The following is a 72089-nucleotide window of genomic DNA, read 5'->3' as shown; positions in this document are numbered from 1 at the left end:
TCACTGTTCCTTGCAGTGTTTCCGTTTGACGAAGCGTCTCAGATGGCTCCTCAGTGTCCTCCCTGTATAGCGTCACCACGGTGAAGCGCTCTCCAGCATGTTTCGCCCCGGACATCAGAGATTCAGCCCACGTAGCTTTCCACCACATTCTGGAGTGACCTGCCCGTACCCTTTTACGGTAACCTTCAATCTTCCTCTGTTTACTTACACTCTTTTCCACTTTATTGCTGATTCTGCAGTACCGTGTTCTTCTCTAGATGGCTGGGCATCAGCTTTAACATCACGGGGTAGTTAGGCAGCTCAGGCATATAGCCCACCCGAGCACAAAGGGGTCAGGCCTCTGACTGCCTGAAACTGGAAGACCATCCTGGCTTATTCTCCAGCTATCCCCTCCTACAGTTAACTCCTATATGTCCTACAGCTACATCTACTGTGCAATGAGCTCAGTGCCCCATCTAGTGACCATAGCCCAGACTGCACTGTCCCTACCAAGTACAAGGTGCAGAAACATAGCTTATGCTATATAAATAATACAGCAACATGAAATATACGATAATGCGCAACAATGGTATAACATATATATAAATATATATACAAGTACAACAGCAACATGGGGGTTTAAAGGGGTAAGACTCTCAACCCCTTACACATGTCTACATATTGATATTAGTCATGTATTATACTACAGCACAGGCACCATTTTGATGAATGCAAACCTTTTTTTTGTAACCCCACAAACACCCGGAGCACCAGAATCTCAATAACTGAAATTTACAAATACAGATTACACAACAACCACAAGATGCATTTCATCACCCAGGTCACCTCATTTTAATCAGTATAACAGCGTAGACCTGACACTGTCTGTACTTTACTGTTCACAATCCTGCTGACAGGATCCCTTTAAATCTAAATTTTAATAAGTTTGTTCTTTTCTGCGCTAAACGTCCCCCAAACCCTGAGGACGGCGAGTATACCTTGGTTGTGTTTTGCTGTATGTGTATACAAAAGTAAAAGAAGAGCACCTATCAGGGGCTCAGAAAAGCTGGGTGGCATGTGTGCTAGTGTGTGACCCAGCGCAGGTGTCTCACTGGCCTATCAAAACAGTGACCGATAGCAGCAAACAGTGTGATGTGGATGTGAGAACTGTCTGCGGGGTGCGCTTAGGTGAGTGGACAAAAGAATATGGGAGGTTCACCTTTATAGTAACATCCCAGGGCAGGTGTGTCGTGAGCAAGTGGTGTTCAAGAAATATTGGTGGCAGTGGTTGTGACTTATCCTGACACACAATGTACAGGGAAATGGGAAAATTGTGAAAAAAAACGCAATTCTGACCTTAATTATGTTTACGGCGTACATTATGTGGTAAAAATGACCATGTAATATGATTCTCCTCATCAGTATGATTACAGAGATACTAAACGTGCCCAGATTTTTAAATTATTTTAGTGGTAGAAAAAAAATCAAGACTTTGAAATAAAAAATATGTTGGAGTTTGTGTTGCCATTTTCCGAGACCCGTAGTTTTACTTTTTCGTTCAATAGAGCTATGAGAGGGATTATTTTTTCATAAGGCGAGACGTTATTATGGATATTACTTTGGGATACATATGACATTTTAGTTGCTTGTTACGTATTTTAAGTGGTATTGCAGCGACCAAAAAATACCGCAATGTTGGCGTTTTTAAATTTTTTGTGTTTACCAATTGGGTTAATTATTTTTATATTTTGATAGCTCGGACTTTGCTGGATGTGGCGATATCACTTGACATTTTTTTTTATGTTCATTTTCAATGGAGGAAAATTGAACTTTTATGAGTTTTTTTTCAGATTTGTTTAAATCTTTTTTTGTTGTTTTACTTTTCTTTTCACTTCATTTATCGCTCCCTAAGGCCCCTTTCACACTTCAGTTTTTTGCAATCAGTCACAATCCGTCAGGTTTTGACAAAAACGGATCCTCAATTTTTTTTGGAGGATCCGTTTTTTCCCCATTGACTTGCATTAATGGCGGATTGTGACGGATGGCTGTCCGTTTCATCCGTTTTTTTTTTGAGGATCCGCCAAAAGTTGCTGTCCGTCACCATCCTCAAAGATTTCAAAACGGAGCTTGCAACAAAACTCTCTCTCTCTCTCCTTCCCGACCAGCATTTCCTTTAAATTTCCTCATTTTCAGGATCCTGTGCCATCCGTTCACATCAGTTCAGAACGGATCCGCTTGTCTGCCTTTTTGGCGGATTTGAACTGATGCAAAAAACTGAAGTGTGAAAGAGGCCTAAGCTGTACTACATACAGGGGCTAATGGTGCAGCAGAAGTGTGAACTTTTTGATGCTTTTGTTTAATATTTTCCACTATATTATATGGAGAGCATAAAAAACGCATGCAAAATTCCAATGAAGTCTCCAATTGTGGAACTGAAGCATTCCTCTACTAAAAAAATGCATTCGAAAAAACTGCCACAAAAAAATACAATAAAAAGTTTTGATTGCTTTAGTGCGAATACCTATGGAAACAATGCAGCACTTCTGCACGTGTGAACATGGCCCAGGAGAGACTCTGGACAATTTGTACGTTCTACACCAGGTTCACACTTGGGGTTATTTATTTTTTTATCACTACTTAGAATTACAGACAAATTAAAAAAAGTGATCTGAGCCAATTATATGGAAAAAATACAATATTATTTAACATTTATTCTGAAGCTATATGAAATAATTCCGACTACAGCAATGGTCTGTGCCCATCACGGGTGATCCGTGTTACCGGGAAGAGAGGAGGAGACATTCCTAGAAGAAGCTGACAATAGATACATCACATTATCTCACGTATGAGGATACAGAATTATACAGGTTTGAAAATATCAAATAGAAAGATTTGCCTGTAAACAGGTAAAAAAGCAAAAACAGTAAATAAAGCAATGACTTGCGCTATTGTACCGGTAAGTTTTTATACATCTCATCCCAATCCAGCTAACCCCTATCCGTACAGTGGCAGCTGGTATTGGATGGTCTGCCATGGGTAACATAACTAGTTCTCCTATATTAGACCCATTGCCATGTTCGTCTTTATGACATCACAGAAGCGTTGTCCACGAGTCATGGAATGTTCCGCAAGAACGGTCAGTGCGAGGCAAGCAGAGATAGAGAGGAGAGCTGAACACTAACCCAGAGCGACTTGTAAATCACTTTTTACTTGTTTTGTTTATTTTTTTACTTTTATTTCTTTTTTTTGGGAGTGTTTTCTACCATCCGCACACACTTTTGTGTGTGTGGAGGGGAAGGCAGCCTAATGGCTGCACCCGTAGCTGGAGGAAAGTTCCAACCACGGAGACGTCTCCCACATGCCAGGACATCCCTATACAGTCAGAGGCCTGAACACCACCAAAGGCCAACTGGCTTCACGGGGTATGTGATGGCAGTGCTTTATTATATCGTGTCAATTATTAAATGCCTGTTCAAAACACCAGAAAAGGCAAAGGACCGATATTCCAGACTGAAAAGTCCACCACCATATCCTACAATGCCCGAAATAGGCCGATTCGTACAACCTGCAGCAAACATCAGCGCAGAGCCAGAGGGTATGAAGGAACGCCTGATACTCACCAGAACAGTAGATGAGGAAGAGACAACAGCCACATTGCCCAGGAGCCCATCCCCATGCACCTGGATGGAGCTAACTCCCTCTCAAGCACGTATACTCCTCAGTATGCCTTACGACCATCAACCGCGTATTAAGGTGACTGCTAAACAAGGCTACAATCCTACACCACACCTGCCAGTCAGCTATACCACTGGAAAGATCATGCAAGTAATGCTGATGAGCCCACAGGATGTACAACGTGCCTACAAGAGAGATTTGGGTTTCCTTCCAAGTCCTAGGAAGATCATTCTCCCGAGAAGAGAATTCCGCGGCACTTTGATTTAGCCGGCGGAAAATGTAGTGGCGAGTTGCTTGCAGCAAGCACATACCATCTTCTGCACAGCTGCTTCTTAGACAGATTTTCCGGTTTTGACTATGGCTTGATCAATGGATCATGTTTCTATACTGCCGCCTGCCCTGACCTCTGCTTGTTTAAAGTTATGCATCTACACTGCCGCCTGCCCTGACCTTTGCTTGCTCAATGGATTATGTTTTTGAACTGCCGCCTGCCTGACCTCTGCTTGCTCAATGGATTGTTTCTGCACTGCCGCCTGCCTTCACCTCTGCTTGCTCAATGGATTATGTTTTTGAACTGCCGCCTACCCTGACCTCTGCTTGCTCAATGGATTATGTTTCTGCACTGCTGCCTGCCTTGACCTCTGCTTGCTCAGTGGATTATGTTTTTGAACTGCCGCCTGCCCTGACCTCTGCTTGCTCAATGGATTATGTTTTTGAACTGACGCCTGCCCTGACCTCTGCTTGCTCAATGGATTATGTTTCTGCACTGCCGCCTGCCTGACCTCTGCTTGCTCAATGGATTATGTTTTTGAACTGCCGCCTGCCCTGACCTCAGCTTGCTCAATGGATTATGTTTCTGCACTGCCGCCTGCCCTGACCTCAGCTTGCTCAATGGATTATGCTTCTGCACTGCCGCCTGCCCTGACCTCTGCTTGTTTCCGGTTATTAATCTGTGATACTAATAAAAATGTATATTATTCTGCACTATATGGACTGTGGGTCGTTTTTTTTCTTTGGTTTTATGGTTGTTTCCGGTTATGTTTTTGCACTGCTGCCTGCCCTGACCTCTGCTTGTTTCCGGTTATGTTTCTGCACTGCTGCCTGCCCTGACCTTTGCTTGTTTCTGACTACTCATTTGCCTGCTGATTTTGTACTTCTTCCTCAATGCCTGCACTTTTAAGACCCCAGTAGAGCTAATTTATATAAATCCTGCATCCTAACAATGAAGCCGGGTTATAGGGCTTCTGATCACAATGGTAGGATGATGCCTCAATGTGAAGAAGGGTAGCACCAGTTCTTCACCTAACAGTATGGAATGCTTATCTAAAAAAATGAAAAAGGAACAGTACAGTATAGACAAAGGTCCCATAAACTCAACAAGAACAAACCATTAAGAACTTTAAGCATAAACATGTGAGACAACAAACCAAGTGGCTCAGAATACCACATCCGACCCAACCAGCAGTTTTGTTGAAGGTATTTTCCTCTGATCTTTCGTTAAGAGGGTACAACATCTCAAATACATTAGACTGGTGTGGGTCTCCAACCATTTAGGAACCCTCAAATCAATAGTACAGGGGTCTTGAATCAGCCACAAAATTGCTTCAGGAAGAATTGGGTGGAGCACTGGTTTCATATGTACCCTGCCGCTCATGTCAAGGTCTATGAAAATAACCAAACACAAGGCTGAGTACTCAGATCTTATAGGAACCTCCCCAATAGTGAATGGCCATCTGTACATTCATAGTTCCCCAGGTCTGTAGACAGATGCGGGTTTCACGTCCGGGACCTCTGCCTATCAGACATTTATAGAATATTTTATGGATAACACATAAATGTATGGGAAAACTCCTCTTGTAAATAGTGCGCCTCAAGTTTCTTCTGCTGTTTGCAGTGGAATGTAGTCATCATAGCTAATATGAGGGAAGGATTCCTGAGAGGGGGTATACATCTACTATATCCATATTCTGTGGATATCTACCCTAATAAAGCTTATGGACGGTGAGTGCAGTGATGAGACCGACCCTTTATCAACATGTTCTGTCCCACAAACTAATGTAGTACACTGCACTGACCGCCGATAGACTTTATTCTCCAAAGACAATTTAAGTTTGTTATATGTATTAAAATACTTTTTTTCCCAGAATTATCTAAGAATTATCGACAAGGAAAATGGACTCAAGATAAAGCTTAGAAACATATATTTCTTTACAGCTCCTGATATAGGTATTGCGGTCTTTAAAAACAGTAGTCCCCAACTTCTGCCTCCTCAGCAAGTTATCCCCTAGCCATTGGTAGATCATAACTTGCTGATTACGGGTGTTTCACTGCCAGGACCCCCACCAATCCTAAGAACAGGGTGTCTGGAACAAGCGGCTGTTAAGAATGCGCAACAACACTTCTTTCATTATGGGACAATGATGGGGCTGATATGCTGATGATGGACTATGATGGGGCTGATGTGCTGATGATGGACTATGATGGGGCTGATGTGCTGATGATGGACTATGATGGGGTTGATGTGCTGATGATGGACTATGATGGGGCTGATGTGCTGATGATGAACTATGATTGGGATGATGAAGTCTGCAATAACAGAGCATAGCAGTACAACCCCTTAGCCTGGAGTGCCCTAACAAATAGCTGGGGAGGGTCCGAGCTCACAGTCAGACCTTAGAAGAAGAGTTAATAGTTTTGTTTCTTCTGTCTTAAAGGACAAAAAAGGCTTACAGTATATACTCGCGTATAAGTCGAGATTTTCAGCCCATTTTTTGGGGCTGAAAGTCCCCCTCTCGGCTTATACGCGAGTCATATACCGGGGGTCGGCCAGGGAGGGGGAGCGGGAGGGGGTGTCGGAGATCATACTCACCTCTCCTGGCATGTTTCTGCAGCCCCCCGTGCTTATTCCATCTTCTCGGCGCTGTTCTTCCTGCTTTCAGCGGTCACGTGGTACGCTCATTACCCTCATTAATATGCACATATGTAATGAGCGGCACCACGTGACCGCAGAAAGCAGGAAGAACAGCACTGAGAAGATGGAACAAGCACGGGGGGCTGCAGAGACATGCCAGGAGAGGTGAGTATAACGGGGGGAGCCATATTCACCTGTGCCCCATTCCACCGCTGCGCATCGCTCTGCTGTCTTGCTTCCTCTGGCAGTGACGTTAAGGTCAGAGGGTGCCATGACGTAGTTAGCAGGCGCCCTCTGCCTGAACAGTCACTGCAGAGCCAGCAACGCTGAGGAGCAGCAGCTGCAGCAGTGACAAGGTGAGTATATAGTTTTTTTTTTCATTTTTTTAATTGAGGCTGCGGCAGCAGCATTGTAAGGGGCCACTAATCACTGTGCAGCAATACAAGGGGCCACTCATCACTGTGCAGCATTATAAGGGGCCACTCATCACTGTGCAGCATTATAAGGGGCCACTCATCACTGTGCAGCATTATAAGGGGCCACTCATCACTGTGCAGCATTATAAGGGGCCACTCATCACCTTGCAGCATTATAAGGGGCCACTCATCACCGTGCAGCATAATAAGGGGCCACTAATCACCGTGCAGCATAATAAGGAGCCACTAATCACTGCAGCATTTCAAGGGGCCACTAATCACTGTGCAGCATTATAAGGGGCCACTCATCACTGTGCAGCATTACAAGGGGCCACTCATCACTGTGCAGCATTACAAGGGGCCACTAATAACTGTGCAGCATTACAAGGGGCCACTAATCACTGTGCAGCATTACAAGGGGCCACTAATCACTGTGCAGCATTACAAGGGGCCACTAATCACTGTGCAGCATTATATGGGGCCAGTAATCACTGTGCAGCATTATATAGGGCCAGTAATCACTGTGCAGCATTATATGGGGCCACTCATCACTGTGCTGCATTATAAGAGGCCACTCATCACTGTGCAGCATTATAAGGGGGCCTCTCATCACTGTGCAGCATTATACGGGGCCACTAATCACTGTGCAGCATTACAAAGGGCCACTAATCACCGTGCAGCATAAGGGGCCACTAATCACTGCATTTCAAGGGGCCACTAATCACTGTGCAGCATTATAAGTGGCCACTAATCACCGTGCAGCATTGTAAGGGGCCACTAATCAATGTGCAGCATTATAAGGGGCCACTAATCACTGTGCAGCATTATAAGGGGCCACTAATCACTGTGCAGCATTATAAGGGGCCACTAATCACTGTGCAGCATTATAAGGGGCCACTAATCATTGTGCAGCATTATAAGGGTCCACTCTCCATGCAGCATTATAAGGGGCCACCAATCACTGTGCAGCATTATATGGGGCATATGTTATTATGGACCATGTTATAGGGCTACCATTATTCACTGTGCAGCATTATTAGGCATATTTTTGTATGGAGCATCTTATGGAACCCATCATGAACTTTATGGAGCATTATATGGGGCCATCATGAACTTTATGGAGCATCTTATGGGGCCCATTTTATTTTTGAAATTTACCAGTAGCTTCGGCATTTTCCACCCTAGGTTTATAGGCGAGTCAATAAGTTTTCCCAGTTTTTTGTGACAAAATTAGGGTGGTCGGCTTATACATGGGTCGGCTTATACACGAGTATATACGGACTTCTAAAGAAAATTGCCCCCAAGTTATTTTGAGCGACCCCGCCTGCTGTACCATCCTTGTGATTTACGAGAACGTTTCTCACTTCCTGCTAGGACAGCGGAAACCCAAGGAGTAAAGAGAGAAGGTCCTTATGGCTGCATGGAGTAATGCTGGAAATCTCTAAGTCTGCGGGGACAACAGAGACTTTAGAAGAAGGCAAACCAAGGTTTAGTGCTAGCACTAGTGTGAGAGAAGGTTTATACTACAGGACAGAAGTGCTGTAACAGGAAAGAACCTAACAAATAAAAAAGATTGTAGACAAACCAGATTTTGCTATCTATTCATGTCATTGCCTTCCATATTACAGAGAAATTTCCCTAAATCCGGTATCTGATAATCCACAATGATGTATATTCAGGGTCGAACTGGGGTGTCTGGGGCCCACCAGGGGAATGGACTCTAGGGCCCCATCCTACAGCTATATGCTAATATCTGTCAGTCGTTATCCCCATTATAGTGGAGCATCGGCTGTAAAACACAGGCGGCTCCTGTACATCTACTGTGCATCCCCATAACTGGGATGTATAATTACGGTAGTTTACATTAATGTGGTTCTTTGGTTAAAACAATTTATCACCGATCCATGGGCTCTATAGGATAGCTGATCGCATACGTCCGACCATTAGAAACTGCACCGACCGGAAGAATGAGAAAGTTTTATCGTTGATAGGACACTTATCCCCATTTTAAAATGGAGCAGCAGGTTAGATATCTGACCGAAGCTTCATTCATTCTCTTTGGAGCTTCTATAAAAATACAAGTGCAGCCACTGAGGGAATGAATGGATCAGTGGTCAAGTCGGACATGCCACTCCAGTCTAATGGGGATAAAAAGTTCCACATTTTGCTGAATGGGTCCAAGTAGTTAGACCCCCCCAATCAATACGTTATCACTTGTCCTGTGAATAGGAGATTACGTTTTTCCACAGGAAACCCCTGTAAGTGCATCTCTGCCGCTGTTTACAAAGTATTTAATCTCTAATGGAAATAAAGAATATTCTCCTAATTAATATCAGAGAAGACTAATGACCGTCAAACACAACACAATCCACTGTACCAAGACCAATAATACCACATACAGGGGAGAAATACCACCACACCATGACCAGACCACATAGTACCCGCATCATATCACATAAAAGGCACAAATACAACCACACCATGACCAGACCACATATTACCACCACATAGTGACCGAATAATATGACATATTACCAGCATATAGGGACCAAATAATAATTCATACACGGAGAAATACTTCCACACTGTGAACAGTCCACAAATTACCACCACTTATTGATGGAATACTACAGTACTGATTATGAATACAAACCACAATAATAACAACACTGTTATTACCACCAGTGACATTATACACAGTACCTCTGTATATAGTGTCAGTGTACAGGTAATATAGTGATTACCAGTGACATTATACACAGGAGCTCAGTGATCACTGGCAACATTATTGTCAAGGTTTGCTCAGCTTGTGGGATTAGGTAGTTCAGAGGTTAATGTGGATGGCCTCACTCTGAGATTCTGGGAGGCTTTTTAAAGCCTCATTGTGGGCTCATTCCTCATCGTTTATACTCAGACCCTTGGCCGAGTGTGTGTGACCCTGGTGTGCTTTGTGACTGTAATACTTTATGCTTGTTTGGTTTTGATCTGGTTCTGTCCCTGTTACGAGTTCTGCCTGTCCCTCTTGTACTGCGTTGCTATCTCTGTGTATGACTCATTGCCTATGACCTGACTATTCTCTGATTGCCCCTCTTGTACTGTGCAGCTATCTCCATGTATGACTCATTGCTTACGTTCTGACTACTCTCTGCTCGCCCCTCTGGTATCGCGCCGCCCTCTCCATGTATGACCGCCCGTTTGTCTGACCTGAGTTCCCCTCGCCTCTACTCCAGGATTCCTGTAGTAGAGTCCTACAATCATCTTCAGAAGTGGGACACTAAGCCTCGCCCCCTGTGGTCACATGATCGTAGGTCCTTGTACTTCTTACTACCTTCAGCATCGCAGGTCCCGTCTGCCTCAACTTTCCCTGCAGTATCGGACCCCGGGCCCTCCCGCAGTAGGGGTGAGTCACGCTGCTCAGCCATGGCAGTTCGCCGACGCTGACAGGATCCTGATATTTATACACAGAAGATCTGCATACAGTGTCAGTGTAATACAGTGACCACCAGTGAAATTATACACAGGAGCTTTTGGAAGTGCATTGAGCAGCAGGGTGGTTTGCTGGTGAAGGGAAAAAAAATCTCTTTAAATCTTCTGCCTGAGCGAGTGTAAGCGAGCTGAGTGTGACCTGAGCGTCAGTGCGAACGGTGGTAAGTGTGTGACTTGTGATTCAGTGACTTTGGATTCAGGGAGTTTGCAAAGGAGGTATTACTGAATTGCTGTTATATTTTATTAATACTTTTTATTTATTTTTACTTAGCTTTTCTGTCTGGTGCAATCCCCATTAGGAATGTGCTCCACTATTGCCAATGCCATCCAGTGTACGTCTTGACGCATGTACGCAATCCTTGACCAGCCAGTCGAGGGTGCATACTGCTGTGCGAGATGTGAGCACATTGTGCATTTGGAAGCCCAGATACTGGATTTAAATGTGCAGCTGGCAACACTGAGATCAATAGACAATATGGAAAGGAGACTTCTACTCACTGAGCAGACGCTCAATGAGATAGATGAGGGGGGGATGCTAGGTTGGAGCTGCAGGACAGTGAAGCAGTAAGATGGGTGACAGTTAGAAGGTGGGGTAGACAGAAGAGTGCCAGGGAGGCTAGTCCTGATCTGGCACAACCCAATAAGTTTGCCAAGTTGGCAGATGAGGGGAGTGTCAGTGCAGGGGTAGCACTGCTGCAGCAAGGCATGTCCTCTGAAAGCCAGAGGAGTATATGCTCCAGTAAGGGGAGAAATAGGAGAGCAGGGCAGGCCAGACAGGTGCTGGTAGTGGGGGACTCAATTATTAGGGGAACAGATAGGGCAATCTGTCACAAAGAAAGGGATCGTCGAACGGTGTGCTGCCTATCTGGCGCGCAAGTCTGACACATCGCTGACCGGGTTGACAGATTACTGGGAGGGGCTGGTGAGGATCCAGCGGTCATGGTGCACATTGGTACAAATGACACAGAGGTAGGTGGAAGGTCCTTAAAGATGATTTCAGGGAATTAGGCTGCAATCTTAAGGCAAGGACTTCCAAGGTGGTATTTTTGGAAATATTTCCTGTACCACGTGCCACGCCAGAGAGGAGATTAGGGAAGTTAATAAGTGGTTCAAGAATTAGTGTAGGAAGGAGGGGTTTGGGTTCCTGGAGAACTGGGCCGACTTCTCAGTTGGCTACAGGTTCTACGCTAGGGACGGGCTGCACCTCAATGGGGAGGGTGCAGCTGTGCTGGGGAAAAAAATGGCTAGAAGGGTGGAGGAGTGTTTAAACTTGGAACTAGGGGAGGGTATTCATTTTATAAGAGGGGAAGACTGTGTAGATAGAGACCTGGGCACAAATAATGAAATTGGAGGTGGTAGTGGCATGGGGGGTGAGGTTAGAACAGTTAATAATTTAAGAAATAGAGGTACAGACATACATAAAGTGCATGTATACAAATGCCAGAAGCCTCGCCAACAAAATGGAGGACTTAGAATTAATTTTGTTGGAAGATAAGGTATATTGCACCCCCTCATAGGGTATAAGGCTGCCCCCTCATAGGGTATAATGCTTCTCCCCCCTCATAGGGTATAATGCACCCCCTCATAGGGTATAATGCTGCCCCCTCATAGGGTATAACACTAGATAGATAGATAGATATGTGATAATTAGATGTATAGATAGATAATAGATAGATAGATCTATGGATAGACAGATAGAAATAAAGATATAAAGATAATAGATAGTGAAAGATATAGGTAGCTATAGAGATAGATAGATAGACCTAGATAGATATAGATAGATAAATAGATAGATAGGGGATAAATAGATATATGGATAGATAGATAGATAGATAGATATAAAGATAATAGATAGTGATAGCTATAGATAGGTATATAGATAGATAGATAGGGGATAAATAGATAGATCTATGGATACATGATATATAGATGGATAGATATAAAGATAATAGATAGAGATAGATATAGATAGGTATAGAGATAGATGGATATAGACTATTTATATCTATCTATATCTACCTCTATATCTATCTATCTATCTATCTATCTATATCTATCTCTATATCTAAGATAGAGACAGATAGATATAGAGATAGAGATATAGATATACAGATAGAAATAGATAGATATAGAGATATATAGATATAGAGACAGATAGATATAGAGATAGATATAGATAGATATAGAGATATATAAAAAACAAACCACAATACTCACCTCTCCTCCTGCTCCCACGCTGATGACGGCTTCAGTGTCAGCAGCTGACCCGTCTGCCAGACACACAGCGGGTGCGCGATGAAGTGACGTCATCGCGCATCGGCTGTGAGTCAGGAGCAGAGGGGACTGATGGGAGAGAGATGCTCTCTATTCCACTGAAATTGAGCGCAGCGCCGGCTGCCTAGGTTGGGGAGCGGGGCCCCGGGGTGAGTGGAGGCCGAGAGTGAATGAATATTCATTTCTCTTTAGTAGTGGGGACAGTGGCTCCTGCCTCCTGACACCCGCTGCTGCTCCGCTGGCAGGGCCCCCATAGCAGCTGTGTGGCACTGGCTGGGGGCCCCTGGAGCAGTGGGGGCCCTAGGCAACTGCTGTCCCTGTATACCAGTAGAGGTGCCAGGGCCCACCAGATGCCAGGGCCCACCGGAGAATCAGTCCGACGCTACCTGTCTGTATATATAATGTCAGTGTACAAGTAATAGAATGATCACTGGAGACATACACAGGAGTTCTGTATATAGTGTATAGTGTACAGGTAATACAGTGACTCACCAGTAACATTATACACAGGAGCTCTGCATATAGTCAGCGTACAGGTAATACAAGGATCACCAGTGACATTATACACAGGAGCTCTGTATATACTATATAATGTAAGTGTCCAGGTAAATCACTGACTTACCAGTGACCTCTGTATTTGTAGCGATTCATCTTCGCTTTTCTTCCTCTTCCAGTGTAAAATAATGCATATCCTGTAAAATACTCAGGACTAGTTACCAGATAAAAATATAGTGGTTTATTTGGTTTCTTCCATCAAAGAAAGGTTATTACAGAAAAACAGGTGAATAAAAATAAGTGAAAGAGATATTGTCCATTGTTCATAGCAAAAGCTTTCCATCTTCATTCTCTGAGATCCCACATGGCAAAAGCAACATGTATTCTTCTTCTCTCCGAGATCCTGAATAGCAAATGCCTGCTGTGTCTCAGTTTGGCTTCTCACATCGCCGTCAAGTAATATACCAGCTGTTGAGTTATGTCATGGCCCAACACAGGCGACATCTTCGTGTCTGTCTCTCATGATGGTGAGGGAAGAAGAGCAGCGACCTCTACAGTTAGCTATGAATTATATACGTCTCCTAAAGCACGTGGTCTCTACATATATGGAGCTGTCTTTCTACCATGAGCCAAGCTTAAAAATAGCCTATGTCATGTAAGCTAAAGCATTCTACAGAACTGGGTCTTATAAGAAATTAACGGATTATTAATATTTAACAATTCCCCCTTTTGAGGGAGACAGACATTAATTGGAACCCTCAAATATAACGATCTTTTTTCTTCTTTTCTTCTTCTTTGACAAAATAATTTAATATTAATAATAATAATAATAATAATAATAATATTAGATTACCGTTATAAGTACTCAATGACATAATTGATGTGAATTCATGTTATGGTAAGCCGTGAACAATATTCATATAAAATATGTATAATTATACTTCCCTAAGTCTAAATTGAAGCATCTCAGGTCCAGTCATCATCATCTGATGTCATCTGGTCTTCATTTTGATGTCTTCTGTCTTCTTCTTGGTTCTTTTAAAAATACAGTTTTCTTATAGCATATAGATGTGTTGTGTATCAAATCAAAGTCCATAATTTCGAAAACAAAGTCTATGCAGCTTTAATATCTGTGCAGTGTTATCTTTAAAAACCTGGGCTTACATTGGCTCGCCTTGGATATTCTGGAATCCTCCATCGGAACTGGTCTTTGAACAGGTGTGACGTCTTTGGTCAGCAAAGCAAGGGTTAAAATGACTCTTCCTTGCTAAACATAGCACCATAACCAGTCCTTGTCCTAATGCACAGGACATATGTCAGGGTTGTAGCTTCCTGATAATTACCTTCATTGTTCACCAGCTTTCATCGAAGCTTTTCAGGTGATTGAAAACCTCTGGAACTTGATAAGAACGTGATAACACCGTTCATCTCAGCATCATAGGATCATCGTCCTCTGGTTGTCAGGTTAGACACTTTAATTGTGACTGTCAGTGGTGGATACTGCACTTGTGACTGTCAGTGGTGGATACTGCACTTGTGACTGTCAGTGGTGGATACTGCACTTGTAATTAACAGTCTATTACTCAGTAATCATAGCTTTGTTACCTTCTGGGATTTCTGGATCGCGGCATTCTTCTTCTTGCAACTGATAAAAATCAATGAAGTTTAGAAATGTGAAAAGTCTTTATTAACATAATTTCAGTATCTTGCTTGAAGTCTTCATTCCCTATTCTATACCAAATCTGGTAATTTTCTATCCTATAATATCACAGCGTACCATAGCAATCAGTAATATCCATATAATTATTATCAGAATTTGTACCATATATGGATTTCAATATTTGAAATAATAAACCAATAATAAGTGATAATACATTATTATCCATTTTTTTCATGTGATAGAACATTTTTATGTCATAGGTGTAATTACCTTTTTCAACCCATAGGTGTCACTGTGTTTTATGTAACCAGTGTTTTCATCTTTATTAATAAGGAATATATTTATTATACTAATAATATGTAGGAATGTAAAGCCATGAACCAAAATAAGAATATATGAGTGAGCGAATGAATGAATAAAAGAATTGTTGCATATAACTCAGAAGTGAAACATTTTCCTTAGTAATAGAACCATATAATTGCTATATTTAATGAAGCAATATTCTCAGTAGATATTACTTTACTAAATATTGGTGAAAGAATTAAAAATAATGAAAAATAAAAATAAAAATAAGAATAAGGCCTTTATGTTGATGCAGAGTAGTTATGTCTTCAGTAACATATACCCTTAATATTTCCATGATCTGGATTATTTCATAATTGTCATAAACTTGTGTTACCAAAATATTCAAATTATGCAACTTTGCATGTAATTCCTCTTAGTGTAAAGAAATGAATCCTTATAATACTTGTTATTATACCCAATACTTATACCATTGTACCTTATTAATATTTTTTTCCTATTAAAATGTGTGAAGAAGAGGTATTAATCAAATGTGATGATGTAGTCAGGATAAAAAAACATATTTCCCCCTTAATACCAAAAAATATTGTTTAGTAATAATTCATTTATCAAAACCAAAATTAAAAATAATTAATTTATAAATTGTGTAAATATTATACTTGCTTATACCATTATTTGTCTGAAGATGTGTAACCATTAAAATTAATTTGAATATCATAAAATTATCCTTTGGAAAAATTAATTTGCATAAACCATTTTGATGTGCGATTGCACTTTGCACTTATCCACTATTAACTAAATCAAGAAATAATTACTATAGAAATATAGAAATATATGTTTGTATAGATAATATTTCATTATGTATCTTAATATTCTAATAATTTCCTAAAGATAAAAGCTTTGGGGGTTTTTTTTTTTTTTTTTCTTTCTCTCATGCATTCAGGATCCTGAGGTCTCACAAACGTATCACATTACTCGCTCAGCAGCTGCTCATACACTCAGTCACTGTCACTTATTAACTTTAAACCAAATACCTCACATATGAAGGTGTGATGAATACACGTATTTTAACCCAAATTATCCTAATTATCAATGCATTGTAAACTATTTCAATTTAGTCTCTTAATATTTCTTTGAATATTCCTCCACATTACATAAATATATGTTGTATAGCTATACTTGACATTTAGGCCTGGAAAAAAAATTCCATTGGTTTGCAAAAGTTGAGACCCCCTTGAAAATTCTTTCCCTATGAAACAAGGACATAGTATACTGGTCTGGTATACTTATTATTAGAACAAGGTTGAAATTTTCACCTGTTGAGGTTGTCATTCAAACCATGCAGTAAAAAAGCACACACAAGAACATTTTAAAAAGCAATTGGTTATTTCCTTTTAAGGGTTAGATATATAAAATCATGCAATTATTGCAACATCCTGTGTAAATAAAGGCATAAATCCTTGGAAGAGAATTTTTCTCGATTAAGTCCTGCTTTGAAATGAAAATTCTAAGGAAACATAAAAAAATAAGGTTAATATCATATTCATATTCTAAATATTATTACTGATGTAGATTTTAATTTTCATTAAAAAATACAGTTCTACTATTTCTACTTCTACAAACACTCTATATATATACTGTATGACTATGTATATATCCACAAACCATAAAACTACAGGATTATACTCTATAACTCACTAATTGTATAACACTGTTACACAATATATATTACTTTTTTCCTAGCCAATTCCTACACCCATACTTATTTCTCTGCAAAAAATATCCTGAAAGGTTCTTGCCATTTTAAAACTGATAGATTCTTGGAGCAGAGTATTCAGTTTACAGGCCATGATGTCACTCACCACCTGTTTCTGTCTGTTAAATTCGGCCATCTTTGTTACAGAAAGAAAATCAGAACTCATCATTTTTCTTAATTCCATTTGTGTCTTTTCGGTGTTCTTTTGCATCATTCCATATGGTTTATAACAAACATGTGATTTTCTTTTTCTTTCTTCGTAGATTTGATTTTGGGGAAAACTCATTTTAGAAGGTTTTGCTAATACCGGCTTCTGATAAGATTTTACTCTGCCTGTCTTTACAAAATTAGCACAATTTACTTTCCTCTCACGATTCTCGTGTTTTCTGGCAAAATCAAGGGATTGCGCACATTCAAACAAAGAATCTTTTTGTGACGCAATAACACGAGATGCAGGATTTAGAAACCAAAATTTGCTTACAAAACTCCTTATGAGGGACGGTGTTTTGACATTCTCACTCAGCATTCTATACAAACGTTCATATATGGACATGAACGTAAAAATACATTCCTTCCGACCAATCCTTAATTTTTGAAGAATATCAATATCTGGATGATTTTCATTTGATGAACAAAAAATGAGAATTTTTAATCTGTCCTTATCAGTTAAATTCTCATGTGTCTCACCAGATAACTTTAAAGACAATCTCCTAGCAAAATTTACAGGGATCCACATTTTGAACAACTGATTCTTCTCCTCGTTAGATAAATCAAAGTTATCAGAACAACTTTCAAAGATCTCAGAGTTTCTACAGACATCTATTTTGTTGTCATAAGCAGGAATTATTTGGCATATTTTTATCAAATTCTTCCTCACGCTACTTCGGATTTGGGCCTGTGAGTCTTCTATTTTTAGTGGTACGTCTTTCCCTTGTACGTCCTCTACGTCAGTTCTGAAGTCTCCTCCTACTTCTCCATCTTGTTCCACGTCTGCAAGGTCACCTTCAATGGCTGCTACAGACACTTGATTACAGTCAATCTCCCTAACTTTACAGCCAATCTCGAGAACATCACAACAATCATTTTTGGATTTCTCTGACACAGATCTATGAAATATATCTACCATCTGTAGAATATTTTTTAATCTCTCTCTTTCTCTATTGAAAAACTTAGAATCTAACCTCTGATTCTCGAGTTCACACTCGGCATATAAACTTAACCATAAAACTTCTGAATTAGAATTGTCTACAGACTTAAATTTCAATTTACTCTGCTTAGCAAGACAATTAATGACATCCATTTTATCTTACCTTGAAATGTCTCAGCTCCTTTGATGGACAACGCTGGGTTCCTGTCTTCACACGTCTGGCTTAGGTCTGGTACTTTTGGCACTTGTAGTACTTCTCAATCTATCTGGTACTTCTTACTTCTAGGTTCTATGTGATTCTTGTAAGTAGTGGAATTCCCGATAACTTGCACATATGATTTGACGTTAGCAAAGTCCAATCCCCCGTGTGTGCAAGTGGAGGGAAACCCGCAAAAAAGTACAAAAATTCAGATCTGGCTGGCTCTCCAATGTAAAATAATGCATATCCTGTAAAATACTCAGGACTAGTTACCAGATAAAAATATAGTGGTTTATTTGGTTTCTTCCATCAAAGAAAGGTTATTACAGAAAAACAGGTGAATAAAAATAAGTGAAAGAGATATTGTCCATTGTTCATAGCAAAAGCTTTCCATCTTCATTCTCTGAGATCCCACGTGGCAAAAGCAACATGTATTCTTCTTCTCTCCGAGATCCTGAATAGCAAATGCCTGCTGTGTCTCAGTTTGGCTTCTCACATCGCCGTCAAGTAATATACCAGCTGTTGAGTTATGTCATGGCCCAACACAGGCGACATCTTCGTGTCTGTCTCTCATGATGGTGAGGGAAGAAGAGTAGCGACCTCTACAGTTAGCCATGAATTATATACGTCTCCTAAAGCACGTGGTCTCTACATATATGGAGCTGTCTTTCTACCATGAGCCAAGCTTAAAAATAGCCTATGTCATGTAAGCTAAAGCATTCTACAGAACTGGGTCTTATAAGAAATTAACGGATTATTAATATTTAACATCCAGCCAGGACACGTTTGCTGCAGAAAATAACACACTATACTTGATCACTTCTAGACCACATTCCCCACTTTCCCCCCCGACTTCTACACTTTATGTGTAAAGGTCAGCCAGGGCAGTAGTCGTGGCTGAGTATTTCGGGTTCGGGCATTGTATACCCTGACCTCCCTCTACAGGAAAACGGTACCTCTTCTCTTGCATGGTACGGTGAATACTCACCGTGCCGTCAGCGTCCCCTTTGCTACGCCGACTTGATGCTGATCCTTGATCCCAATGAATAGAGACACAGTCCAGGGCAACTCTTAACTGAGCAAATTTATTTTCTTCAGGACACAGCACATCCACATAGTTTCCAGCATTTTCATCACAGTAAAGACAGCACATTACTTCATCTTTCCCTTCACTGTTCCTTGCAGTGTTTCCATTTGACGAAGCGTCTCAGATGGCTCCTCAGTGTCCTCCCTGTATAGCGTCACCATGGTGAAGCGCTCTCCAGCATGTTTCGCCCCGGACATCAGAGATTCAGCCCACGTAGCTTTCCACCACATTCTGGAGTGACCTGCCCGTACCCTTTTACGGTAACCTTCAATCTTCCTCTGTTTACTTACACTCTTTTCCACTTTATTGCTGATTCTGCAGTACCGTGTTCTTCTCTAGATGGCTGGGCATCAGCTTTAACATCACGGGGTAGTTAGGCAGCTCAGGCATATAGCCCACCCGAGCACAAAGGGGTCAGGCCTCTGACTGCCTGAAACTGGAAGACCATCCTGGCTTATTCTCCAGCTATCCCCTCCTACAGTTAACTCCTATATGTCCTACAGCTACATCTACTGTGCAATGAGCTCAGTGCCCCATCTAGTGACCATAGCCCAGACTGCACTGTCCCTACCAAGTACAAGGTGCAGAAACATAGCTTATGCTATATAAATAATACAGCAACATGAAATATACGATAATGCGCAACAATGGTATAACATATATATAAATATATATACAAGTACAACAGCAACATGGGGGTTTAAAGGGGTAAGACTCTCAACCCCTTACACATGTCTACATATTGATATTAGTCATGTATTATACTACAGCACAGGCACCATTTTGATGAATGCAAACCTTTTTTTTGTAACCCCACAAACACCCGGAGCACCAGAATCTCAATAACTGAAATTTACAAATACAGATTACACAACAACCACAAGATGCATTTCATCACCCAGGTCACCTCATTTTAATCAGTATAACAGCGTAGACCTGACACTGTCTGTACTTTACTGTTCACAATCCTGCTGACAGGATCCCTTTAAATCTAAATTTTAATAAGTTTGTTCTTTTCTGCGCTAAACGTCCCCCAAACCCTGAGGACGGCGAGTATACCTTGGTTGTGTTTTGCTGTATGTGTATACAAAAGTAAAAGAAGAGCACCTATCAGGGGCTCAGAAAAGCTGGGTGGCATGTGTGCTAGTGTGTGACCCAGCGCAGGTGTCTCACTGGCCTATCAAAACAGTGACCGATAGCAGCAAACAGTGTGATGTGGATGTGAGAACTGTCTGCGGGGTGCGCTTAGGTGAGTGGACAAAAGAATATGGGAGGTTCACCTTTATAGTAACATCCCAGGGCAGGTGTGTCGTGAGCAAGTGGTGTTCAAGAAATATTGGTGGCAGTGGTTGTGACTTATCCTGACACACAATGTACAGGGAAATGGGAAAATTGTGAAAAAAAACGCAATTCTGACCTTAATTATGTTTACGGCGTACATTATGTGGTAAAAATGACCATGTAATATGATTCTCCTCATCAGTATGATTACAGAGATACTAAACGTGCCCAGATTTTTAAATTATTTTAGTGGTAGAAAAAAAATCAAGACTTTGAAATAAAAAATATGTTGGAGTTTGTGTTGCCATTTTCCGAGACCCGTAGTTTTACTTTTTCGTTCAATAGAGCTATGAGAGGGATTATTTTTTTATAAGGCGAGACGTTATTATGGATATTACTTTGGGATAGATATGACATTTTAGTTGCTTGTTACGTATTTTAAGTGGTATTGCAGCGACCAAAAAATACCGCAATGTTGGCGTTTTTAAATTTTTTGTGTTTACCAATTGGGTTAATTATTTTTATATTTTGATAGCTCGGACTTTGCTGGATGTGGCGATATCACTTGACATTTTTTTTTATGTTCATTTTCAATGGAGGAAAATTGAACTTTTATGAGTTTTTTTTTCAGATTTGTTTAAATCTTTTTTTGTTGTTTTACTTTTCTTTTCACTTCATTTATCGCTCCCTAAGGCCCCTTTCACACTTCAGTTTTTTGCAATCAGTCACAATCCGTCAGGTTTTGACAAAAACGGATCCTCAGTTTTTTTTTGAGGATCCGTTTTTTCCCCATTGACTTGCATTAATGGCGGATTGTGACGGATGGCTGTCCGTTTCATCAGTTTTTTTTTTGAGGATCCGCCAAAAGTTGCTGTCCGTCACCATCCTCAAAGATTTCAAAACGGAGCTTGCAACAAAACTCTCTCTCTCTCTCTCTCCTTCCCGACCAGCGTTTCCTTTAAATTTCCTCATTTTCAGGATCCTGTGCCATCCGTTCACATCAGTTCAGAACGGATCCGCTTGTCTGCCTTTTTGGCGGATTTGAACTGATGCAAAAAACTGAAGTGTGAAAGAGGCCTAAGCTGTACTACATACAGGGGCTAATGGTGCAGCAGAAGTGTGAACTTTTTGATGCTTTTGTTTAATATTTTCCACTATAGTATATGGAGAGCATAAAAAACGCATGCAAAATTCCAATGAAGTCTCCAATTGTGGAACTGAAGCATTCCTCTACTAAAAAAAATGCATTCGAAAAAACTGCCACAAAAAAATACAATAAAAAGTTTTGATTGCTTTAGTGCGAATACCTATGGAAACAATGCAGCACTTCTGCACGTGTGAACATGGCCCAGGAGAGACTCTGGACAATTTGTACGTTCTACACCAGGTTCACACTTGGGGTTATTTATTTTTTTATCACTACTTAGAATTACAGACAAATTAAAAAAAGTGATCTGAGCCAATTATATGGAAAAAATACAATATTATTTAACATTTATTCTGAAGCTATATGAAATAATTCTGACTACAGCAATGGTCTGTGCCCATCACGGGTGATCCGTGTTACCGGGAAGACAGGAGGAGACATTCCTGGAAGGAGCTGACAATAGATACATCACATTATCTCACGTATGAGGATACAGAATTATACAGGTTTGAAAATATCAAATAGAAAGATTTGCCTGTAAACAGGTAAAAAAGCAAAAACAGTAAATAAAGCAATGACTTGCGCTATTGTACCGGTAAGTTTTTATACATCTCATCCCAATCCAGCTAACCCCTATCCGTACAGTGGCAGCTGGTATTGGATGGTCTGCCATGGGTAACATAACTAGTTCTCCTATATTAGACCCATTGCCATGTTCGTCTTTATGACATCACAGAAGCGTTGTCCACGAGTCATGGAATGTTCCGCAAGAACGGTCAGTGCGAGGCAAGCAGAGATAGAGAGGAGAGCTGAACACTAACCCAGAGCGATTGTAAATCACTTTTTACTTGTTTTGTTTATTTTTTTTACTTTTATTTCTTTTTTTTGGGAGTGTTTTCTACCATCCGCACACACTTTTGTGTGTGTGGAGGGGAAGGCAGCCTAATGGCTGCACCCGTAGCTGGAGGAAAGTTCCAACCACGGAGACGTCTCCCACATGCCAGGACATCCCTATACAGTCAGAGGCCTGAACACCACCAAAGGCCAACTGGCTTCACGGGGTATGTGATGGCAGTGCTTTATTATATCGTGTCAATTATTAAATGCCTGTTCAAAACACCAGAAAAGGCAAAGGACCGATATTCCAGACTGAAAAGTCCACCACCATATCCTACAATGCCCGAAATAGGCCGATTCGTACAACCTGCAGCAAACATCAGCGCAGAGCCAGAGGGTATGAAGGAACGCCTGATACTCACCAGAACAGTAGATGAGGAAGAGACAACAGCCACATTGCCCAGGAGCCCATCCCCATGCACCTGGATGGAGCTAACTCCCTCTCAAGCACGTATACTCCTCAGTATGCCTTACGACCATCAACCGCGTATTAAGGTGACTGCTAAACAAGGCTACAATCCTACACCACACCTGCCAGTCAGCTATACCACTGGAAAGATCATGCAAGTAATGCTGATGAGCCCACAGGATGTACAACGTGCCTACAAGAGAGATTTGGGTTTCCTTCCAAGTCCTAGGAAGATCATTCTCCCGAGAAGAGAATTCCGCGGCACTTTGATTTAGCCGGCGGAAAATGTAGTGGCGAGTTGCTTGCAGCAAGCACATACCATCTTCTGCACAGCTGCTTCTTAGACAGATTTTCCGGTTTTGACTATGGCTTGATCAATGGATCATGTTTCTATACTGCCGCCTGCCCTGACCTCTGCTTGTTTAAAGTTATGCATCTACACTGCCGCCTGCCCTGACCTTTGCTTGCTCAATGGATTATGTTTTTGAACTGCCGCCTGCCTGACCTCTGCTTGCTCAATGGATTGTTTCTGCACTGCCGCCTGCCTTCACCTCTGCTTGCTCAATGGATTATGTTTTTGAACTGCCGCCTACCCTGACCTCTGCTTGCTCAATGGATTATGTTTCTGCACTGCCGCCTGCCTTGACCTCTGCTTGCTCAGTGGATTATGTTTTTGAACTGCCGCCTGCCCTGACCTCTGCTTGCTCAATGGATTATGTTTTTGAACTGACGCCTGCCCTGACCTCTGCTTGCTCAATGGATTATGTTTCTGCACTGCCGCCTGCCTGACCTCTGCTTGCTCAATGGATTATGTTTTTGAACTGCCGCCTGCCCTGACCTCAGCTTGCTCAATGGATTATGTTTCTGCACTGCCGCCTGCCCTGACCTCAGCTTGCTCAATGGATTATGCTTCTGCACTGCCGCCTGCCCTGACCTCTGCTTGTTTCCGGTTATTAATCTGTGATACTAATAAAAATGTATATTATTCTGCACTATATGGACTGTGGGTCGTTTTTTTTCTTTGGTTTTATGGTTGTTTCCGGTTATGTTTTTGCACTGCTGCCTGCCCTGACCTCTGCTTGTTTCCGGTTATGTTTCTGCACTGCTGCCTGCCCTGACCTTTGCTTGTTTCTGACTACTCATTTGCCTGCTGATTTTATACTTCTTCCTCAATGCCTGCACTTTTAAGACCCCAGTAGAGCTAATTTATATAAATCCTGCATCCTAACAATGAAGCCGGGTTATAGGGCTTCTGATCACAATGGTAGGATGATGCCTCAATGTGAAGAAGGGTAGCACCAGTTCTTCACCTAACAGTATGGAATGCTTATCTAAAAAAATGAAAAAGGAACAGTACAGTATAGACAAAGGTCCCATAAACTCAACAAGAACAAACCATTAAGAACTTTAAGCATAAACATGTGAGACAACAAACCAAGTGGCTCAGAATACCACATCCGACCCAACCAGCAGTTTTGTTGAAGGTATTTTCCTCTGATCTTTCGTTAAGAGGGTACAACATCTCAAATACATTAGACTGGTGTGGGTCTCCAACCATTTAGGAACCCTCAAATCAATAGTACAGGGGTCTTGAATCAGCCACAAAATTGCTTCAGGAAGAATTGGGTGGAGCACTGGTTTCATATGTACCCTGCCGCTCATGTCAAGGTCTATGAAAATAACCAAACACAAGGCTGAGTACTCAGATCTTATAGGAACCTCCCCAATAGTGAATGGCCATCTGTACATTCATAGTTCCCCAGGTCTGTAGACAGATGCGGGTTTCACGTCCGGGACCTCTGCCTATCAGACATTTATAGAATATTTTATGGATAACACATAAATGTATGGGAAAACTCCTCTTGTAAATAGTGCGCCTCAAGTTTCTTCTGCTGTTTGCAGTGGAATGTAGTCATCATAGCTAATATGAGGGAAGGATTCCTGAGAGGGGGTATACATCTACTATATCCATATTCTGTGGATATCTACCCTAATAAAGCTTATGGACGGTGAGTGCAGTGATGAGACCGACCCTTTATCAACATGTTCTGTCCCACAAACTAATGTAGTACACTGCACTGACCGCCGATAGACTTTATTCTCCAAAGACAATTTAAGTTTGTTATATGTATTAAAATACTTTTTTTCCCAGAATTATCTAAGAATTATCGACAAGGAAAATGGACTCAAGATAAAGCTTAGAAACATATATTTCTTTACAGCTCCTGATATAGGTATTGCGGTCTTTAAAAACAGTAGTCCCCAACTTCTGCCTCCTCAGCAAGTTATCCCCTAGCCATTGGTAGATCATAACTTGCTGATTACGGGTGTTTCACTGCCAGGACCCCCACCAATCCTAAGAACAGGGTGTCTGGAACAAGCGGCTGTTAAGAATGCGCAACAACACTTCTTTCATTATGGGACAATGATGGGGCTGATATGCTGATGATGGACTATGATGGGGCTGATGTGCTGATGATGGACTATGATGGGGCTGATGTGCTGATGATGGACTATGATGGGGTTGATGTGCTGATGATGGACTATGATGGGGCTGATGTGCTGATGATGAACTATGATTGGGATGATGAAGTCTGCAATAACAGAGCATAGCAGTACAACCCCTTAGCCTGGAGTGCCCTAACAAATAGCTGGGGAGGGTCCGAGCTCACAGTCAGACCTTAGAAGAAGAGTTAATAGTTTTGTTTCTTCTGTCTTAAAGGACAAAAAAGGCTTACAGTATATACTCGCGTATAAGTCGAGATTTTCAGCCCATTTTTTGGGGCTGAAAGTCCCCCTCTCGGCTTATACGCGAGTCATATACCGGGGGTCGGCCAGGGAGGGGGAGCGGGAGGGGGTGTCGGAGATCATACTCACCTCTCCTGGCATGTTTCTGCAGCCCCCCGTGCTTATTCCATCTTCTCGGCGCTGTTCTTCCTGCTTTCAGCGGTCACGTGGTACGCTCATTACCCTCATTAATATGCACATATGTAATGAGCGGCACCACGTGACCGCAGAAAGCAGGAAGAACAGCACTGAGAAGATGGAACAAGCACGGGGGGCTGCAGAGACATGCCAGGAGAGGTGAGTATAACGGGGGGAGCCATATTCACCTGTGCCCCATTCCACCGCTGCGCATCGCTCTGCTGTCTTGCTTCCTCTGGCAGTGACGTTAAGGTCAGAGGGTGCCATGACGTAGTTAGCAGGCGCCCTCTGCCTGAACAGTCACTGCAGAGCCAGCAACGCTGAGGAGCAGCAGCTGCAGCAGTGACAAGGTGAGTATATAGTTTTTTTTTTCATTTTTTTAATTGAGGCTGCGGCAGCAGCATTGTAAGGGGCCACTAATCACTGTGCAGCAATACAAGGGGCCACTCATCACTGTGCAGCATTATAAGGGGCCACTCATCACTGTGCAGCATTATAAGGGGCCACTCATCACCTTGCAGCATTATAAGGGGCCACTCATCACCGTGCAGCATAATAAGGGGCCACTAATCACCGTGCAGCATAATAAGGAGCCACTAATCACTGCAGCATTTCAAGGGGCCACTAATCACTGTGCAGCATTATAAGGGGCCACTCATCACTGTGCAGCATTACAAGGGGCCACTCATCACTGTGCAGCATTACAAGGGGCCACTAATAACTGTGCAGCATTACAAGGGGCCACTAATCACTGTGCAGCATTACAAGGGGCCACTAATCACTGTGCAGCATTACAAGGGGCCACTAATCACTGTGCAGCATTATATGGGGCCAGTAATCACTGTGCAGCATTATATAGGGCCAGTAATCACTGTGCAGCATTATATGGGGCCACTCATCACTGTGCTGCATTATAAGAGGCCACTCATCACTGTGCAGCATTATAAGGGGGCCTCTCATCACTGTGCAGCATTATACGGGGCCACTAATCACTGTGCAGCATTACAAAGGGCCACTAATCACCGTGCAGCATAAGGGGCCACTAATCACTGCATTTCAAGGGGCCACTAATCACTGTGCAGCATTATAAGTGGCCACTAATCACCGTGCAGCATTGTAAGGGGCCACTAATCAATGTGCAGCATTATAAGGGGCCACTAATCACTGTGCAGCATTATAAGGGGCCACTAATCACTGTGCAGCATTATAAGGGGCCACTAATCACTGTGCAGCATTATAAGGGGCCACTAATCATTGTGCAGCATTATAAGGGTCCACTCTCCATGCAGCATTATAAGGGGCCACCAATCACTGTGCAGCATTATATGGGGCATATGTTATTATGGACCATGTTATAGGGCTACCATTATTCACTGTGCAGCATTATTAGGCATATTTTTGTATGGAGCATCTTATGGAACCCATCATGAACTTTATGGAGCATTATATGGGGCCATCATGAACTTTATGGAGCATCTTATGGGGCCCATTTTATTTTTGAAATTTACCAGTAGCTTCGGCATTTTCCACCCTAGGTTTATAGGCGAGTCAATAAGTTTTCCCAGTTTTTTGTGACAAAATTAGGGTGGTCGGCTTATACATGGGTCGGCTTATACACGAGTATATACGGACTTCTAAAGAAAATTGCCCCCAAGTTATTTTGAGCGACCCCGCCTGCTGTACCATCCTTGTGATTTACGAGAACGTTTCTCACTTCCTGCTAGGACAGCGGAAACCCAAGGAGTAAAGAGAGAAGGTCCTTATGGCTGCATGGAGTAATGCTGGAAATCTCTAAGTCTGCGGGGACAACAGAGACTTTAGAAGAAGGCAAACCAAGGTTTAGTGCTAGCACTAGTGTGAGAGAAGGTTTATACTACAGGACAGAAGTGCTGTAACAGGAAAGAACCTAACAAATAAAAAAGATTGTAGACAAACCAGATTTTGCTATCTATTCATGTCATTGCCTTCCATATTACAGAGAAATTTCCCTAAATCCGGTATCTGATAATCCACAATGATGTATATTCAGGGTCGAACTGGGGTGTCTGGGGCCCACCAGGGGAATGGACTCTAGGGCCCCATCCTACAGCTATATGCTAATATCTGTCAGTCGTTATCCCCATTATAGTGGAGCATCGGCTGTAAAACACAGGCGGCTCCTGTACATCTACTGTGCATCCCCATAACTGGGATGTATAATTACGGTAGTTTACATTAATGTGGTTCTTTGGTTAAAACAATTTATCACCGATCCATGGGCTCTATAGGATAGCTGATCGCATACGTCCGACCATTAGAAACTGCACCGACCGGAAGAATGAGAAAGTTTTATCGTTGATAGGACACTTATCCCCATTTTAAAATGGAGCAGCAGGTTAGATATCTGACCGAAGCTTCATTCATTCTCTTTGGAGCTTCTATAAAAATACAAGTGCAGCCACTGAGGGAATGAATGGATCAGTGGTCAAGTCGGACATGCCACTCCAGTCTAATGGGGATAAAAAGTTCCACATTTTGCTGAATGGGTCCAAGTAGTTAGACCCCCCCAATCAATACGTTATCACTTGTCCTGTGAATAGGAGATTACGTTTTTCCACAGGAAACCCCTGTAAGTGCATCTCTGCCGCTGTTTACAAAGTATTTAATCTCTAATGGAAATAAAGAATATTCTCCTAATTAATATCAGAGAAGACTAATGACCGTCAAACACAACACAATCCACTGTACCAAGACCAATAATACCACATACAGGGGAGAAATACCACCACACCATGACCAGACCACATAGTACCCGCATCATATCACATAAAAGGCACAAATACAACCACACCATGACCAGTCCACATATTACCACCACATAGTGACCGAATAATATGACATATTACCAGCATATAGGGACCAAATAATAATTCATACACGGAGAAATACTTCCACACTGTGAACAGTCCACAAATTACCACCACTTATTGATGGAATACTACAGTACTGATTATGAATACAAACCACAATAATAACAACACTGTTATTACCACCAGTGACATTATACACAGTACCTCTGTATATAGTGTCAGTGTACAGGTAATATAGTGATTACCAGTGACATTATACACAGGAGCTCAGTGATCACTGGCAACATTATTGTCAAGGTTTGCTCAGCTTGTGGGATTAGGTAGTTCAGAGGTTAATGTGGATGGCCTCACTCTGAGATTCTGGGAGGCTTTTTAAAGCCTCATTGTGGGCTCATTCCTCATCGTTTATACTCAGACCCTTGGCCGAGTGTGTGTGACCCTGGTGTGCTTTGTGACTGTAATAATTTATGCTTGTTTGGTTTTGATCTGGTTCTGTCCCTGTTACGAGTTCTGCCTGTCCCTCTTGTACTGCGTTGCTATCTCTGTGTATGACTCATTGCCTATGACCTGACTATTCTCTGATTGCCCCTCTTGTACTGTGCAGCTATCTCCATGTATGACTCATTGCTTACGTTCTGACTACTCTCTGCTCGCCCCTCTGGTATCGCGCCGCCCTCTCCATGTATGACCGCCCGTTTGTCTGACCTGAGTTCCCCTCGCCTCTACTCCAGGATTCCTGTAGTAGAGTCCTACAATCATCTTCAGAAGTGGGACACTAAGCCTCGCCCCCTGTGGTCACATGATCGTAGGTCCTTGTACTTCTTACTACCTTCAGCATCGCAGGTCCCGTCTGCCTCAACTTTCCCTGCAGTATCGGACCCCGGGCCCTCCCGCAGTAGGGGTGAGTCACGCTGCTCAGCCATGGCAGTTCGCCGACGCTGACAGGATCCTGATATTTATACACAGAAGATCTGCATACAGTGTCAGTGTAATACAGTGACCACCAGTGAAATTATACACAGGAGCTTTTGGAAGTGCATTGAGCAGCAGGGTGGTTTGCTGGTGAAGGGAAAAAAAATCTCTTTAAATCTTCTGCCTGAGCGAGTGTAAGCGAGCTGAGTGTGACCTGAGCGTCAGTGCGAACGGTGGTAAGTGTGTGACTTGTGATTCAGTGACTTTGGATTCAGGGAGTTTGCAAAGGAGGTATTACTGAATTGCTGTTATATTTTATTAATACTTTTTATTTATTTTTACTTAGCTTTTCTGTCTGGTGCAATCCCCATTAGGAATCTGCTCCACTATTGCCAATGCCATCCAGTGTACGTCTTGACGCATGTACGCAATCCTTGACCAGCCAGTCGAGGGTGCATACTGCTGTGCGAGATGTGAGCACATTGTGCATTTGGAAGCCCAGATACTGGATTTAAATGTGCAGCTGGCAACACTGAGATCAATAGACAATATGGAAAGGAGACTTCTACTCACTGAGCAGACGCTCAATGAGATAGATGAGGGGGGATGCTAGGTTGGAGCTGCAGGACAGTGAAGCAGTAAGATGGGTGACAGTTAGAAGGTGGGGTAGACAGAAGAGTGCCAGGGAGGCTAGTCCTGATCTGGCACAACCCAATAAGTTTGCCAAGTTGGCAGATGAGGGGAGTGTCAGTGCAGGGGTAGCACTGCTGCAGCAAGGCATGTCCTCTGAAAGCCAGAGGAGTATATGCTCCAGTAAGGGGAGAAATAGGAGAGCAGGGCAGGCCAGACAGGTGCTGGTAGTGGGGGACTCAATTATTAGGGGAACAGATAGGGCAATCTGTCACAAAGAAAGGGATCGTCGAACGGTGTGCTGCCTATCTGGCGCGCAAGTCTGACACATCGCTGACCGGGTTGACAGATTACTGGGAGGGGCTGGTGAGGATCCAGCGGTCATGGTGCACATTGGTACAAATGACACAGAGGTAGGTGGAAGGTCCTTAAAGATGATTTCAGGGAATTAGGCTGCAATCTTAAGGCAAGGACTTCCAAGGTGGTATTTTTGGAAATATTTCCTGTACCACGTGCCACGCCAGAGAGGAGATTAGGGAAGTTAATAAGTGGTTCAAGAATTAGTGTAGGAAGGAGGGGTTTGGGTTCCTGGAGAACTGGGCCGACTTCTCAGTTGGCTACAGGCTCTACGCTAGGGACGGGCTGCACCTCAATGGGGAGGGTGCAGCTGTGCTGGGGAAAAAAATGGCTAGAAGGGTGGAGGAGTGTTTAAACTTGGAACTAGGGGAGGGTATTCATTTTATAAGAGGGGAAGACTGTGTAGATAGAGACCTGGGCACAAATAATGAAATTGGAGGTGGTAGTGGCATGGGGGGTGAGGTTAGAACAGTTAATAATTTAAGAAATAGAGGTACAGACATACATAAAGTGCATGTATACAAATGCCAGAAGCCTCGCCAACAAAATGGAGGACTTAGAATTAATTTTGTTGGAAGATAAGGTATATTGCACCCCCTCATAGGGTATAAGGCTGCCCCCTCATAGGGTATAATGCTTCTCCCCCCTCATAGGGTATAATGCACCCCCTCATAGGGTATAATGCTGCCCCCTCATAGGGTATAACACTAGATAGATAGATAGATATGTGATAATTAGATGTATAGATAGATAATAGATAGATAGATCTATGGATAGACAGATAGAAATAAAGATATAAAGATAATAGATAGTGAAAGATATAGGTAGCTATAGAGATAGATAGATAGACCTAGATAGATATAGATAGATAAATAGATAGATAGGGGATAAATAGATATATGGATAGATAGATAGATAGATAGATATAAAGATAATAGATAGTGATAGCTATAGATAGGTATATAGATAGATAGATAGGGGATAAATAGATAGATCTATGGATACATGATATATAGATGGATAGATATAAAGATAATAGATAGAGATAGATATAGATAGGTATAGAGATAGATGGATATAGACTATTTATATCTATCTATATCTACCTCTATATCTATCTATCTATCTATATCTATCTCTATATCTAAGATAGAGACAGATAGATATAGAGATAGAGATATAGATATACAGATAGAAATAGATAGATATAGAGATATATAGATATAGAGACAGATAGATATAGAGATAGATATAGATAGATATAGAGATATATAAAAAACAAACCACAATACTCACCTCTCCTCCTGCTCCCACGCTGATGACGGCTTCAGTGTCAGCAGCTGACCCGTCTGCCAGACACACAGCGGGTGCGCGATGAAGTGACGTCATCGCGCATCGGCTGTGAGTCAGGAGCAGAGGGGACTGATGGGAGAGAGATGCTCTCTATTCCACTGAAATTGAGCGCAGCGCCGGCTGCCTAGGTTGGGGAGCGGGGCCCCGGGGTGAGTGGAGGCCGAGAGTGAATGAATATTCATTTCTCTTTAGTAGTGGGGACAGTGGCTCCTGCCTCCTGACACCCGCTGCTGCTCCGCTGGCAGGGCCCCCATAGCAGCTGTGTGGCACTGGCTGGGGGCCCCTGGAGCAGTGGGGGCCCTAGGCAACTGCTGTCCCTGTATACCAGTAGAGGTGCCAGGGCCCACCAGATGCCAGGGCCCACCGGAGAATCAGTCCGACGCTACCTGTCTGTATATATAATGTCAGTGTACAAGTAATAGAATGATCACTGGAGACATACACAGGAGTTCTGTATATAGTGTATAGTGTACAGGTAATACAGTGACTCACCAGTAACATTATACACAGGAGCTCTGCATATAGTCAGCGTACAGGTAATACAAGGATCACCAGTGACATTATACACAGGAGCTCTGTATATACTATATAATGTAAGTGTCCAGGTAAATCACTGACTTACCAGTGACCTCTGTATTTGTAGCGATTCATCTTCGCTTTTCTTCCTCTTCCAGTGTAAAATAATGCATATCCTGTAAAATACTCAGGACTAGTTACCAGATAAAAATATAGTGGTTTATTTGGTTTCTTCCATCAAAGAAAGGTTATTACAGAAAAACAGGTGAATAAAAATAAGTGAAAGAGATATTGTCCATTGTTCATAGCAAAAGCTTTCCATCTTCATTCTCTGAGATCCCACATGGCAAAAGCAACATGTATTCTTCTTCTCTCCGAGATCCTGAATAGCAAATGCCTGCTGTGTCTCAGTTTGGCTTCTCACATCGCCGTCAAGTAATATACCAGCTGTTGAGTTATGTCATGGCCCAACACAGGCGACATCTTCGTGTCTGTCTCTCATGATGGTGAGGGAAGAAGAGCAGCGACCTCTACAGTTAGCCATGAATTATATACGTCTCCTAAAGCACGTGGTCTCTACATATATGGAGCTGTCTTTCTACCATGAGCCAAGCTTAAAAATAGCCTATGTCATGTAAGCTAAAGCATTCTACAGAACTGGGTCTTATAAGAAATTAACGGATTATTAATATTTAACAATTCCCCCTTTTGAGGGAGACAGACATTAATTGGAACCCTCAAATATAACGATCTTTTTTCTTCTTTTCTTCTTCTTTGACAAAATAATTTAATATTAATAATAATAATAATAATAATAATATTAGATTACCGTTATAAGTACTCAATGACATAATTGATGTGAATTCATGTTATGGTAAGCCGTGAACAATATTCATATAAAATATGTATAATTATACTTCCCTAAGTCTAAATTGAAGCATCTCAGGTCCAGTCATCATCATCTGATGTCATCTGGTCTTCATTTTGATGTCTTCTGTCTTCTTCTTGGTTCTTTTAAAAATACAGTTTTCTTATAGCATATAGATGTGTTGTGTATCAAATCAAAGTCCATAATTTCGAAAACAAAGTCTATGCAGCTTTAATATCTGTGCAGTGTTATCTTTAAAAACCTGGGCTTACATTGGCTCGCCTTGGATATTCTGGAATCCTCCATCGGAACTGGTCTTTGAACAGGTGTGACGTCTTTGGTCAGCAAAGCAAGGGTTAAAATGACTCTTCCTTGCTAAACATAGCACCATAACCAGTCCTTGTCCTAATGCACAGGACATATGTCAGGGTTGTAGCTTCCTGATAATTACCTTCATTGTTCACCAGCTTTCATCGAAGCTTTTCAGGTGATTGAAAACCTCTGGAACTTGATAAGAACGTGATAACACCGTTCATCTCAGCATCATAGGATCATCGTCCTCTGGTTGTCAGGTTAGACACTTTAATTGTGACTGTCAGTGGTGGATACTGCACTTGTGACTGTCAGTGGTGGATACTGCACTTGTGACTGTCAGTGGTGGATACTGCACTTGTAATTAACAGTCTATTACTCAGTAATCATAGCTTTGTTACCTTCTGGGATTTCTGGATCGCGGCATTCTTCTTCTTGCAACTGATAAAAATCAATGAAGTTTAGAAATGTGAAAAGTCTTTATTAACATAATTTCAGTATCTTGCTTGAAGTCTTCATTCCCTATTCTATACCAAATCTGGTAATTTTCTATCCTATAATATCACAGCGTACCATAGCAATCAGTAATATCCATATAATTATTATCAGAATTTGTACCATATATGGATTTCAATATTTGAAATAATAAACCAATAATAAGTGATAATACATTATTATCCATTTTTTTCATGTGATAGAACATTTTTATGTCATAGGTGTAATTACCTTTTTCAACCCATAGGTGTCACTGTGTTTTATGTAACCAGTGTTTTCATCTTTATTAATAAGGAATATATTTATTATACTAATAATATGTAGGAATGTAAAGCCATGAACCAAAATAAGAATATATGAGTGAGCGAATGAATGAATAAAAGAATTGTTGCATATAACTCAGAAGTGAAACATTTTCCTTAGTAATAGAACCATATAATTGCTATATTTAATGAAGCAATATTCTCAGTAGATATTACTTTACTAAATATTGGTGAAAGAATTAAAAATAATGAAAAATAAAAATAAAAATAAGAATAAGGCCTTTATGTTGATGCAGAGTAGTTATGTCTTCAGTAACATATACCCTTAATATTTCCATGATCTGGATTATTTCATAATTGTCATAAACTTGTGTTACCAAAATATTCAAATTATGCAACTTTGCATGTAATTCCTCTTAGTGTAAAGAAATGAATCCTTATAATACTTGTTATTATACCCAATACTTATACCATTGTACCTTATTAATATTTTTTTCCTATTAAAATGTGTGAAGAAGAGGTATTAATCAAATGTGATGATGTAGTCAGGATAAAAAAACATATTTCCCCCTTAATACCAAAAAATATTGTTTAGTAATAATTCATTTATCAAAACCAAAATTAAAAATAATTAATTTATAAATTGTGTAAATATTATACTTGCTTATACCATTATTTGTCTGAAGATGTGTAACCATTAAAATTAATTTGAATATCATAAAATTATCCTTTGGAAAAATTAATTTGCATAAACCATTTTGATGTGCGATTGCACTTTGCACTTATCCACTATTAACTAAATCAAGAAATAATTACTATAGAAATATAGAAATATATGTTTGTATAGATAATATTTCATTATGTATCTTAATATTCTAATAATTTCCTAAAGATAAAAGCTTTGGGGGTTTTTTTTTTTTTTTTCTTTCTCTCATGCATTCAGGATCCTGAGGTCTCACAAACGTATCACATTACTCGCTCAGCAGCTGCTCATACACTCAGTCACTGTCACTTATTAACTTTAAACCAAATACCTCACATATGAAGGTGTGATGAATACACGTATTTTAACCCAAATTATCCTAATTATCAATGCATTGTAAACTATTTCAATTTAGTCTCTTAATATTTCTTTGAATATTCCTCCACATTACATAAATATATGTTGTATAGCTATACTTGACATTTAGGCCTGGAAAAAAAATTCCATTGGTTTGCAAAAGTTGAGACCCCCTTGAAAATTCTTTCCCTATGAAACAAGGACATAGTATACTGGTCTGGTATACTTATTATTAGAACAAGGTTGAAATTTTCACCTGTTGAGGTTGTCATTCAAACCATGCAGTAAAAAAGCACACACAAGAACATTTTAAAAAGCAATTGGTTATTTCCTTTTAAGGGTTAGATATATAAAATCATGCAATTATTGCAACATCCTGTGTAAATAAAGGCATAAATCCTTGGAAGAGAATTTTTCTCGATTAAGTCCTGCTTTGAAATGAAAATTCTAAGGAAACATAAAAAAATAAGGTTAATATCATATTCATATTCTAAATATTATTACTGATGTAGATTTTAATTTTCATTAAAAAATACAGTTCTACTATTTCTACTTCTACAAACACTCTATATATATACTGTATGACTATGTATATATCCACAAACCATAAAACTACAGGATTATACTCTATAACTCACTAATTGTATAACACTGTTACACAATATATTACTTTTTTCCTAGCCAATTCCTACACCCATACTTATTTCTCTGCAAAAAATATCCTGAAAGGTTCTTGCCATTTTAAAACTGATAGATTCTTGGAGCAGAGTATTCAGTTTACAGGCCATGATGTCACTCACCACCTGTTTCTGTCTGTTAAATTCGGCCATCTTTGTTACAGAAAGAAAATCAGAACTCATCATTTTTCTTAATTCAATTTGTGTCTTTTCGGTGTTCTTTTGCATCATTCCATATGGTTTATAACAAACATGTGATTTTCTTTTTCTTTCTTCGTAGATTTGATTTTGGGGAAAACTCATTTTAGAAGGTTTTGCTAATACCGGCTTCTGATAAGATTTTACTCTGCCTGTCTTTACAAAATTAGCACAATTTACTTTCCTCTCACGATTCTCGTGTTTTCTGGCAAAATCAAGGGATTGCGCACATTCAAACAAAGAATCTTTTTGTGACGCAATAACACGAGATGCAGGATTTAGAAACCAAAATTTGCTTACAAAACTCCTTATGAGGGACGGTGTTTTGACATTCTCACTCAGCATTCTATACAAACGTTCATATATGGACATGAACGTAAAAATACATTCCTTCCGACCAATCCTTAATTTTTGAAGAATATCAATATCTGGATGATTTTCATTTGATGAACAAAAAATGAGAATTTTTAATCTGTCCTTATCAGTTAAATTCTCATGTGTCTCACCAGATAACTTTAAAGACAATCTCCTAGCAAAATTTACAGGGATCCACATTTTGAACAACTGATTCTTCTCCTCGTTAGATAAATCAAAGTTATCAGAACAACTTTCAAAGATCTCAGAGTTTCTACAGACATCTATTTTGTTGTCATAAGCAGGAATTATTTGGCATATTTTTATCAAATTCTTCCTCACGCTACTTCGGATTTGGGCCTGTGAGTCTTCTATTTTTAGTGGTACGTCTTTCCCTTGTACGTCCTCTACGTCAGTTCTGAAGTCTCCTCCTACTTCTCCATCTTGTTCCACGTCTGCAAGGTCACCTTCAATGGCTGCTACAGACACTTGATTACAGTCAATCTCCCTAACTTTACAGCCAATCTCGAGAACATCACAACAATCATTTTTGGATTTCTCTGACACAGATCTATGAAATATATCTACCATCTGTAGAATATTTTTTAATCTCTCTCTTTCTCTATTGAAAAACTTAGAATCTAACCTCTGATTCTCGAGTTCACACTCGGCATATAAACTTAACCATAAAACTTCTGAATTAGAATTGTCTACAGACTTAAATTTCAATTTACTCTGCTTAGCAAGACAATTAATGACATCCGTTTTATCTTACCTTGAAATGTCTCAGCTCCTTTGATGGACAACGCTGGGTTCCTGTCTTCACACGTCTGGCTTAGGTCTGGTACTTTTGGCACTTGTAGTACTTCTCAATCTATCTGGTACTTCTTACTTCTAGGTTCTATGTGATTCTTGTAAGTAGTGGAATTCCCGATAACTTGCACATATGATTTGACGTTAGCAAAGTCCAATCCCCCGTGTGTGCAAGTGGAGGGAAACCCGCAAAAAAGTACAAAAATTCAGATCTGGCTGGCTCTCCAATGTAAAATAATGCATATCCTGTAAAATACTCAGGACTAGTTACCAGATAAAAATATAGTGGTTTATTTGGTTTCTTCCATCAAAGAAAGGTTATTACAGAAAAACAGGTGAATAAAAATAAGTGAAAGAGATATTGTCCATTGTTCATAGCAAAAGCTTTCCATCTTCATTCTCTGAGATCCCACATGGCAAAAGCAACATGTATTCTTCTTCTCTCCGAGATCCTGAATAGCAAATGCCTGCTGTGTCTCAGTTTGGCTTCTCACATCGCCGTCAAGTAATATACCAGCTGTTGAGTTATGTCATGGCCCAACACAGGCGACATCTTCGTGTCTGTCTCTCATGATGGTGAGGGAAGAAGAGCAGCGACCTCTACAGTTAGCCATGAATTATATACGTCTCCTAAAGCACGTGGTCTCTACATATATGGAGCTGTCTTTCTACCATGAGCCAAGCTTAAAAATAGCCTATGTCATGTAAGCTAAAGCATTCTACAGAACTGGGTCTTATAAGAAATTAACGGATTATTAATATTTAACATCCAGCCAGGACACGTTTGCTGCAGAAAATAACACACTATACTTGATCACTTCTAGACCACATTCCCCACTTTCCCCCCCGACTTCTACACTTTATGTGTAAAGGTCAGCCAGGGCAGTAGTCGTGGCTGAGTATTTCGGGTTCGGGCATTGTATACCCTGACCTCCCTCTACAGGAAAACGGTACCTCTTCTCTTGCATGGTACGGTGAATACTCACCGTGCCGTCAGCGTCCCCTTTGCTACGCCGACTTGATGCTGATCCTTGATCCCAATGAATAGAGACACAGTCCAGGGCAACTCTTAACTGAGCAAATTTATTTTCTTCAGGACACAGCACATCCACATAGTTTCCAGCATTTTCATCACAGTAAAGACAGCACATTACTTCATCTTTCCCTTCACTGTTCCTTGCAGTGTTTCCGTTTGACGAAGCGTCTCAGATGGCTCCTCAGTGTCCTCCCTGTATAGCGTCACCATGGTGAAGCGCTCTCCAGCATGTTTCGCCCCGGACATCAGAGATTCAGCCCACGTAGCTTTCCACCACATTCTGGAGTGACCTGCCCGTACCCTTTTACGGTAACCTTCAATCTTCCTCTGTTTACTTACACTCTTTTCCACTTTATTGCTGATTCTGCAGTACCGTGTTCTTCTCTAGATGGCTGGGCATCAGCTTTAACATCACGGGGTAGTTAGGCAGCTCAGGCATATAGCCCACCCGAGCACAAAGGGGTCAGGCCTCTGACTGCCTGAAACTGGAAGACCATCCTGGCTTATTCTCCAGCTATCCCCTCCTACAGTTAACTCCTATATGTCCTACAGCTACATCTACTGTGCAATGAGCTCAGTGCCCCATCTAGTGACCATAGCCCAGACTGCACTGTCCCTACCAAGTACAAGGTGCAGAAACATAGCTTATGCTATATAAATAATACAGCAACATGAAATATACGATAATGCGCAACAATGGTATAACATATATATAAATATATATACAAGTACAACAGCAACATGGGGGTTTAAAGGGGTAAGACTCTCAACCCCTTACACATGTCTACATATTGATATTAGTCATGTATTATACTACAGCACAGGCACCATTTTGATGAATGCAAACCTTTTTTTTGTAACCCCACAAACACCCGGAGCACCAGAATCTCAATAACTGAAATTTACAAATACAGATTACACAACAACCACAAGATGCATTTCATCACCCAGGTCACCTCATTTTAATCAGTATAACAGCGTAGACCTGACACTGTCTGTACTTTACTGTTCACAATCCTGCTGACAGGATCCCTTTAAATCTAAATTTTAATAAGTTTGTTCTTTTCTGCGCTAAACGTCCCCCAAACCCTGAGGACGGCGAGTATACTTTGGTTGTGTTTTGCTGTATGTGTATACAAAAGTAAAAGAAGAGCACCTATTAGGGGCTCAGAAAAGCTGGGTGGCATGTGTGCTAGTGTGTGACCCAGCGCAGGTGTCTCACTGGCCTATCAAAACAGTGACCGATAGCAGCAAACAGTGTGATGTGGATGTGAGAACTGTCTGCGGGGTGCGCTTAGGTGAGTGGACAAAAGAATATGGGAGGTTCACCTTTATAGTAACATCCCAGGGCAGGTGTGTCGTGAGCAAGTGGTGTTCAAGAAATATTGGTGGCAGTGGTTGTGACTTATCCTGACACACAATGTACAGGGAAATGGGAAAATTGTGAAAAAAAATGCAATTCTGACCTTAATTATGTTTACGGCGTACATTATGTGGTAAAAATGACCATGTAATATGATTCTCCTCATCAGTATGATTACAGAGATACTAAACGTGCCCAGATTTTTAAATTATTTTAGTGGTAGAAAAAAAATCAAGACTTTGAAATAAAAAATATGTTGGAGTTTGTGTTGCCATTTTCCGAGACCCGTAGTTTTACTTTTTCGTTCAATAGAGCTATGAGAGGGATTATTTTTTTATAAGGCGAGACGTTATTATGGATATTACTTTGGGATAGATATGACATTTTAGTTGCTTGTTACGTATTTTAAGTGGTATTGCAGCGACCAAAAAATACCGCAATGTTGGCGTTTTTAAATTTTTTGTGTTTACCAATTGGGTTAATTATTTTTATATTTTGATAGCTCGGACTTTGCTGGATGTGGCGATATCACTTGACATTTTTTTTTATGTTCATTTTCAATGGAGGAAAATTGAACTTTTATGAGTTTTTTTTTCAGATTTGTTTAAATCTTTTTTTGTTGTTTTACTTTTCTTTTCACTTCATTTATCGCTCCCTAAGGCCCCTTTCACACTTCAGTTTTTTGCAATCAGTCACAATCCGTCAGGTTTTGACAAAAACGGATCCTCAGTTTTTTTTTGAGGATCCGTTTTTTCCCCATTGACTTGCATTAATGGCGGATTGTGACGGATGGCTGTCCGTTTCATCAGTTTTTTTTTTGAGGATCCGCCAAAAGTTGCTGTCCGTCACCATCCTCAAAGATTTCAAAACGGAGCTTGCAACAAAACTCTCTCTCTCTCTCCTTCCCGACCAGCGTTTCCTTTAAATTTCCTCATTTTCAGGATCCTGTGCCATCCGTTCACATCAGTTCAGAACGGATCCGCTTGTCTGCCTTTTTGGCGGATTTGAACTGATGCAAAAAACTGAAGTGTGAAAGAGGCCTAAGCTGTACTACATACAGGGGCTAATGGTGCAGCAGAAGTGTGAACTTTTTGATGCTTTTGTTTAATATTTTCCACTATAGTATATGGAGAGCATAAAAAACGCATGCAAAATTCCAATGAAGTCTCCAATTGTGGAACTGAAGCATTCCTCTACTAAAAAAAATGCATTCGAAAAAACTGCCACAAAAAAATACAATAAAAAGTTTTGATTGCTTTAGTGCGAATACCTATGGAAACAATGCAGCACTTCTGCATGTGTGAACATGGCCCAGGAGAGACTCTGGACAATTTGTACGTTCTACACCAGGTTCACACTTGGGGTTATTTATTTTTTTATCACTACTTAGAATTACAGACAAATTAAAAAAAGTGATCTGAGCCAATTATATGGAAAAAATACAATATTATTTAACATTTATTCTGAAGCTATATGAAATAATTCCGACTACAGCAATGGTCTGTGCCCATCACGGGTGATCCGTGTTACCGGGAAGAGAGGAGGAGACATTCCTGGAAGGAGCTGACAATAGATACATCACATTATCTCACGTATGAGGATACAGAATTATACAGGTTTGAAAATATCAAATAGAAAGATTTGCCTGTAAACAGGTAAAAAAGCAAAAACAGTAAATAAAGCAATGACTTGCGCTATTGTACCGGTAAGTTTTTATACATCTCATCCCAATCCAGCTAACCCCTATCCGTACAGTGGCAGCTGGTATTGGATGGTCTGCCATGGGTAACATAACTAGTTCTCCTATATTAGACCCATTGCCATGTTCGTCTTTATGACATCACAGAAGCGTTGTCCACGAGTCATGGAATGTTCCGCAAGAACGGTCAGTGCGAGGCAAGCAGAGATAGAGAGGAGAGCTGAACACTAACCCAGAGCGATTGTAAATCACTTTTTACTTGTTTTGTTTATTTTTTTTACTTTTATTTCTTTTTTTTGGGAGTGTTTTCTACCATCCGCACACACTTTTGTGTGTGTGGAGGGGAAGGCAGCCTAATGGCTGCACCCGTAGCTGGAGGAAAGTTCCAACCACGGAGACGTCTCCCACATGCCAGGACATCCCTATACAGTCAGAGGCCTGAACACCACCAAAGGCCAACTGGCTTCACGGGGTATGTGATGGCAGTGCTTTATTATATCGTGTCAATTATTAAATGCCTGTTCAAAACACCAGAAAAGGCAAAGGACCGATATTCCAGACTGAAAAGTCCACCACCATATCCTACAATGCCCGAAATAGGCCGATTCGTACAACCTGCAGCAAACATCAGCGCAGAGCCAGAGGGTATGAAGGAACGCCTGATACTCACCAGAACAGTAGATGAGGAAGAGACAACAGCCACATTGCCCAGGAGCCCATCCCCATGCACCTGGATGGAGCTAACTCCCTCTCAAGCACGTATACTCCTCAGTATGCCTTACGACCATCAACCGCGTATTAAGGTGACTGCTAAACAAGGCTACAATCCTACACCACACCTGCCAGTCAGCTATACCACTGGAAAGATCATGCAAGTAATGCTGATGAGCCCACAGGATGTACAACGTGCCTACAAGAGAGATTTGGGTTTCCTTCCAAGTCCTAGGAAGATCATTCTCCCGAGAAGAGAATTCCGCGGCACTTTGATTTAGCCGGCGGAAAATGTAGTGGCGAGTTGCTTGCAGCAAGCACATACCATCTTCTGCACAGCTGCTTCTTAGACAGATTTTCCGGTTTTGACTATGGCTTGATCAATGGATCATGTTTCTATACTGCCGCCTGCCCTGACCTCTGCTTGTTTAAAGTTATGCATCTACACTGCCGCCTGCCCTGACCTTTGCTTGCTCAATGGATTATGTTTTTGAACTGCCGCCTGCCTGACCTCTGCTTGCTCAATGGATTGTTTCTGCACTGCCGCCTGCCTTGACCTCTGCTTGCTCAATGGATTATGTTTTTGAACTGCCGCCTACCCTGACCTCTGCTTGCTCAATGGATTATGTTTCTGCACTGCCGCCTGCCTTGACCTCTGCTTGCTCAGTGGATTATGTTTTTGAACTGCCGCCTGCCCTGACCTCTGCTTGCTCAATGGATTATGTTTTTGAACTGACGCCTGCCCTGACCTCTGCTTGCTCAATGGATTATGTTTCTGCACTGCCGCCTGCCTGACCTCTGCTTGCTCAATGGATTATGTTTTTGAACTGCCGCCTGCCCTGACCTCAGCTTGCTCAATGGATTATGTTTCTGCACTGCCGCCTGCCCTGACCTCAGCTTGCTCAATGGATTATGCTTCTGCACTGCCGCCTGCCCTGACCTCTGCTTGTTTCCGGTTATTAATCTGTGATACTAATAAAAATGTATATTATTCTGCACTATATGGACTGTGGGTCGTTTTTTTTCTTTGGTTTTATGGTTGTTTCCGGTTATGTTTTTGCACTGCTGCCTGCCCTGACCTCTGCTTGTTTCCGGTTATGTTTCTGCACTGCTGCCTGCCCTGACCTTTGCTTGTTTCTGACTACTCATTTGCCTGCTGATTTTGTACTTCTTCCTCAATGCCTGCACTTTTAAGACCCCAGTAGAGCTAATTTATATAAATCCTGCATCCTAACAATGAAGCCGGGTTATAGGGCTTCTGATCACAATGGTAGGATGATGCCTCAATGTGAAGAAGGGTAGCACCAGTTCTTCACCTAACAGTATGGAATGCTTATCTAAAAAAATGAAAAAGGAACAGTACAGTATAGACAAAGGTCCCATAAACTCAACAAGAACAAACCATTAAGAACTTTAAGCATAAACATATGAGACAACAAACCAAGTGGCTCAGAATACCACATCCGACCCAACCAGCAGTTTTGTTGAAGGTATTTTCCTCTGATCTTTCGTTAAGAGGGTACAACATCTCAAATACATTAGACTGGTGTGGGTCTCCAACCATTTAGGAACCCTCAAATCAATAGTACAGGGGTCTTGAATCAGCCACAAAATTGCTTCAGGAAGAATTGGGTGGAGCACTGGTTTCATATGTACCCTGCCGCTCATGTCAAGGTCTATGAAAATAACCAAACACAAGGCTGAGTACTCAGATCTTATAGGAACCTCCCCAATAGTGAATGGCCATCTGTATATTCATAGTTCCCCAGGTCTGTAGACAGATGCGGGTTTCACGTCCGGGACCTCTGCCTATCAGACATTTATAGAATATTTTATGGATAACACATAAATGTATGGGAAAACTCCTCTTGTAAATAGTGCGCCTCAAGTTTCTTCTGCTGTTTGCAGTGGAATGTAGTCATCATAGCTAATATGAGGGAAGGATTCCTGAGAGGGGGTATACATCTACTATATCCATATTCTGTGGATATCTACCCTAATAAAGCTTATGGACGGTGAGTGCAGTGATGAGACCGACCCTTTATCAACATGTTCTGTCCCACAAACTAATGTAGTACACCGCACTGACCGCCGATAGACTTTATTCTCCAAAGACAATTTAAGTTTGTTATATGTATTAAAATACTTTTTTTCCCAGAATTATCTAAGAATTATCGACAAGGAAAATGGACTCAAGATAAAGCTTAGAAACATATATTTCTTTACAGCTCCTGATATAGGTATTGCGGTCTTTAAAAACAGTAGTCCCCAACTTCTGCCTCCTCAGCAAGTTATCCCCTAGCCATTGGTAGATCATAACTTGCTGATTACGGGTGTTTCACTGCCAGGACCCCCACCAATCCTAAGAACAGGGTGTCTGGAACAAGCGGCTGTTAAGAATGCGCAACAACACTTCTTTCATTATGGGACAATGATGGGGCTGATATGCTGATGATGGACTATGATGGGGCTGATGTGCTGATGATGGACTATGATGGGGCTGATGTGCTGATGATGGACTATGATGGGGTTGATGTGCTGATGATGGACTATGATGGGGCTGATGTGCTGATGATGAACTATGATTGGGATGATGAAGTCTGCAATAACAGAGCATAGCAGTACAACCCCTTAGCCTGGAGTGCCCTAACAAATAGCTGGGGAGGGTCCGAGCTCACAGTCAGACCTTAGAAGAAGAGTTTATAGTTTTGTTTCTTCTGTCTTAAAGGACAAAAAAGGCTTACAGTATATACTCGCGTATAAGTCGAGATTTTCAGCCCATTTTTTGGGGCTGAAAGTCCCCCTCTCGGCTTATACGCGAGTCATATACCGGGGGTCGGACAGGGAGGGGGAGCGGGGGGTGTCGGAGATCATACTCACCTCTCCTGGCATGTTTCTGCAGCCCCCCGTGCTTATTCCATCTTCTCGGCGCTGTTCTTCCTGCTTTCAGCGGTCACGTGGTACGCTCATTACCCTCATTAATATGCACATATGTAATGAGCGGCACCACGTGACCGCAGAAAGCAGGAAGAACAGCACTGAGAAGATGGAACAAGCACGGGGGGCTGCAGAGACATGCCAGGAGAGGTGAGTATAACGGGGGGAGCCATATTCACCTGTGCCCCATTCCACCGCTGCGCATCGCTCTGCTGTCTTGCTTCCTCTGGCAGTGACGTTAAGGTCAGAGGGTGCCATGACGTAGTTAGCAGGCGCCCTCTGCCTGAACAGTCACTGCAGAGCCAGCAACGCTGAGGAGCAGCAGCTGCAGCAGTGACAAGGTGAGTATATAGTTTTTTTTTTCATTTTTTTAATTGAGGCTGCGGCAGCAGCATTGTAAGGGGCCACTAATCACTGTGCAGCAATACAAGGGGCCACTCATCACTGTGCAGCATTATAAGGGGCCACTCATCACTGTGCAGCATTATAAGGGGCCACTCATCACTGTGCAGCATTATAAGGGGCCACTCATCACTGTGCAGCATTATAAGGGGCCACTCATCACCTTGCAGCATTATAAGGGGCCACTCATCACCGTGCAGCATAATAAGGGGCCACTAATCACCGTGCAGCATAATAAGGAGCCACTAATCACTGCAGCATTTCAAGGGGCCACTAATCACTGTGCAGCATTATAAGGGGCCACTCATCACTGTGCAGCATTACAAGGGGCCACTCATCACTGTGCAGCATTACAAGGGGCCACTAATAACTGTGCAGCATTACAAGGGGCCACTAATCACTGTGCAGCATTACAAGGGGCCACTAATCACTGTGCAGCATTACAAGGGGCCACTAATCACTGTGCAGCATTATATGGGGCCAGTAATCACTGTGCAGCATTATATGGGGCCAGTAATCACTGTGCAGCATTATATGGGGCCACTCATCACTGTGCTGCATTATAAGAGGCCACTCATTACTGTGCAGCATTATAAGGGGGCCTCTCATTACTGTGCAGCATTATACGGGGCCACTAATCACTGTGCAGCATTACAAAGGGCCACTAATCACCGTGCAGCATAAGGGGCCACTAATCACTGCAGCATTTCAAGGGGCCACTAATCACTGTGCAGCATTATAAGTGGCCACTAATCACCGTGCAGCATTGTAAGGGGCCACTAATCAATGTGCAGCATTATAAGGGGCCACTAATCACTGTGCAGCATTATAAGGGGCCACTAATCACTGTGCAGCATTATAAGGGGCCACTAATCACTGTGCAGCATTATAAGGGGCCACTAATCATTGTGCAGCATTATAAGGGGCCACTCTCCATGCAGCATTATAAGGGGCCACCAATCACTGTGAAGCATTATATGGGGCATATGTTATTATGGACCATGTAATAGGGCTACCATTATTCACTGTGCAGCATTATTAGGCATATTTTTGTATGGAGCATCTTATGGAACCCATCATGAACTTTATGGAGCATTATATGGGGCCATCATGAACTTTATGGAGCATCTTATGGGGCCCATTTTATTTTTGAAATTTACCAGTAGCTTCGGCATTTTCCACCCTAGGTTTATAGGCGAGTCAATAAGTTTTCCCAGTTTTTTGTGACAAAATTAGGGTGGTCGGCTTATACATGGGTCGGCTTATACGCGAGTATATACGGACTTCTAAAGAAAATTGCCCCCAAGTTATTTTGAGCGACCCCGCCTGCTGTACCATCCTTGTGATTTACGAGAACGTTTCTCACTTCCTGCTAGGACAGCGGAAACCCAAGGAGTAAAGAGAGAAGGTCCTTTTGGCTGCATGGAGTAATGCTGGAAATCTCTAAGTCTGCGGGGACAACAGAGACTTTAGAAGAAGGCAAACCAAGGTTTAGTGCTAGCACTAGTGTGAGAGAAGGTTTATACTACAGGAGAGAAGTGCTGTAACAGGAAAGAACCTAACAAATAAAAAAGATTGTAGACAAACCAGATTTTGCTATCTATTCATGTCATTGCCTTCCATATTACAGAGAAATTTCCCTAAATCCGGTATCTGATAATCCACAATGATGTATATTCAGGGTCGAACTGGGGTGTCTGGGGCCCACCAGGGGAATGGACTCTAGGGCCCCATCCTACAGCTATATGCTAATATCTGTCAGTCGTTATCCCCATTATAGTGGAGCATCGGCTGTAAAACACAGGCGGCTCCTGCACATCTACTGTGCACCCCCATAACTGGGATGTATAATTACGGTAGTTTACATTAATGTGGTTCTTTGGTTAAAACAATTTATCACCGATCCATGGGCTCTATAGGATAGCTGATCGCATACGTCCGACCATTAGAAACTGCACCGACCGGAAGAATGAGAAAGTTTTATCGTTGATAGGACACTTATCCCCATTTTAAAATGGAGCAGCAGGTTAGATATCTGACCGAAGCTTCATTCATTCTCTTTGGAGCTTCTATAAAAATACAAGTGCAGCCACTGAGGGAATGAATGGATCAGTTGTCAAGTCGGACATGCCACTCCAGTCTAATGGGGATAAAAAGTTCCACATTTTGCTGAATGGGTCCAAGTAGTTAGACCCCCCCAATCAATACGTTATCACTTGTCCTGTGAATAGGAGATTACGTTTTTCCACAGGAAACCCCTGTAAGTGCATCTCTGCCGCTGTTTACAAAGTATTTAATCTCTAATGGAAATAAAGAATATTCTCCTAATTAATATCAGAGAAGACTAATGACCGTCAAACACAACACAATCCACTGTACCAAGACCAATAATACCACATACAGGGGAGAAATACCACCACACCATGACCAGACCACATAGTACCCGCATCATATCACATAAAAGGCACAAATACAACCACACCATGACCAGACCACATATTACCACCACATAGTGACCGAATAATATGACATATTACCAGCATATAGGGACCAAATAATAATTCATACACGGAGAAATACTTCCACACTGTGAACAGTCCACAAATTACCACCACTTATTGATGGAATACTACAGTACTGATTATGAATACAAACCACAATAATAACAACACTGTTATTACCACCAGTGACATTATACACAGTACCTCTGTATATAGTGTCAGTGTACAGGTAATACAGTGATTACCAGTGACATTATACACAGGAGCTCAGTGATCACTGGCAACATTATTGTCAAGGTTTGCTCAGCTTGTGGGATTAGGTAGTTCAGAGGTTAATGTGGATGGCCTCACTCTGAGATTCTGGGAGGCTTTTTAAAGCCTCATTGTGGGCTCATTCCTCATCGTTTATACTCAGACCCTTGGCCGAGTGTGTGTGACCCTGGTGTGCTTTGTGACTGTAATACTTTATGCTTGTTTGGTTTTGATCTGGTTCTGTCCCTGTTACGAGTTCTGCCTGTCCCTCTTGTACTGCGTTGCTATCTCTGTGTATGACTCATTGCCTATGACCTGACTATTCTCTGATTGCCCCTCTTGTACTGTGCAGCTATCTCCATGTATGACTCATTGCTTACGTTCTGACTACTCTCTGCTCGCCCCTCTGGTATCGCGCCGCCCTCTCCATGTATGACCGCCCGTTTGTCTGACCTGAGTTCCCCTCGCCTCTACTCCAGGATTCCTGTAGTAGAGTCCTACAATCATCTTCAGAAGTGGGACACTAAGCCCCGCCCCCTGTGGTCACATGATCGTAGGTCCTTGTACTTCTTACTACCTTCAGCATCGCAGGTCCCGTCTGCCTCAACTTTCCCTGCAGTATCGGACCCCGGGCCCTCCCGCAGTAGGGGTGAGTCACGCTGCTCAGCCGTGGCAGTTCGCCGACGCTGACAGGATCCTGATATTTATACACAGAAGATCTGCATACAGTGTCAGTGTAATACAGTGACCACCAGTGAAATTATACACAGGAGCTTTTGGAAGTGCATTGAGCAGCAGGGTGGTTTGCTGGTGAAGGGAAAAAAAATCTCTTTAAATCTTCTGCCTGAGCGAGTGTAAACGAGCTGAGTGTGACCTGAGCGTAAGTGCGAACGGTGGTAAGTGTGTGACTTGTGATTCAGTGACTTTGGATTCAGGGAGTTTGCAAAGGAGGTATTACTGAATTGCTGTTATATTTTATTAATACTTTTTATTTATTTTTACTTATCTTTTCTGTCTGGTGCAATCCCCATTAGGAATGTGCTCCACTATTGCCAATGCCATCCAGTGTACGTCTTGCCGCATGTACGCAATCCTTGACCAGCCAGTCGAGGGTGCATACTGCTGTGCGAGATGTGAGCACATTGTGCATTTGGAAGCCCAGATACTGGATTTAAATGTGCAGCTGGCAACACTGAGATCAATAGACAATATGGAAAGGAGACTTCTACTCACTGAGCAGACGCTCAATGAGATAGATGAGGGGGGGATGCTAGGTTGGAGCTGCAGGACAGTGAAGCAGTAAGATGGGTGACAGTTAGAAGGTGGGGTAGACAGAAGAGTGCCAGGGAGGCTAGTCCTGATCTGGCACAACCCAATAAGTTTGCCAAGTTGGCAGATGAGGGGAGTGTCAGTGCAGGGGTAGCACTGCTGCAGCAAGGCATGTCCTCTGAAAGCCAGAGGAGTATATGCTCCAGTAAGGGGAGAAATAGGAGAGCAGGGCAGGCCAGACAGGTGCTGGTAGTGGGGGACTCAATTATTAGGGGAACAGATAGGGCAATCTGTCACAAAGAAAGGGATCGTCGAACGGTGTGCTGCCTATCTGGCGCGCAAGTCTGACACATCGCTGACCGGGTTGACAGATTACTGGGAGGGGCTGGTGAGGATCCAGCGGTCATGGTGCACATTGGTACAAATGACACAGAGGTAGGTGGAAGGTCCTTAAAGATGATTTCAGGGAATTAGGCTGCAATCTTAAGGCAAGGACCTCCAAGGTGGTATTTTTGGAAATATTTCCTGTACCACGTGCCACGCCAGAGAGGAGATTAGGGAAGTTAATAAGTGGTTCAAGAATTAGTGTAGGAAGGAGGGGTTTGGGTTCCTGGAGAACTGGGCCGACTTCTCAGTTGGCTACAGGTTCTACGCTAGGGACGGGCTGCACATCAATGGGGAGGGTGCAGCTGTGCTGGGGAAAAAAATGGCTAGAAGGGTGGAGGAGTGTTTAAATTTGGAACTAGGGGAGGGTATTCATTTTATAAGAGGGGAAGACTGTGTAGATAGAGACCTGGGCACAAATAATGAAATTGGGGGTGGTAGTGGCATGGGGGGTGAGGTTAGAACAGTTAATAATTTAAGAAATAGAGGTACAGACATACATAAAGTGCATGTATACAAATGCCAGAAGCCTCGCCAACAAAATGGAGGACTTAGAATTAATTTTGTTGGAAGATAAGGTATATTGCACCCCCTCATAGGGTATAAGGCTGCCCCCTCATAGGGTATAATGCTTCTCCCCCCTCATAGGGTATAATGCACCCCCTCATAGGGTATAATGCTGCCCCCTCATAGGGTATAACACTAGATAGATAGATAGATAGATATGTGATAATTAGATGTATAGATAGATAATAGATAGATAGATCTATGGATAGACAGATAGATATAAAGATATAAAGATAATAGATAGTGAAAGATATAGGTAGCTATAGAGATAGATAGACCTAGATAGATATAGATAGATAAATAGATAGATAGGGGATAAATAGATATATGGATAGATAGATAGAAAGATAGATAGATAGATAGATATAAAGATAATAGATAGTGATAGCTATAGATAGGTATATAGATAGATAGATAGGGGATAAATAGATAGATCTATGGATAGATGATATATAGATGGATAGATATAAAGATAATAGATAGAGATAGATATAGATAGGTATAGAGATAGATGGATATAGACTATTTATATCTATCTATATCTACCTCTATATCTATCTATCTATCTATATCTATCTCTATATCTAAGATAGAGACAGATAGATATAGAGATAGAGATATAGATATACAGATAGAAATAGATAGATATAGAGATATTTAGATATAGAGACAGATAGATATAGAGATAGATATAGATAGATATAGAGATATATAAAAAACAAACCACAATACTCACCTCTCCTCCTGCTCCCACGCTGATGACGGCTTCAGTGTCAGCAGCTGACCCGTCTGCCAGACACACAGCGGGTGCGCGATGAAGTGACGTCATCGCGCATCGGCTGTGAGTCAGGAGCAGAGGGGACTGATGGGAGAGAGATGCTCTCTCTTCCACTGCAATTGAGCGCGGCGCCGGCTGCCTAGGTTGGGGAGCGGGGCCCCGGGGTGAGTGAAGGCCGAGAGTGAATGAATATTCATTTCTCTTTAGTAGTGGGGACAGTGGCTCCTGCCTCCTGACACCCGCTGCTGCTCCGCTGGCAGGGCCCCCATAGCAGCTGTGTGGCACTGGCTGGGGGCCCCTGGAGCAGTGGGGGCCCTAGGCAACTGCTGTCCCTGTATACCAGTAGAGGTGCCAGGGCCCACCAGATGCCAGGGCCCACCGGAGAATCAGTCCGACGCTACCTGTCTGTATATATAATGTCAGTGTACAAGTAATAGAATGATCACTGGAGACATACACAGGAGTTCTGTATATAGTGTATAGTGTACAGGTAATACAGTGACTCACCAGTAACATTATACACAGGAGCTCTGCATATAGTCAGCGTACAGGTAATACAAGGATCACCAGTGACATTATACACAGGAGCTCTGTATATACTATATAATGTAAGTGTCCAGGTAAATCACTGACTTACCAGTGACCTCTGTATTTGTAGCGATTCATCTTCGCTTTTCTTCCTCTTCCAGCCAGGACACGTTTGCTGCAGAAAATAACACACTATACTTGATCACTTCTAGACCACATTCCCCACTTTCCCCCCCGACTTCTACACTTTATGTGTAAAGGTCAGCCAGGGCAGTAGTCGTGGCTGAGTATTTCGGGTTCGGGCATTGTATACCCTGACCTCCCTCTACAGGAAAACGGTACCTCTTCTCTTGCATGGTACGGTGAATACTCACCGTGCCGTCAGCGTCCCCTTTGCTACGCCGACTTGATGCTGATCCTTGATCCCAATGAATAGAGACACAGTCCAGGGCAACTCTTAACTGAGCAAATTTATTTACTTCAGGACACAGCACATCCACATAGTTTCCAGCATTTTCATCACAGTAAAGACAGCACATTACTTCATCTTTCCCTTCACTGTTCCTTGCAGTGTTTCCGTTTGACGAAGCGTCTCAGATGGCTCCTCAGTGTCCTCCCTGTATAGCGTCACCACGGTGAAGCGCTCTCCAGCATGTTTCGCCCCGGACATCAGAGATTCAGCCCACGTAGCTTTCCACCACATTCTGGAGTGACCTGCCCGTACCCTTTTACGGTAACCTTCAATCTTCCTCTGTTTACTTACACTCTTTTCCACTTTATTGCTGATTCTGCAGTACCGTGTTCTTCTCTAGATGGCTGGGCATCAGCTTTAACATCACGGGGTAGTTAGGCAGCTCAGGCATATAGCCCACCCGAGCACAAAGGGGTCAGGCCTCTGACTGCCTGAAACTGGAAGACCATCCTGGCTTATTCTCCAGCTATCCCCTCCTACAGTTAACTCCTATATGTCCTACAGCTACATCTACTGTGCAATGAGCTCAGTGCCCCATCTAGTGACCATAGCCCAGACTGCACTGTCCCTACCAAGTACAAGGTGCAGAAACATAGCTTATGCTATATAAATAATACAGCAACATGAAATATACGATAATGCGCAACAATGGTATAACATATATATAAATATATATACAAGTACAACAGCAACATGGGGGTTTAAAGGGGTAAGACTCTCAACCCCTTACACATGTCTACATATTGATATTAGTCATGTATTATACTACAGCACAGGCACCATTTTGATGAATGCAAACCTTTTTTTTGTAACCCCACAAACACCCGGAGCACCAGAATCTCAATAACTGAAATTTACAAATACAGATTACACAACAACCACAAGATGCATTTCATCACCCAGGTCACCTCATTTTAATCAGTATAACAGCGTAGACCTGACACTGTCTGTACTTTACTGTTCACAATCCTGCTGACAGGATCCCTTTAAATCTAAATTTTAATAAGTTTGTTCTTTTCTGCGCTAAACGTCCCCCAAACCCTGAGGACGGCGAGTATACCTTGGTTGTGTTTTGCTGTATGTGTATACAAAAGTAAAAGAAGAGCACCTATCAGGGGCTCAGAAAAGCTGGGTGGCATGTGTGCTAGTGTGTGACCCAGCGCAGGTGTCTCACTGGCCTATCAAAACAGTGACCGATAGCAGCAAACAGTGTGATGTGGATGTGAGAACTGTCTGCGGGGTGCGCTTAGGTGAGTGGACAAAAGAATATGGGAGGTTCACCTTTATAGTAACATCCCAGGGCAGGTGTGTCGTGAGCAAGTGGTGTTCAAGAAATATTGGTGGCAGTGGTTGTGACTTATCCTGACACACAATGTACAGGGAAATGGGAAAATTGTGAAAAAAAACGCAATTCTGACCTTAATTATGTTTACGGCGTACATTATGTGGTAAAAATGACCATGTAATATGATTCTCCTCATCAGTATGATTACAGAGATACTAAACGTGCCCAGATTTTTAAATTATTTTAGTGGTAGAAAAAAAATCAAGACTTTGAAATAAAAAATATGTTGGAGTTTGTGTTGCCATTTTCCGAGACCCGTAGTTTTACTTTTTCGTTCAATAGAGCTATGAGAGGGATTATTTTTTCATAAGGCGAGACGTTATTATGGATATTACTTTGGGATACATATGACATTTTAGTTGCTTGTTACGTATTTTAAGTGGTATTGCAGCGACCAAAAAATACCGCAATGTTGGCGTTTTTAAATTTTTTGTGTTTACCAATTGGGTTAATTATTTTTATATTTTGATAGCTCGGACTTTGCTGGATGTGGCGATATCACTTGACATTTTTTTTTATGTTCATTTTCAATGGAGGAAAATTGAACTTTTATGAGTTTTTTTTCAGATTTGTTTAAATCTTTTTTTGTTGTTTTACTTTTCTTTTCACTTCATTTATCGCTCCCTAAGGCCCCTTTCACACTTCAGTTTTTTGCAATCAGTCACAATCCGTCAGGTTTTGACAAAAACGGATCCTCAATTTTTTTTGGAGGATCCGTTTTTTCCCCATTGACTTGCATTAATGGCGGATTGTGACGGATGGCTGTCCGTTTCATCCGTTTTTTTTTGAGGATCCGCCAAAAGTTGCTGTCCGTCACTATCCTCAAAGATTTCAAAACGGAGCTTGCAACAAAACTCTCTCTCTCTCTCCTTCCCGACCAGCATTTCCTTTAAATTTCCTCATTTTCAGGATCCTGTGTCATCCGTTCACATCAGTTCAGAACGGATCCGCTTGTCTGCCTTTTTGGCGGATTTGAACTGATGCAAAAAACTGAAGTGTGAAAGAGGCCTAAGCTGTACTACATACAGGGGCTAATGGTGCAGCAGAAGTGTGAACTTTTTGATGCTTTTGTTTAATATTTTCCACTATATTATATGGAGAGCATAAAAAACGCATGCAAAATTCCAATGAAGTCTCCAATTGTGGAACTGAAGCATTCCTCTACTAAAAAAAATGCATTCGAAAAAACTGCCACAAAAAAATACAATAAAAAGTTTTGATTGCTTTAGTGCGAATACCTATGGAAACAATGCAGCACTTCTGCACGTGTGAACATGGCCCAGGAGAGACTCTGGACAATTTGTACGTTCTACACCAGGTTCACACTTGGGGTTATTTATTTTTTTATCACTACTTAGAATTACAGACAAATTAAAAAAAGTGATCTGAGCCAATTATATGGAAAAAATACAATATTATTTAACATTTATTCTGAAGCTATATGAAATAATTCCGACTACAGCAATGGTCTGTGCCCATCACGGGTGATCCGTGTTACCGGGAAGAGAGGAGGAGACATTCCTACAAGGAGCTGACAATAGATACATCACATTATCTCACATATGAGGATACAGAATTATACAGGTTTGAAAATATCAAATAGAAAGATTTGCCTGTAAACAGGTAAAAAAGCAAAAACAGTAAATAAAGCAATGACTTGCGCTATTGTACCGGTAAGTTTTTATACATCTCATCCCAATCCAGCTAACCCCTATCCGTACAGTGGCAGCTGGTATTGGATGGTCTGCCATGGGTAACATAACTAGTTCTCCTATATTAGACCCATTGCCATGTTCGTCTTTATGACATCACAGAAGCGTTGTCCACGAGTCATGGAATGTTCCGCAAGAACGGTCAGTGCGAGGCAAGCAGAGATAGAGAGGAGAGCTGAACACTAACCCAGAGCGACTTGTAAATCACTTTTTACTTGTTTTGTTTATTTTTTTTACTTTTATTTCTTTTTTTTGGGAGTGTTTTCTACCATCCGCACACACTTTTGTGTGTGTGGAGGGGAAGGCAGCCTAATGGCTGCACCCGTAGCTGGAGGAAAGTTCCAACCACGGAGACGTCTCCCACATGCCAGGACATCCCTATACAGTCAGAGGCCTGAACACCACCAAAGGCCAACTGGCTTCACGGGGTATGTGATGGCAGTGCTTTATTATATCGTGTCAATTATTAAATGCCTGTTCAAAACACCAGAAAAGGCAAAGGACCGATATTCCAGACTGAAAAGTCCACCACCATATCCTACAATGCCCGAAATAGGCCGATTCGTACAACCTGCAGCAAACATCAGCGCAGAGCCAGAGGGTATGAAGGAACGCCTGATACTCACCAGAACAGTAGATGAGGAAGAGACAACAGCCACATTGCCCAGGAGCCCATCCCCATGCACCTGGATGGAGCTAACTCCCTCTCAAGCACGTATACTCCTCAGTATGCCTTACGACCATCAACCGCGTATTAAGGTGACTGCTAAACAAGGCTACAATCCTACACCACACCTGCCAGTCAGCTATACCACTGGAAAGATCATGCAAGTAATGCTGATGAGCCCACAGGATGTACAACGTGCCTACAAGAGAGATTTGGGTTTCCTTCCAAGTCCTAGGAAGATCATTCTCCCGAGAAGAGAATTCCGCGGCACTTTGATTTAGCCGGCGGAAAATGTAGTGGCGAGTTGCTTGCAGCAAGCACATACCATCTTCTGCACAGCTGCTTCTTAGACAGATTTTCCGGTTTTGACTATGGCTTGATCAATGGATCATGTTTCTATACTGCCGCCTGCCTTGACCTCTGCTTGTTTAAAGTTATGCATCTACACTGCCGCCTGCCCTGACCTTTGCTTGCTCAATGGATTATGTTTTTGAACTGCCGCCTGCCTGACCTCTGCTTGCTCAATGGATTGTTTCTGCACTGCCGCCTGCCTTGACCTCTGCTTGCTCAATGGATTATGTTTTTGAACTGCCGCCTACCCTGACCTCTGCTTGCTCAATGGATTATGTTTCTGCACTGCCGCCTGCCTTGACCTCTGCTTGCTCAGTGGATTATGTTTTTGAACTGCCGCCTGCCCTGACCTCTGCTTGCTCAATGGATTATGTTTTTGAACTGACGCCTGCCCTGACCTCTGCTTGCTCAATGGATTGTTTCTGCACTGCCGCCTGCCTGACCTCTGCTTGCTCAATGGATTATGTTTTTGAACTGCCGCCTGCCCTGACCTCAGCTTGCTCAATGGATTATGTTTCTGCACTGCCGCCTGCCCTGACCTCAGCTTGCTCAATGGATTATGCTTCTGCACTGCCGCCTGCCCTGACCTCTGCTTGTTTCCGGTTATTAATCTGTGATACTAATAAAAATGTATATTATTCTGCACTATATGGACTGTGGGTCGTTTTTTTTCTTTGGTTTTATGGTTGTTTCCGGTTATGTTTTTGCACTGCTGCCTGCCCTGACCTCTGCTTGTTTCCGGTTATGTTTCTGCACTGCTGCCTGCCCTGACCTTTGCTTGTTTCTGACTACTCATTTGCCTGCTGATTTTGTACTTCTTCCTCAATGCCTGCACTTTTAAGACCCCAGTAGAGCTAATTTATATAAATCCTGCATCCTAACAATGAAGCCGGGTTATAGGGCTTCTGATCACAATGGTAGGATGATGCCTCAATGTGAAGAAGGGTAGCACCAGTTCTTCACCTAACAGTATGGAATGCTTATCTAAAAAAATGAAAAAGGAACAGTACAGTATAGACAAAGGTCCCATAAACTCAACAAGAACAAACCATTAAGAACTTTAAGCATAAACATGTGAGACAACAAACCAAGTGGCTCAGAATACCACATCCGACCCAACCAGCAGTTTTGTTGAAGGTATTTTCCTCTGATCTTTCGTTAAGAGGGTACAACATCTCAAATACATTAGACTGGTGTGGGTCTCCAACCATTTAGGAACCCTCAAATCAATAGTACAGGGGTCTTGAATCAGCCACAAAATTGCTTCAGGAAGAATTGGGTGGAGCACTGGTTTCATATGTACCCTGCCGCTCATGTCAAGGTCTATGAAAATAACCAAACACAAGGCTGAGTACTCAGATCTTATAGGAACCTCCCCAATAGTGAATGGCCATCTGTACATTCATAGTTCCCCAGGTCTGTAGACAGATGCGGGTTTCACGTCCGGGACCTCTGCCTATCAGACATTTATAGAATATTTTATGGATAACACATAAATGTATGGGAAAACTCCTCTTGTAAATAGTGTGCCTCAAGTTTCTTCTGCTGTTTGCAGTGGAATGTAGTCATCATAGCTAATATGAGGGAAGGATTCCTGAGAGGGGGTATACATCTACTATATCCATATTCTGTGGATATCTACCCTAATAAAGCTTATGGACGGTGAGTGCAGTGATGAGACCGACCCTTTATCAACATGTTCTGTCCCACAAACTAATGTAGTACACTGCACTGACCGCCGATAGACTTTATTCTCCAAAGACAATTTAAGTTTGTTATATGTATTAAAATACTTTTTTTCCCAGAATTATCTAAGAATTATCGACAAGGAAAATGGACTCAAGATAAAGCTTAGAAACATATATTTCTTTACAGCTCCTGATATAGGTATTGCGGTCTTTAAAAACAGTAGTCCCCAACTTCTGCCTCCTCAGCAAGTTATCCCCTAGCCATTGGTAGATCATAACTTGCTGATTACGGGTGTTTCACTGCCAGGACCCCCACCAATCCTAAGAACAGGGTGTCTGGAACAAGCGGCTGTTAAGAATGCGCAACAACACTTCTTTCATTATGGGACAATGATGGGGCTGATATGCTGATGATGGACTATGATGGGGCTGATGTGCTGATGATGGACTATGATGGGGCTGATGTGCTGATGATGGACTATGATGGGGTTGATGTGCTGATGATGGACTATGATGGGGCTGATGTGCTGATGATGAACTATGATTGGGATGATGAAGTCTGCAATAACAGAGCATAGCAGTACAACCCCTTAGCCTGGAGTGCCCTAACAAATAGCTGGGGAGGGTCCGAGCTCACAGTCAGACCTTAGAAGAAGAGTTAATAGTTTTGTTTCTTCTGTCTTAAAGGACAAAAAAGGCTTACAGTATATACTCGCGTATAAGTCGAGATTTTCAGCCCATTTTTTGGGGCTGAAAGTCCCCCTCTCGGCTTATACACGAGTCATATACCGGGGGTCGGCCAGGGAGGGGGAGCGGGGGGGGTGTCGGAGATCATACTCACCTCTCCTGGCATGTTTCTGCAGCCCCCCGTGCTTATTCCATCTTCTCGGCGCTGTTCTTCCTGCTTTCAGCGGTCACGTGGTACGCTCATTACCCTCATTAATATGCACATATGTAATGAGCGGCACCACGTGACCGCAGAAAGCAGGAAGAACAGCACTGAGAAGATGGAACAAGCACGGGGGGCTGCAGAGACATGCCAGGAGAGGTGAGTATAACGGGGGGAGCCATATTCACCTGTGCCCCATTCCACCGCTGCGCATCGCTCTGCTGTCTTGCTTCCTCTGGCAGTGACGTTAAGGTCAGAGGGTGCCATGACGTAGTTAGCAGGCGCCCTCTGCCTGAACAGTCACTGCAGAGCCAGCAACGCTGAGGAGCAGCAGCTGCAGCAGTGACAAGGTGAGTATATAGTTTTTTTTTTCATTTTTTTAATTGAGGCTGCGGCAGCAGCATTGTAAGGGGCCACTAATCACTGTGCAGCAATACAAGGGGCCACTCATCACTGTGCAGCATTATAAGGGGCCACTCATCACTGTGCAGCATTATAAGGGGCCACTCATCACTGTGCAGCATTATAAGGGGCCACTCATCACTGTGCAGCATTATAAGGGGCCACTCATCACCTTGCAGCATTATAAGGGGCCACTCATCACCGTGCAGCATAATAAGGGGCCACTAATCACCGTGCAGCATAATAAGGAGCCACTAATCACTGCAGCATTTCAAGGGGCCACTAATCACTGTGCAGCATTATAAGGGGCCACTCATCACTGTGCAGCATTACAAAGGGCCACTCATCACTGTGCAGCATTACAAGGGGCCACTAATAACTGTGCAGCATTACAAGGGGCCACTAATCACTGTGCAGCATTACAAGGGGCCACTAATCACTGTGCAGCATTACAAGGGGCCACTAATCACTGTGCAGCATTATATGGGGCCAGTAATCACTGTGCAGCATTATATAGGGCCAGTAATCACTGTGCAGCATTATATGGGGCCACTCATCACTGTGCTGCATTATAAGAGGCCACTCATCACTGTGCAGCATTATAAGGGGGCCTCTCATCACTGTGCAGCATTATACGGGGCCACTAATCACTGTGCAGCATTACAAAGGGCCACTAATCACCGTGCAGCATAAGGGGCCACTAATCACTGCATTTCAAGGGGCCACTAATCACTGTGCAGCATTATAAGTGGCCACTAATCACCGTGCAGCATTGTAAGGGGCCACTAATCAATGTGCAGCATTATAAGGGGCCACTAATCACTGTGCAGCATTATAAGGGGCCACTAATCACTGTGCAGCATTATAAGGGGCCACTAATCACTGTGCAGCATTATAAGGGGCCACTAATCATTGTGCAGCATTATAAGGGTCCACTCTCCATGCAGCATTATAAGGGGCCACCAATCACTGTGCAGCATTATATGGGGCATATGTTATTATGGACCATGTTATAGGGCTACCATTATTCACTGTGCAGCATTATTAGGCATATTTTTGTATGGAGCATCTTATGGAACCCATCATGAACTTTATGGAGCATTATATGGGGCCATCATGAACTTTATGGAGCATCTTATGGGGCCCATTTTATTTTTGAAATTTACCAGTAGCTTCGGCATTTTCCACCCTAGGTTTATAGGCGAGTCAATAAGTTTTCCCAGTTTTTTGTGACAAAATTAGGGTGGTCGGCTTATACATGGGTCGGCTTATACACGAGTATATACGGACTTCTAAAGAAAATTGCCCCCAAGTTATTTTGAGCGACCCCGCCTGCTGTACCATCCTTGTGATTTACGAGAACGTTTCTCACTTCCTGCTAGGACAGCGGAAACCCAAGGAGTAAAGAGAGAAGGTCCTTATGGCTGCATGGAGTAATGCTGGAAATCTCTAAGTCTGCGGGGACAACAGAGACTTTAGAAGAAGGCAAACCAAGGTTTAGTGCTAGCACTAGTGTGAGAGAAGGTTTATACTACAGGACAGAAGTGCTGTAACAGGAAAGAACCTAACAAATAAAAAAGATTGTAGACAAACCAGATTTTGCTATCTATTCATGTCATTGCCTTCCATATTACAGAGAAATTTCCCTAAATCCGGTATCTGATAATCCACAATGATGTATATTCAGGGTCGAACTGGGGTGTCTGGGGCCCACCAGGGGAATGGACTCTAGGGCCCCATCCTACAGCTATATGCTAATATCTGTCAGTCGTTATCCCCATTATAGTGGAGCATCGGCTGTAAAACACAGGCCTCTCCTGTACATCTACTGTGCATCCCCATAACTGGGATGTATAATTACGGTAGTTTACATTAATGTGGTTCTTTGGTTAAAACAATTTATCACCGATCCATGGGCTCTATAGGATAGCTGATCGCATACGTCCGACCATTAGAAACTGCACCGACCGGAAGAATGAGAAAGTTTTATCGTTGATAGGACACTTATCCCCATTTTAAAATGGAGCAGCAGGTTAGATATCTGACCGAAGCTTCATTCATTCTCTTTGGAGCTTCTATAAAAATACAAGTGCAGCCACTGAGGGAATGAATGGATCAGTGGTCAAGTCGGACATGCCACTCCAGTCTAATGGGGATAAAAAGTTCCACATTTTGCTGAATGGGTCCAAGTAGTTAGACCCCCCCAATCAATACGTTATCACTTGTCCTGTGAATAGGAGATTACGTTTTTCCACAGGAAACCCCTGTAAGTGCATCTCTGCCGCTGTTTACAAAGTATTTAATCTCTAATGGAAATAAAGAATATTCTCCTAATTAATATCAGAGAAGACTAATGACCGTCAAACACAACACAATCCACTGTACCAAGACCAATAATACCACATACAGGGGAGAAATACCACCACACCATGACCAGACCACATAGTACCCGCATCATATCACATAAAAGGCACAAATACAACCACACCATGACCAGACCACATATTACCACCACATAGTGACCGAATAATATGACATATTACCAGCATATAGGGACCAAATAATAATTCATACACGGAGAAATACTTCCACACTGTGAACAGTCCACAAATTACCACCACTTATTGATGGAATACTACAGTACTGATTATGAATACAAACCACAATAATAACAACACTGTTATTACCACCAGTGACATTATACACAGTACCTCTGTATATAGTGTCAGTGTACAGGTAATATAGTGATTACCAGTGACATTATACACAGGAGCTCAGTGATCACTGGCAACATTATTGTCAAGGTTTGCTCAGCTTGTGGGATTAGGTAGTTCAGAGGTTAATGTGGATGGCCTCACTCTGAGATTCTGGGAGGCTTTTTAAAGCCTCATTGTGGGCTCATTCCTCATCGTTTATACTCAGACCCTTGGCCGAGTGTGTGTGACCCTGGTGTGCTTTGTGACTGTAATACTTTATGCTTGTTTGGTTTTGATCTGGTTCTGTCCCTGTTACGAGTTCTGCCTGTCCCTCTTGTACTGCGTTGCTATCTCTGTGTATGACTCATTGCCTATGACCTGACTATTCTCTGATTGCCCCTCTTGTACTGTGCAGCTATCTCCATGTATGACTCATTGCTTACGTTCTGACTACTCTCTGCTCGCCCCTCTGGTATCGCGCCGCCCTCTCCATGTATGACCGCCCGTTTGTCTGACCTGAGTTCCCCTCGCCTCTACTCCAGGATTCCTGTAGTAGAGTCCTACAATCATCTTCAGAAGTGGGACACTAAGCCCCGCCCCCTGTGGTCACATGATCGTAGGTCCTTGTACTTCTTACTACCTTCAGCATCGCAGGTCCCGTCTGCCTCAACTTTCCCTGCAGTATCGGACCCCGGGCCCTCCCGCAGTAGGGGTGAGTCACGCTGCTCAGCCATGGCAGTTCGCCGACGCTGACAGGATCCTGATATTTATACACAGAAGATCTGCATACAGTGTCAGTGTAATACAGTGACCACCAGTGAAATTATACACAGGAGCTTTTGGAAGTGCATTGAGCAGCAGGGTGGTTTGCTGGTGAAGGGAAAAAAAATCTCTTTAAATCTTCTGCCTGAGCGAGTGTAAGCGAGCTGAGTGTGACCTGAGCGTCAGTGCGAACGGTGGTAAGTGTGTGACTTGTGATTCAGTGACTTTGGATTCAGGGAGTTTGCAAAGGAGGTATTACTGAATTGCTGTTATATTTTATTAATACTTTTTATTTATTTTTACTTAGCTTTTCTGTCTGGTGCAATCCCCATTAGGAATGTGCTCCACTATTGCCAATGCCATCCAGTGTACGTCTTGACGCATGTACGCAATCCTTGACCAGCCAGTCGAGGGTGCATACTGCTGTGCGAGATGTGAGCACATTGTGCATTTGGAAGCCCAGATACTGGATTTAAATGTGCAGCTGGCAACACTGAGATCAATAGACAATATGGAAAGGAGACTTCTACTCACTGAGCAGACGCTCAATGAGATAGATGAGGGGGGGATGCTAGGTTGGAGCTGCAGGACAGTGAAGCAGTAAGATGGGTGACAGTTAGAAGGTGGGGTAGACAGAAGAGTGCCAGGGAGGCTAGTCCTGATCTGGCACAACCCAATAAGTTTGCCAAGTTGGCAGATGAGGGGAGTGTCAGTGCAGGGGTAGCACTGCTGCAGCAAGGCATGTCCTCTGAAAGCCAGAGGAGTATATGCTCCAGTAAGGGGAGAAATAGGAGAGCAGGGCAGGCCAGACAGGTGCTGGTAGTGGGGGACTCAATTATTAGGGGAACAGATAGGGCAATCTGTCACAAAGAAAGGGATCGTCGAACGGTGTGCTGCCTATCTGGCGCGCAAGTCTGACACATCGCTGACCGGGTTGACAGATTACTGGGAGGGGCTGGTGAGGATCCAGCGGTCATGGTGCACATTGGTACAAATGACACAGAGGTAGGTGGAAGGTCCTTAAAGATGATTTCAGGGAATTAGGCTGCAATCTTAAGGCAAGGACTTCCAAGGTGGTATTTTTGGAAATATTTCCTGTACCACGTGCCACGCCAGAGAGGAGATTAGGGAAGTTAATAAGTGGTTCAAGAATTAGTGTAGGAAGGAGGGGTTTGGGTTCCTGGAGAACTGGGCCGACTTCTCAGTTGGCTACAGGTTCTACGCTAGGGACGGGCTGCACCTCAATGGGGAGGGTGCAGCTGTGCTGGGGAAAAAAATGGCTAGAAGGGTGGAGGAGTGTTTAAACTTGGAACTAGGGGAGGGTATTCATTTTATAAGAGGGGAAGACTGTGTAGATAGAGACCTGGGCACAAATAATGAAATTGGAGGTGGTAGTGGCATGGGGGGTGAGGTTAGAACAGTTAATAATTTAAGAAATAGAGGTACAGACATACATAAAGTGCATGTATACAAATGCCAGAAGCCTCGCCAACAAAATGGAGGACTTAGAATTAATTTTGTTGGAAGATAAGGTATATTGCACCCCCTCATAGGGTATAAGGCTGCCCCCTCATAGGGTATAATGCTTCTCCCCCCTCATAGGGTATAATGCACCCCCTCATAGGGTATAATGCTGCCCCCTCATAGGGTATAACACTAGATAGATAGATAGATATGTGATAATTAGATGTATAGATAGATAATTTTAATAGATAGATAGATCTATGGATAGACAGATAGAAATAAAGATATAAAGATAATAGATAGTGAAAGATATAGGTAGCTATAGAGATAGATAGATAGACCTAGATAGATATAGATAGATAAATAGATAGATAGGGGATAAATAGATATATGGATAGATAGATAGATAGATATAAAGATAATAGATAGTGATAGCTATAGATAGGTATATAGATAGATAGATAGGGGATAAATAGATAGATCTATGGATACATGATATATAGATGGATAGATATAAAGATAATAGATAGAGATAGATATAGATAGGTATAGAGATAGATGGATATAGACTATTTATATCTATCTATATCTACCTCTATATCTATCTATCTATCTATCTATATCTATCTCTATATCTAAGATAGAGACAGATAGATATAGAGATAGAGATATAGATATACAGATAGAAATAGATAGATATAGAGATATATAGATATAGAGACAGATAGATATAGAGATAGATATAGATAGATATAGAGATATATAAAAAACAAACCACAATACTCACCTCTCCTCCTGCTCCCACGCTGATGACGGCTTCAGTGTCAGCAGCTGACCCGTCTGCCAGACACACAGCGGGTGCGCGATGAAGTGACGTCATCGAGCATCGGCTGTGAGTCAGGAGCAGAGGGGACTGATGGGAGAGAGATGCTCTCTATTCCACTGAAATTGAGCGCAGCGCCGGCTGCCTAGGTTGGGGAGCGGGGCCCCGGGGTGAGTGGAGGCCGAGAGTGAATGAATATTCATTTCTCTTTAGTAGTGGGGACAGTGGCTCCTGCCTCCTGACACCCGCTGCTGCTCCGCTGGCAGGGCCCCCATAGCAGCTGTGTGGCACTGGCTGGGGGCCCCTGGAGCAGTGGGGGCCCTAGGCAACTGCTGTCCCTGTATACCAGTAGAGGTGCCAGGGCCCACCAGATGCCAGGGCCCACCGGAGAATCAGTCCGACGCTACCTGTCTGTATATATAATGTCAGTGTACAAGTAATAGAATGATCACTGGAGACATACACAGGAGTTCTGTATATAGTGTATAGTGTACAGGTAATACAGTGACTCACCAGTAACATTATACACAGGAGCTCTGCATATAGTCAGCGTACAGGTAATACAAGGATCACCAGTGACATTATACACAGGAGCTCTGTATATACTATATAATGTAAGTGTCCAGGTAAATCACTGACTTACCAGTGACCTCTGTATTGGTAGCGATTCATCTTCGCTTTTCTTCCTCTTCCAGCCAGGACACGTTTGCTGCAGAAAATAACACACTATACTTGATCACTTCTAGACCACATTCCCCACTTTCCCCCCCGACTTCTACACTTTATGTGTAAAGGTCAGCCAGGGCAGTAGTCGTGGCTGAGTATTTCGGGTTCGGGCATTGTATACCCTGACCTCCCTCTACAGGAAAACGGTACCTCTTCTCTTGCATGGTACGGTGAATACTCACCGTGCCGTCAGCGTCCCCTTTGCTACGCCGACTTGATGCTGATCCTTGATCCCAATGAATAGAGACACAGTCCAGGGCAACTCTTAACTGAGCAAATTTATTTTCTTCAGGACACAGCACATCCACATAGTTTCCAGCATTTTCATCACAGTAAAGACAGCACATTACTTCATCTTTCCCTTCACTGTTCCTTGCAGTGTTTCCGTTTGACGAAGCGTCTCAGATGGCTCCTCAGTGTCCTCCCTGTATAGCGTCACCATGGTGAAGCGCTCTCCAGCATGTTTCGCCCCGGACATCAGAGATTCAGCCCACGTAGCTTTCCACCACATTCTGGAGTGACCTGCCCGTACCCTTTTACGGTAACCTTCAATCTTCCTCTGTTTACTTACACTCTTTTCCACTTTATTGCTGATTCTGCAGTACCGTGTTCTTCTCTAGATGGCTGGGCATCAGCTTTAACATCACGGGGTAGTTAGGCAGCTCAGGCATATAGCCCACCCGAGCACAAAGGGGTCAGGCCTCTGACTGCCTGAAACTGGAAGACCATCCTGGCTTATTCTCCAGCTATCCCCTCCTACAGTTAACTCCTATATGTCCTACAGCTACATCTACTGTGCAATGAGCTCAGTGCCCCATCTAGTGACCATAGCCCAGACTGCACTGTCCCTACCAAGTACAAGGTGCAGAAACATAGCTTATGCTATATAAATAATACAGCAACATGAAATATACGATAATGCGCAACAATGGTATAACATATATATAAATATATATACAAGTACAACAGCAACATGGGGGTTTAAAGGGGTAAGACTCTCAACCCCTTACACATGTCTACATATTGATATTAGTCATGTATTATACTACAGCACAGGCACCATTTTGATGAATGCAAACCTTTTTTTTGTAACCCCACAAACACCCGGAGCACCAGAATCTCAATAACTGAAATTTACAAATACAGATTACACAACAACCACAAGATGCATTTCATCACCCAGGTCACCTCATTTTAATCAGTATAACAGCGTAGACCTGACACTGTCTGTACTTTACTGTTCACAATCCTGCTGACAGGATCCCTTTAAATCTAAATTTTAATAAGTTTGTTCTTTTCTGCGCTAAACGTCCCCCAAACCCTGAGGACGGCGAGTATACCTTGGTTGTGTTTTGCTGTATGTGTATACAAAAGTAAAAGAAGAGCACCTATCAGGGGCTCAGAAAAGCTGGGTGGCATGTGTGCTAGTGTGTGACCCAGCGCAGGTGTCTCACTGGCCTATCAAAACAGTGACCGATAGCAGCAAACAGTGTGATGTGGATGTGAGAACTGTCTGCGGGGTGCGCTTAGGTGAGTGGACAAAAGAATATGGGAGGTTCACCTTTATAGTAACATCCCAGGGCAGGTGTGTCGTGAGCAAGTGGTGTTCAAGAAATATTGGTGGCAGTGGTTGTGACTTATCCTGACACACAATGTACAGGGAAATGGGAAAATTGTGAAAAAAAACGCAATTCTGACCTTAATTATGTTTACGGCGTACATTATGTGGTAAAAATGACCATGTAATATGATTCTCCTCATCAGTATGATTACAGAGATACTAAACGTGCCCAGATTTTTAAATTATTTTAGTGGTAGAAAAAAAATCAAGACTTTGAAATAAAAAATATGTTGGAGTTTGTGTTGCCATTTTCCGAGACCCGTAGTTTTACTTTTTCGTTCAATAGAGCTATGAGAGGGATTATTTTTTCATAAGGCGAGACGTTATTATGGATATTACTTTGGGATACATATGACATTTTAGTTGCTTGTTACGTATTTTAAGTGGTATTGCAGCGACCAAAAAATACCGCAATGTTGGCGTTTTTAAATTTTTTGTGTTTACCAATTGGGTTAATTATTTTTATATTTTGATAGCTCGGACTTTGCTGGATGTGGCGATATCACTTGACATTTTTTTTTATGTTCATTTTCAATGGAGGAAAATTGAACTTTTATGAGTTTTTTTTCAGATTTGTTTAAATCTTTTTTTGTTGTTTTACTTTTCTTTTCACTTCATTTATCGCTCCCTAAGGCCCCTTTCACACTTCAGTTTTTTGCAATCAGTCACAATCCGTCAGGTTTTGACAAAAACGGATCCTCAATTTTTTTTGGAGGATCCGTTTTTTCCCCATTGACTTGCATTAATGGCGGATTGTGACGGATGGCTGTCCGTTTCATCCGTTTTTTTTTTGAGGATCCGCCAAAAGTTGCTGTCCGTCACCATCCTCAAAGATTTCAAAACGGAGCTTGCAACAAAACTCTCTCTCTCTCTCCTTCCCGACCAGCATTTCCTTTAAATTTCCTCATTTTCAGGATCCTGTGCCATCCGTTCACATCAGTTCAGAACGGATCCGCTTGTCTGCCTTTTTGGCGGATTTGAACTGATGCAAAAAACTGAAGTGTGAAAGAGGCCTAAGCTGTACTACATACAGGGGCTAATGGTGCAGCAGAAGTGTGAACTTTTTGATGCTTTTGTTTAATATTTTCCACTATATTATATGGAGAGCATAAAAAACGCATGCAAAATTCCAATGAAGTCTCCAATTGTGGAACTGAAGCATTCCTCTACTAAAAAAAATGCATTCGAAAAAACTGCCACAAAAAAATACAATAAAAAGTTTTGATTGCTTTAGTGCGAATACCTATGGAAACAATGCAGCACTTCTGCACGTGTGAACATGGCCCAGGAGAGACTCTGGACAATTTGTACGTTCTACACCAGGTTCACACTTGGGGTTATTTATTTTTTTATCACTACTTAGAATTACAGACAAATTAAAAAAAGTGATCTGAGCCAATTATATGGAAAAAATACAATATTATTTAACATTTATTCTGAAGCTATATGAAATAATTCCGACTACAGCAATGGTCTGTGCCCATCACGGGTGATCCGTGTTACCGGGAAGAGAGGAGGAGACATTCCTACAAGGAGCTGACAATAGATACATCACATTATCTCACATATGAGGATACAGAATTATACAGGTTTGAAAATATCAAATAGAAAGATTTGCCTGTAAACAGGTAAAAAAGCAAAAACAGTAAATAAAGCAATGACTTGCGCTATTGTACCGGTAAGTTTTTATACATCTCATCCCAATCCAGCTAACCCCTATCCGTACAGTGGCAGCTGGTATTGGATGGTCTGCCATGGGTAACATAACTAGTTCTCCTATATTAGACCCATTGCCATGTTCGTCTTTATGACATCACAGAAGCGTTGTCCACGAGTCATGGAATGTTCCGCAAGAACGGTCAGTGCGAGGCAAGCAGAGATAGAGAGGAGAGCTGAACACTAACCCAGAGCGACTTGTAAATCACTTTTTACTTGTTTTGTTTATTTTTTTTACTTTTATTTCTTTTTTTTGGGAGTGTTTTCTACCATCCGCACACACTTTTGTGTGTGTGGAGGGGAAGGCAGCCTAATGGCTGCACCCGTAGCTGGAGGAAAGTTCCAACCACGGAGACGTCTCCCACATGCCAGGACATCCCTATACAGTCAGAGGCCTGAACACCACCAAAGGCCAACTGGCTTCACGGGGTATGTGATGGCAGTGCTTTATTATATCGTGTCAATTATTAAATGCCTGTTCAAAACACCAGAAAAGGCAAAGGACCGATATTCCAGACTGAAAAGTCCACCACCATATCCTACAATGCCCGAAATAGGCCGATTCGTACAACCTGCAGCAAACATCAGCGCAGAGCCAGAGGGTATGAAGGAACGCCTGATACTCACCAGAACAGTAGATGAGGAAGAGACAACAGCCACATTGCCCAGGAGCCCATCCCCATGCACCTGGATGGAGCTAACTCCCTCTCAAGCACGTATACTCCTCAGTATGCCTTACGACCATCAACCGCGTATTAAGGTGACTGCTAAACAAGGCTACAATCCTACACCACACCTGCCAGTCAGCTATACCACTGGAAAGATCATGCAAGTAATGCTGATGAGCCCACAGGATGTACAACGTGCCTACAAGAGAGATTTGGGTTTCCTTCCAAGTCCTAGGAAGATCATTCTCCCGAGAAGAGAATTCCGCGGCACTTTGATTTAGCCGGCGGAAAATGTAGTGGCGAGTTGCTTGCAGCAAGCACATACCATCTTCTGCACAGCTGCTTCTTAGACAGATTTTCCGGTTTTGACTATGGCTTGATCAATGGATCATGTTTCTATACTGCCGCCTGCCCTGACCTCTGCTTGTTTAAAGTTATGCATCTACACTGCCGCCTGCCCTGACCTTTGCTTGCTCAATGGATTATGTTTTTGAACTGCCGCCTGCCTGACCTCTGCTTGCTCAATGGATTGTTTCTGCACTGCCGCCTGCCTTGACCTCTGCTTGCTCAATGGATTATGTTTTTGAACTGCCGCCTACCCTGACCTCTGCTTGCTCAATGGATTATGTTTCTGCACTGCCGCCTGCCTTGACCTCTGCTTGCTCAGTGGATTATGTTTTTGAACTGCCGCCTGCCCTGACCTCTGCTTGCTCAATGGATTATGTTTTTGAACTGACGCCTGCCCTGACCTCTGCTTGCTCAATGGATTATGTTTCTGCACTGCCGCCTGCCTGACCTCTGCTTGCTCAATGGATTATGTTTTTGAACTGCCGCCTGCCCTGACCTCAGCTTGCTCAATGGATTATGTTTCTGCACTGCCGCCTGCCCTGACCTCAGCTTGCTCAATGGATTATGCTTCTGCACTGCCGCCTGCCCTGACCTCTGCTTGTTTCCGGTTATTAATCTGTGATACTAATAAAAATGTATATTATTCTGCACTATATGGACTGTGGGTCGTTTTTTTTCTTTGGTTTTATGGTTGTTTCCGGTTATGTTTTTGCACTGCTGCCTGCCCTGACCTCTGCTTGTTTCCGGTTATGTTTCTGCACTGCTGCCTGCCCTGACCTTTGCTTGTTTCTGACTACTCATTTGCCTGCTGATTTTGTACTTCTTCCTCAATGCCTGCACTTTTAAGACCCCAGTAGAGCTAATTTATATAAATCCTGCATCCTAACAATGAAGCCGGGTTATAGGGCTTCTGATCACAATGGTAGGATGATGCCTCAATGTGAAGAAGGGTAGCACCAGTTCTTCACCTAACAGTATGGAATGCTTATCTAAAAAAATGAAAAAGGAACAGTACAGTATAGACAAAGGTCCCATAAACTCAACAAGAACAAACCATTAAGAACTTTAAGCAAAAACATGTGAGACAACAAACCAAGTGGCTCAGAATACCACATCCGACCCAACCAGCAGTTTTGTTGAAGGTATTTTCCTCTGATCTTTCGTTAAGAGGGTACAACATCTCAAATACATTAGACTGGTGTGGGTCTCCAACCATTTAGGAACCCTCAAATCAATAGTACAGGGGTCTTGAATCAGCCACAAAATTGCTTCAGGAAGAATTGGGTGGAGCACTGGTTTCATATGTACCCTGCCGCTCATGTCAAGGTCTATGAAAATAACCAAACACAAGGCTGAGTACTCAGATCTTATAGGAACCTCCCCAATAGTGAATGGCCATCTGTACATTCATAGTTCCCCAGGTCTGTAGACAGATGCGGGTTTCACGTCCGGGACCTCTGCCTATCAGACATTTATAGAATATTTTATGGATAACACATAAATGTATGGGAAAACTCCTCTTGTAAATAGTGCGCCTCAAGTTTCTTCTGCTGTTTGCAGTGGAATGTAGTCATCATAGCTAATATGAGGGAAGGATTCCTGAGAGGG

Source organism: Dendrobates tinctorius, unplaced genomic scaffold (genome assembly GCF_039654945.1).
Source record: "Dendrobates tinctorius isolate UK_male_01 unplaced genomic scaffold, ASM3965494v1 ptg000075l, whole genome shotgun sequence".
Classification (NCBI taxonomy): domain Eukaryota; kingdom Metazoa; phylum Chordata; class Amphibia; order Anura; family Dendrobatidae; genus Dendrobates; species Dendrobates tinctorius.
The sequence above is the reverse complement of the archived record's forward strand: the minus strand, read 5'-3'. Positions refer to the sequence as shown.